Here is a 70534-nt window from a genome sequence, read left to right on the forward strand (position 1 = left end):
TGCAGCTTTGTTTTGAGATGCAAAATTGAACAGTGTCAATGCTGTATATGAGAGTTGGAGGGACTAAAAAAGCTATTATAAATTTGTGCTTATTTAGTTCCCTCTAATGTCTCATGTCCAGCCTTGACTTAGACATTTATTTTGTTAAAGTTACCCTCGTTCAGATGGATAAATGAAATATGTAAATGCTGTACGTGAGAAGTGGAGTATACCATATAAGAAAGGCTGGTCAGCCTTTATGTTTATATGGTTGGCTCCAAATCTAAATCCAATATCTCATGTCTGAGCATCTGATTTATTTAATCTATGAGTTATCATTATAGGTATTCATGAGTTAAGTTCATGTTTAGTATTAATAATTTATATCTTTGTTTAAATCTCATTGGACTCAAAATTTTGGATCTTAAAATTTTTTTAAGTCAGATCTAAATTAAAAAATAAATCTCAAATTTATTCATTAAATTTAATTTATTTAATAAAAATTTTTAAAATGACTAAATTAAGTTTAATGTGATTATATTTAATTTATAAATATATATAAATCAAAAATAAAAATTATATAAACGTAAAAATTAAGTTTAATGAAATATGTATCATTTTTATTTTTATTACATGTGAAATAATTTATATTTAATTTATATATATAAATAAAAATTAATATATATGTGTATTTAGGTCGAATCAAGTTTAGGTTTTAAGCTTTTTATTCAAATTTGGGTTCAAAATTTAAACAGATTTAAAAATTGTCAAAATTTATTTAACGAATTTTAATTTTTTGTCTAAATTTTTTAAAAATTTGAATAAAATTTTGGATTTGAGCGGATAATTTAACTTTTAAACAAATTTAGTTATCAATAATAGAAATAGAATTCTCCTGTTTCAAATAAATTAAAAAGAAAAAGTAAGCAGTTATAATTTATAGTCTTTTCAATGAAGCTTCCATTTAAAACTAAATAAACTATAAAACATTTCTAACCTAAATAAATTAAAATTTTTAAAAGTGTTACTAAATACTTATTTAAAAATAATAGAAAATAAAAAATAATTTAAGCGCAAGGAGGTTTAAAATGGAAAAAAACAAAAGAAAAGTAGTACTAGGAAGTATGGCGTAAAAACAGTTGAGGCCTGGCCTAGTATGAATCGCCCAAATAGAAGAAAGCAGTCTGGTTCAGAAAATGGAAGCTTGCTTGACTAAATGCGGCCATAGCAACGGTTTTCTGAGAGCACTTCGCTCCCTTCGCCGCTCTTCCATGTCCATTCACTCTGGTTTTTTGTGCTCTCTCTTTCTTTTTATACTTCAATAAACCAAAAACCTTTTGTTTTGTTTTTTGAAACCCAATTTAAATTTCTTAATTTGGGATCTTTTGCAGTTAGAAATTCCGTTAAAAAAGCATACGATGGGCTGCTGTTAGACGCCGCGGGCACTCTCTTGCAATTGCCCAAACCTGTAGAAGAAACTTACGCTTCCATTGGAGCTAAATACGGTCTCTTTTTAGCTATCAATTTTTTTTTCTTAAATTTAGAGACTTTTCAATGTGGGTTTTGCGTTATTTCTTGATTTTACGCGTCAATTATGGTTTTCTAGTGTTTAGTTCTATTTAAATTTGACAAGGTTTTTTTTTTTTTTTTCAGGTCTGAAAGTGAATTCAGCTGAAATAAAGCAAGGATTTAAGAGGGCTTTGGCTGCACCATGGCCTGAGAAGCTCCGTTATGAGGTCCCTTGTTTACTCTCTTGCTCTTTTTATTGTCTCAACTGAATGTTGGGAACTGGATGTGTGATTGTATTCGTATTCTTGATTTTATTAAGGAGAATGAATCTGTCATCAACTGTTCAAACACACTTTCATAGTCCATTCTCTTTTACTATATTTAATTTAGTAAACTATTTTCTTTAAATGGAATGCATGGTATTGATCAAAGAGGTTTTTGATGTGCTTGGACGTGCATGCATCTGCCAGTAAGTATTGACTATGACTGATGTATGCTATTCTAGTACATGGCACTGACCTGAAAAGTCTATCTTTTGTAATTCATTTCTTTATAAAGGTGGTGAGTCTTTCATTTTGCATTATTGATAATCAATTAACTGAAAAGTGTAACAATATTCATTACATGTGAGTTTTTGTTGATAGCTTCTTCCGGGAATACCCAGCTTTTTTCCTTTTCCTTGTTGTCCATTCAATTTGGATGTTTTGTGGCAGACTTAGGTTCCCTAGCTACATTCTAGACTTGAGTATCATTACTCATAAGCTGTTACTGAACACCACTCTATTTTCTCCTGCTGTATTGTTGATAGGGGGATGGAAAGCCATTTTGGAAACTTGTTGTCGCCGAAGCCACTGGTTGTTCCAATGACAATTACTTTGAGGAAGTCTATGAGGTAATGGTATACTTTTTTTTTTTTTCCATTTTCATGTTCCTCGGTCTGACAGCATTGTAAACTACTGTAGTAATGAAAAGAATTTCAAGAACTTAAGCAGCTGCTAATAATTAGTGACTGTATCAAATGCAAGTAATTAGATCATCAGTTTATTTTATGTTGAATCGTTTAATCTTAAGTCTCATTTACTACCTTTTTCAGCATTATGCACATGCTGATGCATGGTCTCTTCCAGATGGAGCTTCTGAAACAATATTCCTTATCAAAAATGCTGGAGGTATTCATCAAGTATTCCTCTTCTTTTTCTTTCACAACTAATAATAGTAACATGGAATGGTGAGAATAGACTCTTTTCCCCCCCAATTTATTTCTTATGTGGTGAGTGATGGCACAGTTAAAGTGGCTGTTGTGTCCAATTTCGACACCCGATTAAAGAAGATATTGAAGGAACTCAACGTAATAGATCTGTACGTATCAAGTACTTTGTTGGTGCTGTTGTCTTGTGGTTCTGAATATTGAGCAACTTTTTTTAACATATCAATTATTCATGAGGTACCTTACAAATGTTTGCCACTTTAATCAGAAAGAACTAAACGTTCCACTTTTGTTTTTCCCCTTAATTAGCGATGGTCATATCTTTTTACTCTTAAAACTTCTTGGGATACATCTTTTGGTATAATTGAGATGGATGTTTTATTTGTATATCTAGTTTAGTTCCTCTATGCTCAGCATGTGATGGCTCATACAAAGAAAAAGATGATTGAGACTTTGGTTTCATACCTCCATCTTGTTTGCCACTTCTACTTTCAACCATGATCTATTTTACTTCTACTTTACTTTTGATTTGTAGTCCATTTTCAGGTTTGATGCTATAATTATATCGTCAGAGGTTGGTTATGAAAAACCAGATGCAAGGATATTTAAAGCTGCTTTAGGTTTGTATTAAAGCACCAAAGATAAATATCGTACTCATTGGTAAATCATACATTTACTAGTACCAAAAAGATAATACATTTACTACCATGCCCTGCTTGGCTAAATTTTCCATCTCATGACTAGCATGGTTATCAATTTGTGTTAACATATTGTTTTTGTTTAAAAACTTGAGAACGATGACTGTTATATATTTTGCTGTCTTCTGCTTAAATATCTAGTTGCTATTTGTTTCACTACCAATGTTTTTGCTTGTTCCATATGTTATGGAATAATGGATGCATTCACTGTTTTATATTTTTTCAGGAGCAAAGATCTACAATCAAGGAACATTTAAAGTAATAACCACATAGAATATCTATGATTAATTCCATGTTTCTCCACGGTGTGCTAGTATTGGGAATTTTTAATTTAATTGGTCAAGCTGGTTGCTATTTTCCCTTACAATTGCATGATAAAGTATGATAATTCTTTAAATACAATAACACATAAAACATAGCGTGGTGCTTCAATTTGCACAAAACATAACAGATGACTCTCTACTTTCCCATATGTTCCGAAAGCAAACTCTTTTTATTTTTCTATGACATAAGATGATTTATTTTAAGCCCATCAATAATCCAAAGAAAAAAATGAAGATAAACCCTTATCGAACCATTCCTCAAAAGATAATCGAAATTGTTGTAGATCAAATTGATTTGGAGGCTGGCAAGGTGGTACATGTGGGGGATGATCTAAAAGCAGATAAGGTGGGAGCCAATGCTGTTGGCATCAACTGCTGGTAAAGTTTACTTTCCACTTGTATAAATACTAGTTTCTTTCTGTGTATTTAGATGCATGGTGTTCTTTGAGTTTGCTACCAAAATGAAACATCACACACTTTAACTTGCATTCAAGTGCTTCATATAATCATATTTGAAACTGATGGCTATTCTACTTTCTTCCTATATGTATTTTGAGTCAAAACATTTAGTGAAAACATTTTCACTCATTTAGTGGTATATCTAATTTGTCCATTACGATTGTGTAGATGACACTATCCATTTATCTTAACAAAGCAGGTTGTGGGGGAAAGATGTAAAGACATTCGCAGATATACAGAAGTGTATCCTCATCTCAGATTCATAGCTTGTAATGTTTTAGGTCTCATATGGAAAATAAAAATTAGATTGGAATGCCAGACCCCTTTGCATAATTTGCATTGATACAATGCGGACCATCTCTACATTTAGCACCTCTTTGATGGTGCCATTGATTTGACCTGCATGATTGTTGCGAGTGTAAGGGATGGTGATTTGACCTCTTTATATTGTCAAAGGATTCTTAGTTCTTTATTGTCAAAGGATTTGTAGTTATATGGATTTTGGAATTTGGGATCCGTGTATCCTAGCTTTTATGGTTGTTAAGCACACCAAAATTTTGTTGAGATGTAAACTGCAGAATGAAGAACGGAAATTATGTTCAGAGATGTTTGCTTGTTTAACTGCAATAGAAATATTTGTGCTTTGCCACCTGAACGATTATCACAGTGGGTGAGCTGTTCAGGAAATTATGCCAAGAAATGCAACCAATTGCCAAATTGCAGTTTCATCGACTCTAGTAATGCCAGTAGTATAACAAGGGATTATGCAACAGATTTTCTCACAAAAGGCTGGCCGAACCTACCAAATATATAGGGGCCAGTCCTTGGGGTGGGTGCAGAACCGACGGTAGGATGTAAAACAGTGCAATGAAATAGGAAAAGCAGAAACAAATTGATATCCATTCAAACAAATGGAGCTTGCATAGTATGTATAAACAAATTTTCACTTACCAACTAGTGTACAATTTCATTTGTCAACAATAACCTTCCGAACGGAAACATGAGATCTATTGAATCCATGACTTTAGGCTAGATACCGATACGATTTCCTATCATTGTCGTCCCTTTCCAAGAATTCACGCTCAATAAGAGACTCAATCCGTTTCTTAATCTCGGTTGGATTGGCCAAGAACCGCGACTGCAACTGCTTTGTAACCTCAGCTATTAAATTGTTGTGATCCAGCACCCTCCTTGATTTCATGATCCTAACTATAGCAGCTTCAATCTGCGGCTTCCTGTCCTCCTCCACTCTTTGTCGGGTCTCCTGCTTTTCAGGTTCCGATTCCTTCTGTGCAACCACAGTTCCAATCTTCACTTTGTAGAATTTGCTTGTGAACTTATCATTGACAAAAAATGCATCATCCTCACCAATGTCTTTACTCATAGGTTCTTTCCTAAGAACATTCTTTTCCTTCACACATGCCATTGACTGCAAGCACCTTTTCAAGTCTGAAGCAGGAATCTCAGTGGCTTGTTCAATCTCCTTGTAGCTAAGCCTATCGGCATTGTTAAAAAGCATCAACACACACATTTGGTAAGTTGAAACATTCAACTCATGCTTCTGACCCTTCCCGAAAATTGCTTTTATATCTGCTGTCCCCATGTTAGTTTGCCAGGACAACCTCCGACCAGTGTGGGTTCCAAGATAATATGAGCGAAACTTCTCACATAGTGCTGACATTTCAGCAGGCAGGTTGCAAGTAATACTAGGCTGAGTGGGCCAAGACCCTGTTGTTAGAACCAGAACAACTAGGGTAGGGCCATCAGTTAGATCAGGATGGCATGCATAAAACCCTTGCATTGTGTCCTGGGAGGTCTTCATGTCCGTAAACATGCCTTCTAATTTCGAAGTAAATTGATATCCACATTCGGTCTTAAGCTTGATTATCAGACTTCTCTCTGCATCATCAGATACGGTTTTGCCTGTCAAAAGCCGCTTAGCTAAGTGCTGTTTGTAGTACTTTTCAAACACATCCTTCTCCTGCAGGTAGCGGAACAGCATCATAACTTTGTCAAGAATTATCTCCACATCCTCCTCACTGACTCCTTTCAAACCTTTTCGAAGCTTGTCATCCACAAACAAGGAAATGAATTCAGGAGAACGGGGATTCAAATTAATGAAATATTCAAAAGAGGAGTTCAGAGCATTTTGGAATGTCTTGTCATTGCTGAATGCTCGGCTAATGATATTATCATATTTGTCTTTTTCATCCAAGAGCCGCTGAACAAATTCCACAGGATCTTTCAACCTTTCTGCATCAGTAACCAGCTGTTTACCTCTTTCTCTGAGGTGAGAAGTCATCACATCTCGTATCGTTGACAGACCATTAGGAACTCTTCTAAATAAACTGTACATTCTACCCAAGTCTTCATATTTGTCATCAAGAAGCATATTTACCAAACCAGAGTTCTCCATGTGGACTAGTCTCATCATGTGGTTAGCAATCATCTCCTTCTCCACCACATTAGTTATCTTGGCTTCACTCTTGACATCCAAGTAATGGGTAACTCTCTCAATTTCTTCATTTAGACGTATCTCAACTTTCTTCAGACAGTCCCCACAGTCACAGCACTCAATAAATTTCTGAGATTCGCCCTTATAAAACTCAGCAGAAACCTCTAGAAATGGCTTCTCAAAGTCCTCCTGGTAAACAGAAGAACCCAAATCCATAAGCATCTTCATTATATTCCTCATCAAGCCCCGGTCTATAACTTCACCACTTCGCTCTCTATGTACTAGTTCAAGAAGCGTGATCAGAAGCCTTGACTGTATTTTGCTGGAATGTATAATATTGTCCCTCCACAAGTTGAGTCCCAGCTCGTGAACAGGGGTTTTATGGGTATTTGGGATATAAGTCCTGTCCATGTACATCAATATGTCTCGAATCATTTGCAATGCCTTGTTGTGGTCATTCCATTTCCTGTTCAGCTCTTCAAGAAACAAATCACCTTGAGCAGCCTCAATAGATTTTGATATTTCTTTGAGGTGTGCAGTCATAGTTGTAACAAGTCCAGAGTACAGCTTTTCACCAAATTTGTTCAAAACCATATCGTATGCATGCCTGAATTCATGTCACAAAGCCAATATCATAAGGACAAGATCTAAACTTTGATCAGCTCATGTGAAATTTAGTCAGGAGAAATGGCAAAGAGAGATCTGTTGCAAGCACATAACAAAATTTTAAGATTTTACACATAGATGCAAACTTACTTTATGAAGAGACAACTATGGGCAAGTGAAATGACAATAACTGAACTGACCCTGAACTCGTTTTGTATTATGACTTGGTGAAATACTTTAAGCACACAACATGGTAAAGGCTAAATGCGATTATCCAAAAGCAAACAATGAAAGGAAAAAAAATTAATAAATTCAAATATCATTTGCTTGCTAGCGAAGGCAAGGAAGAAAGAAGCATATATATCAAAGAAAGACTCAACCAGTTACTACTCGAAATTCCATATCAATAGTGAATTTATAATAAAACCATTTTATTGCTTTCACCACAAGCAGGATAAGAATCTTCTTTTCTTTTATTTTCTTTCCAACAAAGAAACTGATTCCCGTCCATAATTAAGATAAAGGGTCTAGGGTTTCAGAGACATAAAAACTTTTGTCGCTTGCTGAGGAAAGGCAGAAAGATGCACAAAGAAAAGACTCTAATAAGATGCTTTCTAACCAAAATTCATATCAATAACAAATTTATATAAAACCTTTTCAGCTTCTATGTCATCGCTATTCATCCCAAACACTAAAAGAATCTTTTTTCCTTTCCCTCATCTGTTAAGCTTTTTATTTTATTTTTGGAGAGGATTGATGTTTGGAGTTTCAAAGATCTGATTCCATGTTAACTTTCCCTCTTTCTAATGAAGAAATGCTCCAATTTCTAGTCTGTTGTCACTCTTCATTTGTAACATGATTGTTCTATAACATAAGCACCAATGCAATCAAATGAAGCCATTGCTGGCAAAAATGAAATCCATGTATCCAGCAGAAGAATTGATGCAACTATTTGAAATACCAGGAAACTTTTCTCTGGCATAATATATAATAAACATACGATAATCTTGAACATACACAACAACGTGCTTAGTTCAAAAGTAATCAGAAAACTGGATGCAAGTGCAACTATATGATCAACATCAACTACTACTGCATACAAAACTGCCTCGGTAGCTCTTTTAATGATCCCTCTTAAAAAACAAAATCCGAATCACTGTTACCATAACCTATAAGAATAATACAGATAAACAATTTTAACTTTTTATAATTTACGGAATCTAATACCAGAAACCAACCGATATTTCCAGCCAATCACACCGGCATAAATACAATCCACCTTAATAGTCAAATATGCCAAAACTGCCCAATAGAAAAACACTAAACCGCACTAAGATCATGCGCGGACAAGTCAATTGTTCCCAACATCTAAGTTACTAAACCACCATGAGAATAATTCAATTAAATCTCTCCAAGCTGATTACCAGTCATGTTTAAAAAGCATTTTCAACATCTTCATAACCTAAATAGTATCCAAAATCAATACAATCTAAGGGATCACGGATGAGACTGTTCATAGTTTTAAATCATTGAAACACAAAACCCTAATTGAAAATAACATAACATATTAGGCGGCAAGAAACAATCACGTAGTGGAATTATTATAAATTAATTGAAAATAAAAGAAGCAGAAACCTGTAAAGCTCTTCAAAACTGAGGCCACTAGCATTGTGATTGTAAATCTCATGGATTGCATGTTCAAGAATGTTCCAAGTCTTGTCTGCATATTTCGGATCCACCACGACCCGGTGCTTGAATGCTTCTATCTGGAAATTCCTTTTCTTTTGATTACTCATTTTCCTTCTTGCCTTTCTTTTTAACGTCAAATCCGCAATCCGAATCAAAAGAAAACCCGCCCGAAAACAGACCGAATCCAAAAAAAGAAAACAAAGGACCAAACAAAAATTAAAACGATCTATAAAACCGTCCGGTTTTTTAAAAAAAAGAACTTTGTATTAGGCGGAGACGAGCGATTGACCGATAAATTTCGCGTACGGACGATGGCGCGGGATTAGGTTTTGAAAATGGAAAGATTAAAAATATAAAGAAAAAGAAAGATTTGAACGGCAGGGCCTAAAATGAAAAATGAAATTAATTTTGGATGAAATTAAAATGAAACAACAGATAATTAGATATGTATATATATATATAGTTATGAATTAAAGACTATTTTTTTTATTATGTTTGGGATGAAAATTACTTTTTAAAAAATTAAATAAATATAAAGAAAGGAAGAGGGAAGGGTTAAGAAGATTTCGCCCTTTTCGGTTAGTTTTTGGATGCCGTTTGGGAGGAGATGAACTCTCTAAAAGCTTTCTTTTTTTTTTTTTCTTGTGCAAGAAAAAACGCTTTCCAAAAAATGGCAAATTTCATTATTTTTGTCTTTCCAATTTCTGTAACTCTATCTCCCATCAACCGACGTCGTTCAGTCCTTCGGACTAGCCGTTCTAATCCAAATTCCCCTTCTACCCCTAACCGGTTATCAGTTTTTTTTTCTTTTTTTTTTTTCCAAATCAGAGATGAAGTGATTTAAAACGCATCCTTACAAGAACACCTTACAGAAACCGCGCCTTGTACAAAATCCCCCAAGGAAATACTAGATTCTTCTCTTTCGTCGGCAGATTTATCATCTGAAAAGCCTTTGTTTGGTAGGGCAATCTCAACTGTAACTAATCCCCTCGTGTTTAACGTTGTACGTTGTTGTAGGATGTTAGTGACATCAGGCAAGTTCCGGATCATCAGGTTAGTTTGCCATTTTCTGTTTTTGGGTACTCTTTATTTTGAATTTTTTTTTTTTTTGGAATTAAAGGAGGTCTTTGTGGACCATGCACGTGATGGGAGCTTGATCTTTGAGGTATTAGATTGCAAGCATGAAGTTGGAGATGATGAGAGTGCTGTCTGGTTTCTTCAAGACCTTGCCATCGAACAAGACGGTGAAGGATTCACGGTAATCTTCATGCTTTATTTATGGCATTGTATTGTATATACTTTATCGTAATTGTCCTTATATTGAAAGGACAAGAGTAATTTAAAGCAATTATGTATTTGAATTAGCTTCCTCAAAATACTTGCTAGTAAAGTTGGTTCTATGTTTATTTTGATTTTACAGCTTCACATGGCTTATCCTTTGAGAAATCTTATATTACGAAAAATAGAAAGTGTTGGTTTATGACATAAACATGCAGATAATTACCCTCGAACTTTGATGTGGTATCCAGTAGTGTGCTGCTTGGTTTGGTTTACCTTTATGCTCCTATGGCTCCGAACACTTATTACACTTTTAATTCCTGTTTCTATTTCTCTTTTTATTTGCTCTTAAACTCTGAGGTATACCCCACAAAAGAAAATGTTTGGTTTTGCCTTTACGGCTATAGCATTAATAAAATAAGAAGGGTTGATGTTATCAATGGCTTCTAAATTATTAAGTGCAATGTGAAAAAGTGTAATGAGATATTTGGATTTTAAAAATCTTTAATGTGGTATTTGAATTATAAATCTGTCCATTAATATGGTACTTACCCTTAACATGGTTAACTCCAAATAATGACATGCAGTGGACAAACAACTTTCTAAATACCAAATTAGTTAAAGATTCATAATTCAAGTACTATATTAAATATTTTTAAAGTTCAGTTAGCACGTGGCACATTCACTATAATTTAGGGGGCTTTTCATCCCAAATAAGAACTATAAGCTCTACATGCTCTTAGATAATTAGGACTACTGCTCTTTATGCATTGGCATGATCGTCTTTATATTTAACAATGTCCCATTGATGTTTAAAACATCCAGAACATTGTTTCTAAACTTGACCACCATTTGAGACTTGATATGGTTATAGATATAACATTTTCTTTTTCGCTATATGTTTCAGCTGCTTGAGCAGTCAGCAGTGGTCGAGGCCCCTGGATTATGTTACAGAAACATTCCAGCTGTTGTTACAACTGCAGTTGGCCAAATGGTACGAGTCATATACAAGACATGTAACTAGAATTTCATTCTTACTAGTTTCATCTTTCAATTTTCTGCCGCCTATATAGATCCCTTCCTTAACAAACATTATGTGATCACATGGTGCTCTTCTATGAGTCCTAATGTTTCTTCGTTTTAGCAAGCATTCTACCGTCTTATGTTATATGCTAGGTTTGTTAACCTTTCATTTCTGCCAGATAATGTCAGATCGTATATTCTCTGTGTACTGTTATTTTATATATGTAGGACTTTTCTCATTGAAATATCAATTTATGATTTTTCCTTTGAAAGGCAAATGAAGTATGAGGCTTACTGAAGTAAATGCTAACTATGTGTCCTTTGTATGTACTGGTATGTTTATGCATGTACTTGTACTAAAAGCTAAAATTGAGGTTGAAAATTTTTTTAACCCACCTCTTTGGACCAATTTTATGATTTTAGATGTGGCTCAAGTTCTCCTATAGTTAGGTGTTTCTTAAGTTGAAAAGGAGGAGATGCATATGCATATCTGATACTGGGTAACATTAAGTAGTCTTACTGCATGTTGTGATCATTGTTTTTGTTCTGTAAATTAAAGTGCATTATATTTGGACTGAGATTGTAGGATTAGATAATTTAGCAAGGTCATAGCTCTGTTGGTTTAGAATTTGTCTTGTGTTGAGTTAATTTAAAAAGAGGAACCTGAGATTTTGGAAGGAGTGTATGAATGGTCAATATCAGGAGTGCTCGTCCTTTATCTTCAATGTCCTGAGCTTTTCAGTCTGATTGATCTGCCCCTAGATTAGACGTGATTTCCCTTGGTTTGAATGGAACGGGAAGTTTTGCTTTATTGTTTTTGGGGTGTAATTTTATGACAATAAATGGTTGCAACATAGACTGGCTGGGATTGTAATATGTGCCTTGGTTGTAAATTCTCCCTTAAATTTTCCTCTTTTTGAATTTTCTGGGGATGTGGTTGTGGAACTTTGGAAGCTTGGGCTGAGCTATGTGCTTGATACTTGGTTAGAAAACCAATTGTTGGGTTGGCTATTCAGTTCCAGATTTACTCTGTTTCTTCCTTCCTTCTTTCTCCCTAAGGCAGCAAGACCAACTTTGCTTACATTTTGGTGTGCTTATATGCGGAAAAAAATTTTCTGAAAGTATAAAGATGTGCTTTTAAATCATTTACTAGTTGGATGGTAAATTTTGCTTTCAACACCAGTTTTTATATAAAGATCAACAGCATGTTGAAGATGGTTTCCATACAACTGCTTCATAAATTCGACAATTTCATTGAACTCTCCCCTCTCCTTCTCCTGTCCTCCATCTTTCTCTCATATCTTTTAATACCTTCTATAATTAATTTTCTTATTCATGCATAGGCTGTTTCTAAGGAATGTCAAGGAAGAGAAGCGTAAAATATTATCAAGGTAATTTTATTGTGTTTTCAGTTTTCATTGTTTTCATTGAGTTGTTTTAAATTGCTTAGTGGTTTCTTGACGAATATCCTTGCAGGTCTATCTTGCGAACAACGTCTTAAGGAAGTTGGGAAAAAATGTTCTGATAACTGCATATGAGCCCATCTTGATAAATTAAGAGTCAGAGCTACACTGCTGTTCTTTTTCTACAGGAAAAGAAAGAGACACCATTTCATGGTCCTTTTGTCATTTAAGACATTGTGAAAGCAAATATGGTATTAAAAATTGTCTCAGTAGCCATTTCTTTTTTACTCAAAATTTCATTTTCCAGCTCTTCCAAGGTGAGGTGAGGTTTAACTTGTTGGCAAGTTATTTGACCCAAAAGCAATAACTTGTCATCTAATTGCTCAGTTGACTGTGGAATTATGCCTTCATTTTTCTCTCACTTTTGCTATTATCTATTATAATTGCAGTCCTTTGAGCGAAAACACTAGTACGGTTGCTGCAGGATTAGCTGTTTCTGATAGGCAAAATGGATTCATGCCGATGGTTGAATGGAACATGCGGCCTGAGAATGCTGGTGGAGAAATATTTTGACGCCAAGAGTTTTCCAAGGTTGACACCCACCACCAAGAACTAAGTTTGCTATCCTTTCCTGGGGTCATGGCGTTAGATATATGGCCTAAGCTTTGAGTCATACTTCTCTTTTCCTTAATGCCCCATTTTGTGCTGTGTCTCTGACGGTGGAGAATGCAATGGACAAGGTACTCTATAGATTGAACTGCACTTCTTCATTCTCAAAATGATTGGTCCGGTCTGACTGAAAAATCTGAAGTGGCCCAAGTGGGTATTCATTATCATTCATGTCAATTATTTTATTATCATGGCTTAATGGAATTGAAAAATTTTGAAGATCATTCCATAAATTATTCTATATATATAGTCGATAAAAAGGTTTATTCTGCATATATACATGTTATATTATTATATGAATATGATAGATGTGTGATGTAGACCATTAATGTTGAATTTTCTTTGGTGGGGCAATTCACATAAAATGATAGCCAAAATATAGATGAAGATAACAATTATGATTCATTGATAATGACATAGAATTTGAAGGTTTCTTTGAAGCTCCTTACCATAAGTGACAAAACTATACATAATTTCAATCTTACCACACCACACCTTCTATACACAACTGATTGTGAAAAGATTTGGATAGCACTGAGGCAAACAGCCCAGCCCAGCCCAGCCCAGCCCACAAATACATAACTGAAATCTCAAAAGCAAGCCTAGCAGTGGCTAAAAGTCATGCATGATGTGACCCAACTTGTATAATTTTTCCTTCTTTTCTTTTTTTTCCTTTTATTTTTGTCGTTACCTCGTTGTTGTTGTTGACATCAGCCCTAGGATTTTGGAGGGAAGAACTAGAGGATAGGTGGTGCCACTGCAACCTGCCACGTGGTAAGAGTTAGATATGGATGACGTTAGCCTTAAGTGTAAGAAGATTCCAACTGTCGAGACTGACGTGTCACTGTCAGCCCACCCACCAACTTTGCCAGACAGACTGGAGAAGGACATTCCAATAAGTGAGCTGGACTGTGGGTCCCCCCCCCAAAATTTGTTTTTTTCATTTTATAACTTAGTAATATTATACCGACTACTAGCAATCTATATAGGAGCGGGGAAAACCAAAGACTGTTCGACTTTAACCAGATTTATTGGAGGGCATGTGCAATACTGCAAAGGTACCCCTTCGAAAGGCTCCTCCAACCTTAACTAGCTTTCTTTGTTTCGTCTCCATCATTTGTTTGGCTTTACCTTGTTGTACTTTGTCACTCGAGTTTTAACCCATTTGTGCTTATTAATTATTGTACCACCTAAATTTTTTCCTCTCTCTTCAATTAGATGTTTTTACAGAAATTATTTTATCAGAGACCTGACAAAACAGTTTGATTGAATTATTTGAATCAACATTGACATAAAAAAAAAAGTTATTTTTTATTATTTTTTAAAATTTTAAAGAAAACAAAATTCAAATTCTATTTAAAGAGTTAAAAAGATTCATACTTATTCGATGAAATCTCTAATATAATAATGTTTTCATTCGTCCCACACTAGAGCTTTAATCAAGATCAAACTGAAATTAAAACTCGATTCAATCTCTATTGAGGCTCCAACAAGGGATGAATAGAAAACCTTGCAAATGTTTAAATGAGATTATTTTAAATAGAATCAATTCGACATTGTAATTATCAGTTAATTATATGACAGCGTAAATTATGTTCTTTGGACAAAATAATGAGGTGGTGGTCATTTGGAGAATGCCATGGTCAAAAGGCAGGAATGGAGGTCAAAGAAAATGACTTCCCATAGCCAATTCTTTCTATTTTGTCCAATGAAATTAATGTCGCATTTACAATTTTAGGCCAAACTAATGAATTTCCAAACTTGGGATTTATTTAGAATTTTCTTTCAAGTCCTCCAATGTCAGCACACGTTCACTGACTAAACCTAAATCAAATTGGTGAATTTTGTTTTAATTCAAAATTTTCCAGGATAAATTTTTCTTCTCATGTTGGCCTATCATTTAATGGCGTTGATTTTTCTAATATGAAAGCTTTCTCTAATTTAAGTTGCCTTGACAATTGCCTTTCTGGACTTCAAATCTCTAAGAGTCAATTTAGCTGGCGTTAGGTCCAAAATGAAGAAAAAGTTGTTTACACTTTGGATTCTGGGTTTCAGTTTACACAACACATACGAAATTTTAAAATGATCTTCAACCTTTAACCTACTTTTTGAGGAAAAAAAACGAACATGCGTTTTTTAATTATGTTTTTTTTTTTTGTCAAATTTGTAAACAAAAAACATGTTTAAATCGGAACCATAAAAAGGGATAAAGAAAGTATCTTTTTTTTTAATTTGATAATTTTTATTATTTGTTTATAAAATATTATATTTTTAATTTTAATACTTTGAAGTTTAATATTTCACTCACAGCTTCAATTATATAAAAAAAAAATCAAATAATAATGGTAGTAAAAAAAAAAAAAAAAGTGGGAATTATATCGGGATTATAGGGAGGGGAGTCGGAGACAAATTTTACAAAGGAAAATGACTACGAGGTAAGGTCAGTAGCAACAAAAGGATGAGGTCTAAAGGGGAAATGACCCACTGATCAGAGCCATAAATTAATCTTTTTAAGTGTGCAGCGCTGGGTACGGAAAGTGATGGTGGATTTTGTGATTGGCTTTTGTCAGCTTTTTTGAAATAGTGCAGTTAACAATTTTATCCATCTCTCCCTCTGTAAGTCTGTCAAATCTTTTTTAGCAAGTTTTTTTGTGCATTCCAACCTGTCATTCCCTTCAATTTTCTTTTCTTTTTAGAAAGGTTACCTCCTTCGTATTGTTCTTCTAATCATTGAAGGGAATATATTTATATTTATATATATTAGCTAAGGGAACATCTTTCTTAAGCTATATAGTATTGATTTTTTTTCTCTATTTTATAGTTTTATTTCTTTCAGAATAAAATCTAAATTCAATATTGTAATTTCTAGCTATGGATCAAATGAATAATTTTATCATTGTATTTTTAATTTGATTTAAAATTATATTTTGTGTTGCTACTATTTTTGAAGTAAATTACTAAAATTACACGTGTTCAAAAATAATTACAGTATTGAATTTAATTTATCACCTTAAGTAGAATGATGTATTTAGATTTTATCATTTCTTTTCCATTCTTATCTTGATAAAATTAAAGAATGGGACAATATTTTAAAAATTAACTAGCCAGATTTTTAATGATTGGATTCATTGGACTCGCCTAACATTTTTCTCATGGCTGACCACTCTTGATACATTTTTCTTATATTATTGAAGAATGGGCAAATATTTAATTAAGATAAGCATGGTATACAAAAGTCAATGATGACCTCTATAGTTTAATATATAAATTAATTTCTTAAAAAATGTCAAGTAATTAAAGGGATAAGATAAAAATAATATCTTATGTTATAAACTTAACCAATAAATAGAAATATATTTTGAAGTTAATATACTAATTAAGTTAGATATGATAATTCATATATTTAAATCGTATTTATTTTGTATCAAATATATATAATACGAACATTATCATGTCAAAATTTTTGTCACATGCTAAACCCATATATTATTTTTTATATTATATTATCGTATTGTATTTAAAATTATTATATCTAAACTAAATACATTGTCAACTGTAAAAGAGGAAAATTAGAGGAATTAATGGATGATTTGTTCGATTAGGATATTAAATTTGTAATTTTCAAAGAGAGTGGCCAGCGTCACCAAAAATAGGGGGGAAAAGACTGATTAATTTCTAGCTCAGTAAACGCCAACATTCCGACAAATTTGTTTGAATAATTAGCCCAAATGGAGGGTAAGCCATCAGCATCACCAGCAAAGATGGCAAGGCACGTGATTTTACCACAGCAACCATTACTATTGGATCCAATGGGGACTACATATATCACTTCAAACAGATCATCAGCTAGTGGCTTTCATTGTTTCTTTGATGTTTAGATACTTACACTGGGACCAGATGAGAAAATTGTAAACAACTCCCCACATGTTAATTTATCTATAAGGATTTTCTTATGAAAGTAAAGTAATTAAAGATTATTATTTCCAAGCAATTTTCCTTTATAATTGAGAAAAAAAATTCAACATTCTGTCAAGAAATTACACGATTATGAAATACCCTACAATTGAAATGACGTATAGAGTTTATTGTTTATTAAGATTATTGAGAGTTTTTTGTTATTATATAAACTAAATTTTATTATCATTTCAAAGAAATTTCAACCACCTATTGTACCATGAAACAATAAATATGACTGGCGTGGAAGAAATCCAATTATTATTTAGTTGAAGAATTAATGTTAAAGTTGCTTAGTTCAAAATTACCTCTTTATATTAAAGCTAATTGTTTACCCAATTACATACCAAATCACCTATTTAGTGACAACATATATGAACCGATGATTTGGCTGACAAAAAGCTGCAGATTGTTGAGTTTCATCAGACACATAAATAATTGTAAATCCTACATAGTTATGTTTGGAGTTCCGGAGGAACGTGATTATGTCATTGGCTTTACTAACAGTAGTACTTCATCAGGACAACCTTGACATTATTGGTTTGATATCAAGAATCATTGGTTTGTAAGAGAATTAAAAATAAAGGAAGGAAAAGGAATGTGAAATTGAGACAAGAAGCCACGGTTCGAATTTTGGGGGTGGGGTGAAAAAGCTACATCTTTTTATATATATGTATGCTAAGATGTGGGGAATTGATCAATGACATGACAAATTGTGGTACTCGATCTAAATCACAATTTTTAGTACAAATCTAACTTAATTTGAGGCTCGCGACAATCTTAGGTAGGGTCATTGTCGATATCAAAACAGTGATTATTGGCGGGGTTTAGAGAAAATGTTACTTGAAATTAGGTTTATCATTGTTTCAAAAAGAGAAGATGGGTTTATCATTTAGTTAGGTATGTTGGTTGTTGAAATATATTTTGAACATCTTTTCTTAAATTTATACATGATAATGTTTTTGAAAAAATAATGAAAATTTTTGTTTGACCTTTTGACTTTATGTCTTTTATTAAATTTTAGTATGATCAATACACAAAAATTACTAAAATTTTACTATTTCATATAAATACAAATCTTGTTTTTTAAAAATTAAGTGGGTATCGACCCCATAAAATACTATGTGACTATGCACCCGAGTGTTACATGCACATAAATTGTATACATGTAATTTTTATTTTAAATTTTATTTTTCTTAAATTTAATTTTTATATTATCATATCATATGTATAAATTTTATGTAGTGATTATGAATATATAATCTTTCTCATATGAAATATCATAATAGAAAAGGTGTTGAAACCTATATTCTACCACCTTCATGAACAAAACATTCCTTATGGGCAAGTCAATTGGTCCAAAAATTAAGACTATTGATCTTAGAAAATTGTTGTCCTACTCCTGCAAAGGTTTAAAAAATATTGAGTTGGAAGACTTTTATGGCAAAATGAAAAAAAGTCAAAATTTGGGAATATGAGCTTTTCAAATAAAACTTGTAAAGATCACATTATATATTGCAGACTGATGGTGCTCACATGTCCAAAGATGGAGACCCGAAAAGTATTGGGTATTGACTCAGAAATCTACTGAAAGATTTGTCCATCAAGTATCTTTTCTCCTGATCATATATATTTTCTTTTGAAACTAAGAAATTTTTTTGTGATTGAATTAAATGTTTGAGATCATTCCTTCAGTTTTGTTGGGTCAATTGGGTACCCTTCAATATGGATAGAAACCAAAACACAGAGATATATGGGACTTCTTAATCTTAATGTGGATTACCCCCTACCAAAATCTTGTTTATGAATGTTATTTTGATATCTATAAATTTAGCAATGGACAATATTTGTTCAAGATAAAATCATTGGGGTTAATTCAAGCATAAGAAAGTAATCATCTTTATTAGTTGAAGCATTATCCATTTGATAAACTTACTAATGATGAAGACATTGAGAAAGAAAGGAAAATGAGGTGGGAGATAATTAAGAATTTGAGATTTAATTCAATTGGTTCATATAATTATTTTTAAGGTAGGACATATATTTGGTTGATTTGAGACTGAAATCTTGACAAATACAATCTCTTTTTTATTTTCAATTTACAATCTTCTTTATAAAAAAAAAAAAAAAGTAAAAATAATTAAGACAAATTTGAGTCCATGCATGGTTGAAATCTTAAAAAATTTTAATTGATTACATATAATATACTACTATCACTTTCATCTACATATATACTCATTAGTTTTTTTAGTTGCATATATATAAACAATAACATCATTATGAAATTAATTTAAAAAATTACACATATAAAAGAGAATCCGAAAAAAACTCTCAAAAGACAGCATTATAATAGAGCAAAAGTCTTGAAATTTAATTGAACAAAATAAGAATATACAAGGCAGCAACACCTGCAGACTTGTTTATGGGGAATTAGCTTAGCTAAGCTGGAAAGCATGTTTTTTTCCTTTTTAATTTTAACTAAGAGCAAAGGGAAACGGCAATGTGATTACAAGAAAGGGATGGGAACCAGTTGATTATATATCATTTTTGCTTTTATTTTCTTTAAATTTAACGAGAGGAAGAGAGTGTTTGATTTGTTTCAGTGTTTGATTTGTTTCAGTATTTTTGACCGAAAGGGATGGGGTCCCAACTCCCAACTCAGGCCACCGCTGTCTTTATGGATTGAATGATGAAGACCACCGCACGTGGAGACTGAATCAAGGGACTGTCCAACCACAATAAAAGGATGTCTATATACTTATACCCCCTAAAAAAAATACAAAGGTTTTCTTTTATATATTTTTTATAATAAAAACGAAATACGTATAAAAAAAAGAATTTAGGAAGCACAAAATTACGAACACATCCTCAAAGAAACAAAATATTTCCAATCCCGCGAAAGAAATCATTGCTTTTCCTAGCCCACCCTTATAATTCTCGCTCATTGTATTTGTTGCTTAAAGCTCGTCCTCTTCCCTTACACTTTCTCTTTCTCGATCTCTCTCTTTGAAGAGAGAAAAGAAAACAACTCAGGTGCCACCATCGCCATCTGAAAGAATTCCAAGCATATTGTAAGAAAGAGAAAAAAGAGACCCACTAGGCCACCAAAGTCACTGAATTGAGGGTCACCTACAGATCATGTACTAGGAGCAAAAAAAAGGTGTTGGGGTTGTGGTTGGGAAGAGAAAAAAAAAACATATAATTCCAACACATGATCATGGATGGTGAAAATGGGATCCGGAGGCCAAACTTCCCTCTACAGCTTCTAGAAAAGAAGGAACAACAACAAGAACAACCTTGTTCCAACACCGGAAACCCAGAGACAAGCTCCAAAGCTAGCTTGGATCCACCAAAGAAACCTCCCCCTAAGAGGACTTCAACCAAGGACAGACACACCAAGGTGGAAGGCCGAGGCCGTCGCATCCGCATGCCTGCAACGTGTGCTGCTAGGGTTTTCCAGTTAACAAGAGAGCTTGGTCACAAATCAGATGGTGAAACCATTGAATGGCTGCTTCAACAAGCTGAGCCTGCAGTTATTGCTGCCACGGGGACAGGTACTATTCCTGCAAATTTTACGTCCCTTAATATTTCACTCAGAAGTTCAGGTTCCAGTATGTCAGCTTCCCACTTGAGGAATACTTATTTCAATCCAAATTTTTCTACACAACAATTGACGATGAGGAGTGAGTGGAATCAAAGGAATGTGTTTGACGACTTATCTTCTCAGCAACAAAGGAGGATTTTATTTCCCGGTGTTGCTTTATCATCAGAGGATTCATCAAACTTTCCCAGTAGTAGCAGTGTGAACGCTTTCTTGCAAGCTAAGCAAGAGTTGCGGGACGCTAGTGTGGATGTGGTGGAGGCGGCGGATACTACTATGGGGAAGAAGAGAAGGCCTGAGCAGCAAGAATTGTCACAAAATCAGATGGGAAGTTACTTGATACAATCGACCACAGGTTCAATTCCGGCGAGTCATAATCCGGTTCCGGCAACATTTTGGATGGTGACAAATCCTAGCAACCAAGTCATCAGCGGGAGTGGTGCTGGGGATCCTATGTGGACATTTCCTTCAGTAAGTAATTATACTAATATGTATAGGGGTACTATGTCTAGTGGGGTGCATTTTATGAACTTTGCTACTCCAATGGCTCTCCTGCCTGGACAGCAATTGGGTTCAGGAATTGCTGCTGGTGGTTCTGTTACCGACAGTCATTTAGGCGTTATCGCGGCACTAAACGCTTATAGGCCGATTCCAGGCACCAGTGTTTTAGAGTCTCCAGCCAGCGGATCACATCAAGTACATCATGTTGGAGAAGATAGGCATGATTCAACTAGCTAGCGTTCGGCCATGCCTTTAGAGCAAATTACAAGTGTATGGCTTGATCTTGCTTTATTCTTTTTCACTTATACTGTTAGTAGTACATATATGTTCAATTTGCAATACGTACGGGCGCAAGTTTGAATGCTTTGAAATTGAGTGTGATATTCGGTTTTGTTGTGAGTAATGAGAAACTTATTAATTAGGGTTTGATATGAGAGAATTAATATTATATTAGCACTAAGCATATATTAGCGGTTGTTTGAGGTCTTTTTTTTTGGGTAGTGACTGAACAGTTTGATATCAATGTGAGACTAGATACGCATGCAATAGTATACTGCATACCTAAGGTTCATTACTACCTTTCAGTTGATCAGGTAAGGTTTAACAAACTCATCATACTCTCCTAACACTAAAAGCTTCCCTTGATTAATCCTTCACTAAAATGGTGAGAGTAGTAATTGAGGGGGGGGGGGATTTCAGCGTTCTTTTAGTGCATTACTAATACATTAAAACTTAGTACTGTTCACCACTTGGGCTGATCTCTCTCCACAACCACATGGTTTCCCTAATTCTGCATAATTTCAAGCACTGGCATTGGCATTTGTGATTCTTGGTGCCATTAGATCATCAGAAAAAGAAAGTTCAATCATGTTTGCAAGAATAGAGAGAGGAGCCCACACGTGATCACATTCAGACTTTGAGGTTTACTCTCAGGTGAGTGAGCCCCCTTCTGGGTATGCAGGTCACTAAAGCAGTAAGCAATCACTAACTAACAAGAGGATCATTCCTCCTCTTCTTCTTATAAGGAAGTAATTTGCTGGTGATATAGAGACTGATAGGTTGGTTTATTAATGTCCCTACCACACAAACCTGTCACCATATATTTATTCATCACTGAACACTTCATCAAGCTGTGGGTCATTCTAATTTTGATGGATTTCTCTCTCATAACCCTTTAAACCGGTGCACCGCATAGCAGGTAACCTAGAAGTGGGTCTTCTAGGCATTTAAGTTTATCAGTTGTTTCTCCTAGAAGTTGGTATCTTTTCTTCTTCTTCTCCTTCTTCTCAAACACAACTAAGATTCCAAGGGCAGCGGTGCTGCAAGTTGCAATGGTGGCTCTCTTTGGGTTGAAGGTTTTTTGTCTAAATTGGGAAACCTTTTCTTTTAGGCAGCATTTCCATGCAAGTTAGCATTCTCAAAAAGAGTGTCTGACACACTCCATTGGTCTCACACGGTAGTCTTACTAAAACATTTTCCTTTCTGGGTATTATTAATAGTCGCATCAAAATTCAAAACCTTAGATGCAATACTACCTGCTCTACAGTAATTAAGCCAAATAGCAGCTGTCACAAGATTTATACTTACATTTCATGTTGTTGGTAACAAAATTAGCTTTTAGGGATTATTTCTAGATTTGTAAGAGTTTCTTTTCCAAGAAAAAGGAGATGGAGCTTCTAAGAGTAGATATAAGAGCTAGCCCTATAATTTAACTATTATATGAAAGAACTGCATGGCTTGATGACTATTGTTTAGGATATTATTAATCGTCAAATAATAAACATTTTGATGAATCCCTGTTTATTATCCTCGAACCATGTCAGATTGCTTTGTTTTGCAGCATTATTTTTAATTACGCACTGATTTGCATAGGTCAGTTTAAGGTAGTTATGATTAATATAATTAAGTTAGAAAAACAGATTAGTCAGGTACCTACTTCGTGCTCTATAACAAGAAAAAAGATTGGTTTTGTATTGTAATTAATCACACACGACAACGCTGATCACGTAGGACATGATGCTTTCCATGGTTCAACAATGAGGATGCTGATAGCACATTTTCAAAGTGCTATATTCTCATGACATTTTCACATGCTGTTAGTTAATTATCAAGTGGTGGCCACAACTGTTGATTTCAGTATTAATCATCACTAAAATGATCTTTGCTTGTCATCTGCTTTATTATAATATTGTTGAGGGAGGAATCGTACAAAATCATCATGCATTCTATGGCCCTGATCAATTGCTCAGTCATATGTACTAGTACATATTTTCTCTGTTAATGCTATTTCTTATTATTATTATTATCACCATTTAAACCAGTACCATTGTAGAGTATTGAAAGCAACGTGACAGTTTCTCTTCCTAACCTTTTTCCGAGTCATACATAGATATCTGCCACTACCAGGGAATCAAATTCAATTGTAATGATCATGAGTATGACTCTCCCAAAGTGCTTAAGCTAGTCTAATCCAAATTTGGGGTCAGGCCATATTTTCAGGCCCCGGGGTTTGACAGTTTCTGGTTTTGGGTCCCACACTATAAATTGCAATTACAGGTCTAATTTTTCTACAAGTTCCCTTGATTACTTCTTGTCCCATGACATGACTAAGTAATTAGATCGACCAGAAAAGTGGGCAGCCAGAGTTAATTTCAAATGTCATGATCATGATAAAGTAAATATAACAGTACAAATCTGATGCATTTCTTCTTTCACCTCCCTAACATTATGTTACATGAAAAGAAAACTCCTTTAAAGTCCAATTTCGCTACCAGCATCAGTCAAATTAATAGTTTGTAACAAGTTGCAACCGACATGTAAAGTACTCTGGCTGGCAGGCATGAATCTTCTAGCTATAGCTAGCTAGGTAGAATTACATATTCACAGCTCCAACATCTCTCTCTCTCTCATGGCCATCAATGAGATAGATAAAGAGGTTGTTAGCTGTTTTAAATTGAAAGAAAACAACTGCACGTTACCACATGGGTCTTAATTATACAATATATTATTATACATCATTAATAGCATTAGGGATCAATTGGTTCGGATTAAAAATTAAGGGCTTAATACTTTGCGGATTTCTTTTTATCCATTATGGCTAAAATATTTTGGGTTTTGGACAAAATCATGAAAAGTTTGTGGAAATTATATAATATTTGCTACCATGCATCCACCTAAATCGAGGGCCCAAAATTTTGTCAAGCCCACACAACAGAGGGCCCAAAATCATGGGCTATTGCTAGGGACTAAGATCTTGAATCCTAAGCATGATCATCCCTTACGTGGCAGGGTTTTGTTGGTCCTTCAGGTGTGAGATCAAATACAGAACCATACCTGGTTATATTCAAAGAAATTCGGTGCCTCTTTTCTCGTGCAGCATCAGATTAAAGAAGGCGCCCTTTACCCCACATTCCCCATGTTATTCATTCTTCACTTTCGACGTTAAATCTTCAAACCTTTCACATTTGCCCCACGCTTCTGTTTTAGCCATCTCTCTCTACTTTTAGAAGCTGTAAGGAAAAACCAACACCCAAAGACAATAAAGTTGATTTTAGTAAAGCAAAACAAGGAATGAGCAATGGGTTCCCAGAACTTTCTTGAAGTTGTTGACAAAAACTTTGATGTTCTTGCTTTGTACGTCTCTTTTGCAACCTGAACTTTACTTTAAAATTGATGCTTCTGTCACTTAAAGAGGATTCTGTCATTTTTTTCTACTCGTTTTCTTTTCTAATTCTAAGTGAGATTTTGTTCTTTTTTTTTTTTTTTCTGGTCTACAGGCCTTTAGTCACTCTGGTTTACTCTCTGTAAGTAGGTTTTTCCTTCTTTGAACAAAGAACAACCTTAACATTATTGTTAGTATTTGCTTTTAACACTTCCAAGATTGTCTTTTTTGGAAGATATGCTTCAATTAAGGCTATAGAAACAAGGTCTAGCTACGATGATCAACAATGGCTGACATATTGGGTCCTCTACTCTATGATTACACTTTTTGAACTTACATTTGCCAAAGTCCTTGAATGGTATGTAAGCAAAAGCAAGCTAACTTGATAATACAGTTGCTAATCATTTTTATTGAGATAATCATATGATTGCATTTCCTCAAAACGTCAATGGGTTCATTAATTTGCAGCATTTGACTTCCTTCCAACTATGTTTGAGAAATTGATCTTCAGTAGTCGCTTTTTGGCTGTAGATTCATTTATGTTACTAAGGGCTCAAGCACTCAGCTAAAAAATGATTGATTTCTTGTTTGTCAAAAGAACCGAAAAAGAAGGTTTAAATCTCAATGAGTATCCAATCATTTAGGCTTTCGTTGTCGAATCCAGGTTCCCCATTTCGCCTTACGCTAAGCTAATTGTTACGTGCTGGTTTGTCTTGCCTCACTTCAATGGCGCAGCATATGTTTATCGTCACTTCATTAGACCATTTTAAATGAATCCTCAAAGTGCCACAATTTGGTATGTTCCACGCAAGAAGGGTATTTTCAACAAGCCAGATGACATCCTAACTGCTGCTGAGAAGTACATTGAAGAGCATGGGACTCAAGAATTTGAAAGGCTTATAACCAAGGTATATATCTTGTTATATACTGCAAGTGTTCTGTTCTGATACATAGTCATTCATCTTTAGATGATTAATACTATGTTTAAAAAAATGGTTATGTTCTGTCACAAGCCAAAGGATGGGAAATGCATAATCAAGGAGTCAGTAAGGCCTCTGACAGATTCAATGTCACCATTTTATCTCTGATAGTAACACTTGTTACAACCAAATTGAATCCAAAAGAATCATGTGTATCCGATGATGAAAAGTGTAGATCTTTTCGACCATTTGTTATGAGAAGAATCAATCATTATGGCTTGTGACAACCATTTTTCTTAACATAATTAACTTATTTTTAGCAAACAGAACTATTAGTCTCAATGTCATGAACTTAGTATCCATTTTTATGGTTATGAAAAGAAATTAATTTGTGAAATTTTATGTTCAATGATCAGGCTGAAAAGGAAGAAAGAGTACGGCGTAGCAACAACTACATGATCTTTGATGATGATTACATATATTGAATTTTTTTTTTATCAGCCTTCATTATAATCTACATGTATGGTATTAAGAAATGTTAAATCTATGTGATAGGCCAATCATCTTCTTGATATGGTACAAATTATATATGGTTTTTCTTCTTTTAATTTTGTATTGTATGAATTATCCTTCGAAAGATGTCATAACGAAAATTAATTAATTAATCACAATTAATTTCCTCCAATTTCTCATATAAACCTTCATGTCGTCTATAATTTCTTTTGCAATTCTCACTTCCAATTTTTCCTTTTAGTTCTAAAAAAACTTGTTTTTTAGATGCTTCTAAAAAAATTTTTTATTATTAGTTTAAGATTAAAAGTTGAAATTGCTATCCGTCGGGGGTGTAGCTCAGATGGTAGAGCGCTCGCTTAGCATGCGAGAGGTACGGGGATCGATACCCCGCATCTCCACTTCAAATGATCATTTTCACCTTGACATTTTGCCTATTTAGGCTTGGGTCACGGGCTCGATTATCAGGGACCTTTTTCCTTTGTAAGTTTTAAGCCCAATTTGAAGGAGAATGATATTATGATTTTAGGGTAAATAATTATAAAGTGATTTCTTCTTTTTCTTTATTGAGGGAAGATAAAGTATGCTTTCTCTTTTTCTTTTTTTCTTTTTGTTTCTTAAAGGCTCCAATGTGGGTTAGTTTCAACTTAATCAAACCCAAGCTTTTTGTTTGTTACACAATGCAAAATAAAAAAAAAAAAAAAAGAATAATTTACATAAATAATCATTAATTTTTTACACAAATTTTATTTTAATTACTAAACTTTAATTTGTCTCGAATAAGTTTTAGAGTTATCTATTAATTATATCAAATTTGATCAAATGTAATGAATTTTAACCTATAAAGTGATCAAAAAATGAGGTGGCCATTACATAAACCATCATAACATATTTCAAATAATAAAAACAGAAATTGTGAGAAGATTTAATGATTATTTGTCTAATTTATTTTAAGATTCAAAGAAAAAACCGAAAATTTTTTCTTTAAATGAATTAATAATGTTTAAGTTGATGTGAAAATAAAAATAACTTTGAAAAAATTATTAGTATACCTATTATTAAAGGTTAACATTATCAATTATAAAAAAAAGTAAAGGGCCAATTTTCTTTAAATGGAATACACAAAAGCATCCAACTTTGTTTTAATCATGATCAATGGTTTGATGTCACCAAATTCCAAGCAAAGTGGAAAAGGATGTAACGTAGACCATGATGCAGGGGATCATACTAACCAACCAAGAGCTGCCAAATGCCGTAACAAACAACGGAACTAACAACAGACAAAACGACGAACAATCCCCATCACGTAGATTTTCAGTTGCTGACGTGGCGTGAAGAACCGGCTCAAGAACCGAAAATTTCAGAGACAAACAGACAGTTTAAAAAAATAAAAAAAAGGCCAATCCTTCGGACAAATAGATAGAAAGAGAGAGACAAAAGGAAAAATCGAACCTTTTTTTTTTTAAGAAACTTAAAAAAATAAAACCCTTCGAAATCTCAAAATTTCTCGTGTTCTCACCTTCAAAGATCTCGAATATATGTAATTTTTTTATTTACAGCTGTCGAAATTATCTGTCAAAAGCTCAACGGCCTTAAAATTTTTCAGGGGGGGTGAGAATTTGGCGTTGTTGCAGGCATTGTAGGTGACATTACATGGGCATTATTGAAATCGAAGCTCTGTTTCAAATGTTGAAGAAAGGAGGAGCTTGTTGCTATATTTTGAAGAAATATATATGAATTATAGGGTTTGAAGTGAAATTTGAGCTGTTTTTTGAGAGCTGGAATTATCGAATTTATGGGTTAGATTAAAAAAAAAAAAAAAAGGAATTCAAATCTTGTTTAGGTTGTAAAATTTACACAAATGGTAGCTCTGTGAAGTGGAGGTGTTTTCATGGAGCAAAGTTGGAAAATAATAATAAGGGTGGATTGGTGGTCTAATGGCTGCACCTTGAATGGCTGATTCCCAGAGAATTGGTCTCGCCGAGAGGGATATCGACCAGGTTCCTTTCATTTTTTTTTCTCATCTTTTAATTAAATTTTTCTTATTTTCTTAATCTTGGAGATTAAGAGTATTTTTTTTGGGGGGGGGGGGGGGTGGGGGGGTGGGGATTCATTTTACAGGCCATTACAGCACTAAAGAAAGGAGCGTACTTGCTCAAGTATGGACGTAGAGGGAAACCCAAGTTTTGCCCTTTCCAACTCTCCAATGTATGTTGCTTTTGAAGGCTTTGTTTGTTCTCATTTTAACATGTCCATTTGTCATTTACTGACATTTTATGTCTTTGGCATTGTTGATGGAAAATTTTGCTATAAATCATTGACAATTCAGTCCAAAACCTCGAATTGAGTTTTAATCATCAGTAAAAAGAACATGAATTGTCACTGGAAATTTCCTTCGTTTCTCGGTTCTTTGTAATCAGATACTTGAGGTTGGTTCTTTTTTTTTTTCTTTTTCAGGATGAGTCTAAATTGATATGGTACTCTGGGAAAGAAGAGAAATATCTTAAGCTTAGTCAAGTTTCCAGGATCATACCTGGACAGCGTACTGTGAGTTTCATCCTCTTTGTTATTCTTTGATTCCCAAAACTTTCATAATCATAATGGTTTTTTGTTTTGGCTTGCAGGCAGTTTTTCAAAGATATCCTCGGCCTGAAAAGGAGTATCAATCATTTTCATTGATATGTAATGACAGGTCCTTGGATTTGGTGAGTGCATGTTTATGGATGTTCTTGTAGCATACAAATTTTTTAAAGGCATCAATGCCAGTAAAATATACTGAAGCTACTATGGTGTGTGAATATTGAATTTTATACCATCCTTCACTATGGACAGATATGTAAAGATAAGGATGAAGCTGAAGTTTGGTTCGTTGGTCTTAAGGCATTGATTTCTCATGGTTCCTACCGCAAGTGGAGAATTGAAGTAGGAAGTGATAGTGCATCACCAGATAGTCCTCAATCACGCAACCGAAAAAATTCTCTGAAGTCACCATTTGTATGTTATAATATCTTTCTCTGTTTTCAATTTTATGAAAAGCATGATAACATTGAAGTGCTTAATTTATGCTTTTACTCTTTTCTCATCTTTACAGGATCCGGGAGACGCTCAAGGAATTCAAGCACCTTATGAGGCACAAAATAGATTTGGAAAGGCATTCGCTGACATAATTACACATACTGCTTTAGACAAGAATGTCAGTCAAACAGATTTAGTTGACTCTTGCTTATCATCAGCTGGGTCTGTAGAGAACTCAAATAGTCGAAGTTCTGGGGCAGATGCAATTAGAGTCAGTTTATCAAGTGCTCTAAGTTCATCAAGCCATGGTTCTTGTCGTGAAGACTTTGATGCCTTGGCTGATGTTTTTATATGGGGACAAGGTATTGGTGATGGAGTATTGGGTGGTGGTGTGGATAAAGTTGGCAATTCATTCAACACAAAGATGGATGCACTTCTTCCAAAAGCATTGGAATCAACAGTGATTCTAGATGTGCATAATATTGCTTGTGGAGAAAAGCATGCAGTTTTAGTCACAAAGAAGGGTGAGATTTTCAGTTGGGGGGAGGAATCAGGGGGCAGGCTTGGGCATGGTGTGGAAGCAGATGTTCCCCACCCTAAGCTAATAGATACTCTCAGTGGCATGAATTTTGAATCAGTAGCATGTGGGGAGTATCACACTTGTGCTGTTACAGTCTCTGGGGATCTTTTTACATGGGGCGATGGAACACACAACTCTGGTCTGCTTGGGCATGGAAGTGAAGTAAGTCACTGGATCCCCAGAAAGGTAAATGACATGGAGGGTATACATGTCTCATATATATCCTGTGGACCTTGGCATACAGCTCTCGTGACATCTGGTGGCCAGTTGTTCACATTTGGAGATGGATCTTTTGGTGCACTGGGCCATGGGGATCGTAGTAGCTCAACTATTCCACGGGAAGTGGAGACTTTGAGCGGATTACGGACGACAAGGGTTGCCTGTGGTGCTTGGCACACTGCTGCAGTTGTTGAGGTTGTGACTGAATCATCTGATTCTGAATCTCCAGCTATCTCTTCTTCAGCAAAGCTGTTTACATGGGGGGATGGAGATAAAGGCCAACTTGGGCATGGCGATAAAGAACCTAGACTTTCTCCCGAATGTGTAGCTGCTCTATCTGATGACAGTATCTGCCGGGTAGCATGTGGACATAATCTCACAGTTGCTCTTACAACCTCAGGACGAGTGTATACGACGGGGAGTTCGGCTTATGGTCAATTGGGGAGTGCTACAGCTGACGGCAAGGTTCCAACAAGGGTTGAAGGTAAAATAGCAGACAGCTTTGTGGAAGAGATTGCCTGTGGATCGTATCATGTAGCTATTTTGACTTCCAAAACAGAGGTTTACACGTGGGGAAAGGGCACAAATGGTCAATTAGGTCATGGAGATATTAATGACAGAAATACACCAACGCTCGTTGATTTTCTGAAAGACAAGCAAGTCAAGAGTGTAGTTTGTGGTTCAAACTTTACTGCAATTATAAGTCTTCATAAATGGGTTTCAAGTGCTGATCATTCCATGTGCTCCGGTTGTCGAAATCCTTTTGGTTTCAGAAGAAAACGTCACAACTGTTATAATTGTGGACTAGTCTTCTGCAAAGCATGTACTATTAGAAAATCTCTGAAGGCTTCTCTGGCTCCAACTATGAACAAACCATATAGGGTGTGTGATGACTGTTTCGCTAAATTGAGAAAAAGTGCAGAATCTGTTTCTACTGTCTGGACTCCTAAAGCCAGAAATGGAATTTTACCTCGTAAATCCATTGAGATGATAGATAGAGAGGCTTTAGCACCCAGGTTACAGGCACAACTCTTCAGACTGTCTTCTGTTGACGCGAGTAATCAGGCTGAAAGCCGGAATTTCAAGCGTGAACTGAAACTAGAATTACACTATCGCCCTCTCTTCCCAGCTCAGAATGGAAAATTTAATCTCAGAGGATTGTATACACCAAAGGTATCAATTTCTCCGGTTGGAGATCATTCTAAGAAACTTTTATCAGCTTCCATGTCTAGTTCCAGAAAGACTTCTCCGGCAATGTCTCCTGCTTCAGGAAAGTCGAGCCCAAATCGATCTTCTGTAGTAACTTTTGATGATTCAAAGCAAATGAATGACAGTCTCAACCAAGAAATCATAAATTTAAGGGCACAGGTAGCCTGTTAAATTCCTTTTTAGCAAATACAACTTCGTTACTTATTATGTTCAATGTGAGGCATTGGCATTACTGAGCAATGCAATGCATTGTTCTCTATTTCTTTCTATTGATCCCTGTAATATCTGTCTCCCTTTCCCCCTTCCTGTCTCTCTTTGTGCTATTTTTTTATACCTGTCCTGTCCTTTAGGGTGCTTTGTCTATAAAATGGTGATGAATTGTTTGCTAGAGGTCGTTTCTTTCTGTATTTGATTAGACATATCTGATAAGGAAAGAACGTATGAAGAGAAGCAAGTTGTCAAGATCAGTTGCTTATGTAAACCAAAAAGAGCCTGAAATTCCTCGGTGGGAAGTTGAAGGGTTGTGTATTTAAGCTACTGCAGCTAGAATGGGAATGGGATAGAAGCTGGTCAATAGTTAAAGTAGTTGGGGTATAAGATTAAAGTATAAAGAAAGAGAGAGAGTGAAACTCCCATTGCTGTTGAGTTTTGATTAATTTGTTTATTTACCCGTCTTGCTTATCTAAATTGATAGGAAGGATGAGAAGATAAACATGTTGGATATTCTTGCAGGTCGAAGATCTTACTTGCAAATCTCAACATCTTGAAGCTGAACTTGAAAAGACATCAAGGAAATTAAAAGAGGCCACTGCAATAGCAGAAAATGAAGCTGAAAAATGCAAATCAGCCAAGGAAGTTATTAGGTCTCTTACTGCTCAGGTTGGATTTCTTTGCTCATGATTTTGCGGTTCAGATTTAGGAAAATAGATTAACAAAGTTTCAATTGTTTGAAGAGAGCGTGGGTTTGAAATAGGAAACCCATACTTCACTATTCTCTGATATTGTTTATGGTCAACTGATCTTGCAGTTGAAGGAAGTGGTTGATATGCTTCCAGCAGGCCAGAATGCCCTCTACAAATCCAGTTCTATTGCCAAACACGCATCAGACACCGAGCACCTGTTCTCAAATAACAGCCATGCAGCTAGCATGATATCTCCACGAAGTGAAGCAAATTGCAATTCAGAAAACCTAAACATTTCTCGTGGAACCAAAGGACAAACTGAAAAGTCAGAGACGGTAATACAAGATGAACCAGGAGTGTACATAACTTTGTTCCCCTTGCCCAATGGCAGTAATGAACTCAAGCGTGTTCGCTTTAGGTATGTATTCATGATCCTCTCTTTGAAGTCAACACAACTGAAAGAAAATTTTGAGCCTAATTGTGAAAGATTTTATGCTCTTTTTGCAGTCGGAAATATTTCACAGAAGAACAAGCAGAAAAATGGTGGGCTAAAAATGGGGCTAAAGTATGTGAGCGGCATAATATCCTGAATGCATATTAGTTGTGAAGCTTGACCACCACTGGAGTTGGTACTGGCATTGCCATTCTACATGACCCTCTTCCTATCCACTGGAAAACTGTACATTTCTTGTCCAAATTACACAAAAGGAGCTTTTATCAAGGATTTCCTGGTCAGAACTTGGCAGGTAGAGTGATGAAGAAATTAAGAATGTAGGAAAAAAAGTGAAAGGATACGATAAATTGCACTGTGAGGAACTGCTTTTTCTTTTTCTTTTTGTTTTTCTTGGATCCTAAGATTAGTTAACAGATCATTTTCTTCTTTGGAGCATTTTGTTGCCTTTTTTCTACACTTTAGTAACTATTGGTATTTTTTTGGAAGATCACCGTATTAATGTAATCACAGATATGATTTTATTACCGAAGTAATTTTATCACTAATGGTTTGAAATCATTTTGTTTAGTTAATAATAATTAATATTTAATAATTAAATATTATTGTATTTGAGATTATTAAAAATTAAATATTATTTTATTTAAAAGTATGAAAATAATAATACATATTGTAATAATTACACAAATTAATAATTTTAATGTTATTTAAAGAAAATAATTTATAAAATATTGGTAATATTTTATTTATTTTATAATCAAATATAATTAAATTATTAAATTAATAAATATATTAATAATAAATATAGAATATAAATTATGAAAAAAATATTTGAATTAAAAAATAAAACTAATCTATTAAATTTATAATAAAAGAAAAACAAAAATATACATTTTTAATAAAATATTAAATAAGCACAAATTATTTTTGAATTTATTATGATGATTGTTAATTTTAAAATATAAAAATTTATAATATAAAATAATTAAAATTTTAAATGAATACAAATTTTTAATTTATATATTAAATAAGTAATAATATTATAATTAATTTTACATATTATTTTACTTTAATAATAAAATTTTTCATTTTTTTTAATAAAAATTAAATTATTTTTTAAAATAATGATTTAATCACTTTTTATGATAGCATTGAGAATGAAAACAAGAGGCTCTTAACATTTTTTTTTCATTAAAGAACTCCATCTTATGGGCCCATCATCATCTTGCCTCAAAAACTATGATAACATTACATAACCGAACTCTGCTAAACTTTTCATCACCCTGTCATAGTATTTAGAATTATATGAATATGACCGCAATATTCTTCATTAATTCGTTACAAAATTACTATATGCATCAGTTAAACTTGGTGCTTAAAACAGAGTTAACACATTCATCTTTCCTTTTGGAGCTCAGTTACAAAATCTCATGTAGCAAAGAAAGTATTTTCACATTGAAGATGCTTGATGCAACAATCTATTACAATCACTAGCCAAGAACATGTAATGATCTTTGAATGTTTTTGGGGTAGGCGGGAACCAAACTACCTCCCCTTCAAGCGGGCCACACTGCTTCCAATTTGTAACTTTTCCTCCTTAAAAGGTTGTGTTGATGCATCTGACAAACTAGGCAACCTTGAAACACTGCCCTTGCCTTTCCTCGCATTAGGCCCTATCTCCTCTATCATGTATTTCCACCCATCGATAGGTCTCCTCCGGCTAAATATGTGAGTCTTAATAAAACTAGCTATCTGTATAATTTCAGAAAACCAAAAGCAAGCATTGGGACTAGCAGCTTGAATGTTGTAGTTAGAAAACCGAAGCACTTGGTGACAAAATGCTCATAAATAACAACACGCACCTGGAATTTACAGTAAGCAATTCGGCGATCAAATTCTTGGAGGAGAATGTCTTCTTCCCTCTGTGACATTTCCCACACATTTCCATCAGGTGCTCTTGATGTTGTTTCCCAACCATCAGGCTTATTTTTTAACTCAGAAGAGCTTGGAATTTTTGAATTCTCCAAGTCAGCATTGGCAGAGTCAAAAATCCTGGCCATTATACATGTGTTAAACCCAACAAGCACAATTATAAAATGGCGGATAACCTCCTTGGCTTGTACAATCTGAAAATATTGTAGTTGGGATGATACGAAGATAAGCAACTTCTTTGACAGACATGTAAAGAACCACAGAAGATCACATAGACAACATAAAAGGATACTATTTTTCTATATCCTACCACAGGATAAGAAGTGGAGCAATACCAATGATAACTTACAACAGCTTTTTGCAAGCATATGATGATATTTGTGATAAATCAATGTTCAGTGTTCACCTTTCATAGAATTTTATATAATAAAATCAACATTCTTTTTGGCAATCAATTTCATGTCTTGAAGAATAATGACATGGATATTCAGACTGAGTTTAATTAGTAATTTTACCAGTCAACTTTCAAGGCATCCAAAATGCCTGTTAATTTACACATACATAGAGGGAAAGGAGAAATGTTTGCTCCCAAATTTGTCTAATTGACACTCTCCTGACACATAAGTTCAGGATTGCCCATCTGTATTTAACATTCATCCATCTAAGGTAGGGGTTTGCATATTGAACTTCAACTTTTGCTAAAAGATGATACCAAATGTGACAAATGTAGCCAAAGGCATAGTCCTGTAAGTCATCAAGTGTTCAACACGGCAAACACTATTCTCCCTGTATGTTATTATTGTCTTTCATCAAATAACCTGCAGAACGAACTCTAACTTGTTTCTATACATAGGAAAATCTACTTTGAAATAAACAATGTTTTATCTATTGAGCTTTGATCTTCCTCTTATAAGGTTTGACAACTCAAACGCTTTTAAGCGTATTAAACCAAAGCTGAGCCTTCAATCAAAACTTAGTTGACAGATTATACTCTCTCAAGTCTTAACCAAACGAATCACAACACATCAACTGTACTTTTTGGACATAAAGGCTGACACTATCGTTCACGATTCAAAAATGTATCTTTAAAGTTTAACCCACTTAGTTTTTTGTTTCTTTAACTATAAACTCTACCAAGATATCCCATTAATCCAACAAATCAATTATAAACGTAGCAGAAAACAAAATGGATAAAAAAGAAGGACATACTCAGAGCAGCTATCAAGCAATTTATCAATATCATCAGCAGAATCCCCCAACTTAGCTTCCTCCAACTTATCAATCTCCTTCATCCACAACCCAGCATGGATTCTCTGTTTCTTCAACCTATAATCTTTCTTCATATTCTCCAAACTATACAATCCACCACCCTCTGCTTTCCTCTCCTTTTCAGCTTCCTCTTTCTGCTTCTGTTTAGGTGACTTTCGTCTCTCATTCCAATTCTCATTCATGTCTTCAACGAACGCCTTGGTTTCTGCATCAACATCCGCTGAAAGCACCGTTCTTGTTGACTCTTCAGAAGAAGGGAAGTTAACGTCAGCTTCCCAAGGAGCTCTGTTCTTGGGGGAAATGTCATCAGGGAGCCAAGCTGTTTCCCAGGCATCATTCCAAGAGTCATCTTTGTCCTTTTGGGGGGGTTTAGTGGAGAAGTTTTTGAAAAGGGCAGTAGGATTCAAGTGGGATTGACCCAATTTTGAGTGAATTGTGTTGATCGTTGGCCTTGTGAAGGATTTGGCAATCCTGTTAAACAAGTACATGATTTTAAGGTTTTATAGAAAGAAATGGAATTTGAATTTAGAGCTCAGTGTTTAAAAGTTCATAACTTTCAGGCAAAAAAAAACGAGTTAAGCTATAAAATGTTATTTTTGTGAACCAGAGGTAGAAGAAAAACTCCATTATTTTGGTTCTAGCTTAAACCCTACCCTATTCAGGAGTTCAAAGCCCTTCGGCTGGACCATAGCAGGGCCAGGGGCCATAACATAAACAGTTTTCATCCATACAGAAGTGGGCTTCAGCTTGACAATAAGCCACTGATCAGGTAGTGGAGATTGGTGCAAACTATAGCCCATATTTTATGCAGAAAGCCAGAGCTTTCATTTTGGGCCAATCAACACTGCGTTCATGCACTTTGAGAAACAGATAAATATTCCTTGTTTGTGTTTGCAAAGTTCATTGCAATGTTTCACTGTAAGAAATAGAACATTGCCAAACGTTGTAAAAAGCCAATAGGAATTTTGTGGTGCCAACCGGCTAGTAAAAATTTAAACCAACAGTAAAGCTCCCCAATAATTATCACAGTTATCGATATCCACTTTTTGATTGCTTTACTTGCCATCTCTCCTCTCTCATTTTTCTTCAATGATTGTGTATAATTGAACTAAAACCAATTTCTTATGTAAAAGACAACTTTCATTAGTTTCCAGCCCTCTGGCTGAGCGCTGAGGCTGAAATTTTGACACCCATGTTTCATCCATAGATACAAATGGATTGACACGCAACACCATTTCCACACTGAAATTTTCTTGTCTTTTCCAAACCAAAGGGCTGGTTTTTCTTTTTGAGTCCAACTGTGGGAAAATTATGCCATTAGGGTTTGTTGATCAAATGCTTTTTGCCGTCTTTTTCCCGCAATCATTAACTGTATGTATATTGTCGTGAACGTCATTGAACAATTCTTGTTTATCAAGTTGCAACCACAATTATTTCTTTTTTCTTCCTCAAAGAATTTGGCCCCTCAAGAAAATCTTTGGCTTGTAATGGTGATTAGAAATTTCAACTTTTTTTTAGACGAGACATGTGACAATGTGTGTGCATTTAACTAAAATCCAAAGGATTTGTCATTATCAATTGCCTCAAATTCCTAATTCAAGCATTGCAATCAAATGAAAGTTGGCTGATTAAACCAAAAAAAGGAGGAATTCAAATTGATTGCAACTATATCATGAAAATATATATATAGTAATTGATAATCTGGTTGGCCTAAATCAGGTTCAAATGTTCAGAAATATAAAAAAAAGATGAATATATTCTTTCCCTCTCCCATTTCCAGCTAAAAACAAACCATGATTTGAAGAAAAGGAAGATTAGATAGAGAGGGACCATACACATGAAAATGCAACTAACCACCCATTGATGGGTTGTTCATGTATTGGTTTAGGATATTTTGAGCATGTGCTGATGTGCTGGAACCAAACACCGATCAACAACAATTTGATGTTATCAAAGCCAGGCTGTATCTACAAAGCTCCAGATCTCTTAAATAGCGTTGTCGTACACGTACTAGGGTTCTTTTTTGTGGTTTTTGGGAATCTGATTTGGACACCTCAACCAACTACTTTCTTCCAGTGGCCCAACTATCCGTTATGGGTTGCTTGGACCAATTTTGCCAATTGGCCCATCTTTTCTTTCATCTTATGATAATAGCAAGGTGCAATCGGCACCTGCTGAGCCCTCATCTCCACCTTAGAATTGGACTTCGGTGGCTGCTACTTCATATATCACGTGTCGACTGATAATTCATATGAATCATTTGTGTTAGCTCATAGATAAAAATATTTTGATTTAATTTAGATACTTTGACAAGAGTCGTGCCAAGCACAGCATGTTATTGTAACAATGTAGATGGTGTTCGCACGACTAATAAATTAGAATATGGTATGGAGATTTAAAAATTTAAAATATGATGTAATGAAATAAATATAAAAATAATATGAAAATATGATAAAAAAATAATATGATGTAAAATTTTAATAATTATTATATATAAATTTAATAATATTAAATTAATATATTTTATATTTTTAGTTGACATAAATTATAATATATAATTTTTATATAAAATATAATATAATACATAAATTTTAATATTTTATACGACATAAATACACGAATCATTATATCTAAATTAACATATTACAAATTATTTACTCATTTTATTCTCTCTAATTAAGCCCAATATTTGAAAACTATAAAATAATTTTAAAAAGTGTCTTAAAAGTACTAATTAGCAAAATCTATATCTATATATGAATTAAAGTGGAGGAAGTTATTAGCTAAATTAGCTCGTAAAATTCTCATCATGCAATTGAATTTTGCTTTTGTAATTAAAGAAAAAAGATAGAAAGAATTTGAAATTGGAATTAAAAAAATTTTAAATTAAGTAGCACAAATTCAAAGTGATGTTGTTGAGGGTTAGGGGAAAAACAACCTTAATTTGACCGAAGTGATGGGGGGGGGGGGGGGGGGGAGGATATTTTTATGTGTGTGTTGTCCGCCAATGGTTATTGTTAGATGCCCAATTTGTGGTGCAGCAGCCTTGGCTTGTACTCTCAAAAACAGTTGACATAATTGCTGTAGAAAAGCAGTGCCTGTGTTTTAAAAATGACGTCTCCAATTCCAATTTCATTTGCAATTATTTTGAATAATGCAATGGGGGCATCTCAAAGATTTGTCAATTGAAACCACAATTAACAATTGCTTTACTTTCCCTCTTTAAATAATAATAATAATAATAGTTTGGCTTGAACATGTTATCAACTGCTTAGAAATATTAACAAATAGAACTCAGAAATTAACCAGAAAATTTTGTCTAATTAAAGCTTTAAGCCACAAATAAAAAATCATGGCGGATACGGCACGGCCCTTCAACCTTGTCAAATTCGAAAAAATATATATATATATATAATATTCAACATTTAACATGTCAAATTTCAAAACCATTTACTTGATTAAAAAAAGCTTGAAACATTTATAATTCAAAACTTGAAAATTTTGGTTCTAGACACACTTGGAATTAGACCGCGGCTAGCAGCCGTATAACCGAAACCAACACGCAACTTTCTTTGGAAAATTGTTCTTGACTTTGTCTGAAATTGATGATCATTGAACTAAAAAATAAAAAACAAAAAAAACACCAATAATTAGTCTGTTTAAGATTATATTGGCTCTTACAGCCATCTTGTTCTTCTTGTTTTTAGGCTTTTGTCTTGGCAATAACTATTATTGTTCAAACTTCATCTTCCCTTAACCCAATCATAATCGAAAAACGTGTGTTGTCGGTTCAAAAACAGTCGAATTTAAAACTTCTTTCTTCAAAGTTGAAATAAACTTTATAAATTTTAGTTGTACTTGAAGGAATATTTAATTTATAAATTGAAATTAAACAGTTATATTTTATATACAAGGTGATAGGTAAGATAAAAAAATCACTATTTAATATTATATTTAATTTATATATAATTAAAAAAATAAAATTACAAAAAAATTAATCATTCTTTTAATATAAAATAAATTATTCATCTCAAAATTAAAAAAAATTAATTTATAGATTAAATTTATGTCTTATTATACTTTAAAATTTATATTAATAATTTAAATTATATAAATTTAAAAAAAAATAATTTTAATCAATAAATAAATTATTTTATCATAATTTTTATATACATCAAATATAAAATAAAATAATATTATTTAATATCATTTTATTTTTTTATATTATAATATTATATATCAAATACATCCTTCCTAACAAAAAAACATTAAGATTATAGAGAGTGGGCCAGTGGTTTGTAAGAAATCTGTGTCGTCTGAGCATATCCACAAATGCGTTTCTTTCAAAGCAAAGTTCTTCCAACTGACAATTTGCATATCAAATTCCTTTCACATTTCTTGCAACATGGTACTTTCTTGGCTACTCAAAACTTCACTTCAGATGTTACAAAAAATCGAAGCATAATCTAGAATTCGTATATGGATTTAAATGTTATATTTTATAATAGATAACTTGGAATTTTAATTAATTATAATTTAATACTAAGAAAGATTTATAAAAAAATTATATAAAATTTTATTTTTAAATTGTGAGTCTTAAATAATTTTTTTTTATAATTAATAAACTATAATATTTAATTAAAAATTATAAATGATATGAATCCGTAATGCTGTTCGAGAAAAAAAACTCTAAGTGAATAATTTTTATTATGTATATGTAGCTTAATCAAATCTGGCGGGCATCTCATTCTCATGATCTTCACCATCATCACACACCGCACCTGTCCCCATCTGTCATCATCCATCATACGGTTTGTACATTTCCACAGACCATGCCAATTTGCCATCCATCATCCACCATCATCGTAATTATTTGATTTGATCAAAGTACGTGAAAGACATGGCAAACAATGCATACCCCATCAGCATCTCACATCAAAAGTGGGTCCCCCATCTTCTGTAAATGGGCCCCCTTCATTGTCCAAACAGCGACAGGAAGAATTACCTTGTCCCTAAAGCTGCCTGGTTTCGATTTTTTTTTTTTTTCAATCTTCATGCATAAGCCTCGTCGTTTCTTATCATCACCCATCACGCTGCACGCCACGTCACGAACCAATAATTAATTAGCTTTGGTACACATATCGTGTATTAAAATAGGATAACGAAAAATTTAGAGTCAAAAGAATGTAGGCTTTAAAAATTTTTAAATTAAATAAATTATTAAAAAAATATGTCTTCAACAAAAATTTTATTTGAAAGTTTTGATATCTTGATTTTATTTGAATAAATTTAATCCAATATTTAAGATTTTTTTGAGATTTAGACAGTTTGACGTTTTAGATCTTTTATTTTTAGATTTTTTATTTACAATATCAGATAATACTAAATGAAAAAGTTTTAAAAGAACTTAAATTTTTATTTTATCTTTAATTTTTTTGGTTTTTTGTCACAATTTTTTTTAATTTTTGAATTAGAAATAAACATAAATTATAAATAAAATTTGATCGGATAATCATTTAATTTTAAAAAATTGTTAATTCAATCGAAAATTTTGTTTGATTAAATTATGAGATTTTGAATTTTAATTTTTGATTATTGAATTATGCATTTTTGAATTATAATTTAACAAATCACCTGTTTCATCTTTTAATTTTTGATTTATTTTCAAAGCTTTTAATAAATCTTCAGTTAATTTATTCAATAACATATAAAAAAATTTAATAAATCACTAACTATAGTTAAAAAATAAAAATATATAAAATTTTATACTTTTTCATATATTTCTCTTTTATTATTTAATATGGAAAAAGTGACTGTTCGGTCACCTCCTCCAATCAGAGAGGAGTGAGATTGTGTCTGGATCGGATAACCGTTTACCAATTACCTTGGAGCGTGTAGCCACGCCTTAGTTTGGCGAGTAAAATATGTCACACCATTCACGAACAAAAGGTTAAAAACCCAACAAATAAAGTAAAAAAAATAGGGTATCCAATAAATGAAGGAACAAGGCAAAAGCCTGATTATCGTCTCAAGCAGTAAGAGTAGAAAGCTAAAGTGAACTGTAGCTTAAGACCACTCGAATCGTAGAGTGGCTTTTATGTGTTATTTTTTAATTTATATTTACCCTTCTCAATTTAATTTAATTTATTATGGGTTGGGTGCCCATATCAATATTGACATTGGATGAAATAATGGGACATTTGGGATAAAATATTAGTCAATTTCCTTTTTCTACGATTTAATTTTCGAAAGAAACACAGGGAAAGTTCTGATATTTTCAAAGAGAGGGAGGATTCCAAAATGAATTAACCCAAAAAACGCCTTCATTTTTTCAAAATTTCTCACACACTCCCCATTTTTCCCTTTTCTACTTTTTTACCCCTACCACTTCTTTCCGCTTCTATTTCATCCTTACAAAGTCCCATCTCTAGCCGTAAAGAGTTCAGACTGCAACAAAGTATAGTAATTAGCAGCCTCATCTTCAAGTTCCCATAACCCATCACATAAAGCAAACACATTTCCGTCATTGTTACACCCTTCTTCAAAGTCTACAACTTCAACACCAACACCATCTTCTCTATTTGGAATCCCTAGCTCATCATCTGAAGCTTCAAGCAGATGCCTTATGACTCGCTCTTTATCATCGTCCTGATGATCCTCATCTTTCAAGGAAGAAGTTGCTGACGTGTCGTCTTCTAAGTTGCTACCCATGGTATTGGCAGCTGACGCTGCTGCTATTGTTATTGAAAGGTTTTCAGGGTCAGCTTCTAGGGTGGTTGTTTGGTAGGCAGGAAGAGAGTCATCTGAAACAGAGTCAGACGAGAGTTCTTGTTGTAAAGTTGTGATGAGAGAAGACAAATCTTGGTTCGGCTCATCCTCTTCTGCTTCAAGCAAAGAGAGTATGTGGTTATATGACTTATGGCGTTTTGATTCTTCAACATATTCTTGATCTAAACTCTGGGTTTCTTCTTCTCTTTGGCGCTTTGAAGGCGTCTGCCCAGCCATTGTAATTAGACAGAGGAAGAGAGAGGAGACAACGACAATAGTTAGCTTGAGAAATAGAAGACAGATGGGGTTCTGCACAGAGGTATTGAGTGTTCAAGTAAAGGATGATGAGAGAGAGGGAGGGTGGAAAGACTTATATAGAGGGGAAAGGAAGTGGCGTTCCAGTCAAAATGAGTGAAAAATGAAGGCAATAATTTTTTTAATAAAAAAATACTACCTTACCAAGTATAAGAGAGAAGAGAGATGCTTAGAAAAAAGATGCAAATAATCCAAAGGCTACTATCGCCTTTCATGAGTTGATACCCTTTATTCTAAACCGTTGGATTAACTCGTCGTGGTTCCCGAGGGACATGTCAAAGCTTGAAAATCAATGTAAACATTAGCCTGAAAAGAAAGATATCAAAGCTCAAAGACATAAAAGGGCAATGAGAAAAAAGAGAGAGAGAGTTATGTCTGTACTCTCTTCTCTGTAGAACAAAGAAACATAGTTTACACAACGGTGGGGCTAATCCCTTTTGATAGTTTAGTATATATTTTTTTTCATTTTGATGGTCCCGCTTTTTTTTTTTTTTTTCTAATTTATTGTTATATTATTTCCTTCGCTTTTTTAACCTGATTGTAGTTTCTTTGAACGGTCAGGATTCTTAGATTTTATTCTGTATATTTTTTATCGGTCCAAATAAATTTTTTTTAGATATTTATTTATTTATTTTCTTTCAATTTAATGATTTCATAAAAAAAGTTATTCGTTGTAATCTTTTGAACCGAAACAATAAAAAACTTGTTTTCATCATATGATCAAATAAATCTATTAAAACATGAATTTTATTTTTTATTTAAAAATTTTTAATATTAAATAATTATTTAAAATTTCAATTAATTTAAAATCAAATCACATCTCATTTCATTTCTATTCATAAAATTAAAATTTTATTTTAAAAAATTAAATCTCTTATCGTTCATGTCAACAAACGTTGATAATAATTAATATTATTATATATTATTAATAACGGATTATATCTATATTTTAGGAGATGGATTGATTGAGGTGATGCACGTAATAAATACTAAGGTGTAGCTACGCCATAAGCCTTGTCACTGTCGGGGACCTAAAAAAATGTTAACCATGATTGAGAATTGGACGGTGGAGATTGGTTTGTAAGTGCACATCAATGTAGATGGTGATCATTCTTGAATCTGATGAGATTCATGTGGGAACAAAGCAGCATTTAAAAATTTATAAAAACAATTTATTAAAGTTTATGGATGTTTTTCCTTTTATAAATAGTAGAGAAATATTATAATAAATAATATAATTAAATGTGCGGGGGAAATGACAAAAGAATGAGAGGGAGATGGGATGGGAAGAGAATGGGATGCACTTCGCAAGTAATCCACTTGTCACCCAATCCATTTATTATCTATGGGTGATATTCAGATGCAGAGGAAGCTAAGGGTTTTCTTGTCATTTCACATAAGATTTCACTTTTAACGTGGATAATATTTCATTTGGTTGGAATTTAATGTTTTTCATTTCTAATAACGTGCGTGATATGTTAATAAAATATTAAAATTTTAATTTTAATAATTTGAGATTATAAAAAAGGTTTTCTCATGGACAGTTTTTGACTAACCAAAATGTTGGTTGGTTTTATTAGGTAAAATCAATAATCAAAGTAATTTTTTTTTTATCTTTCTTGTTATAGAATGGGTTGTCAATTTGAGGTATACGGTGATTGAAATTAAGGGATGGAATAATTTAAAATAAAAATTTTAAATTCAAACTCTAACTTTTTTTTTTAATTCGGGACAAAAAAAATTTGAGCTTAATTTTTTAATTGATATATACATACATTTATCATTAAATTAAATATTTTAATGCACTCATTATATATATATATATATTTAAAAAAAAAAAAACAATGAGAGGTGACGACAGCATTTTCATCTTACATTTTATTTCATATTTAAGCAATCCAATTTTAAATAACATTAAAAAATAAAGATTACAGGAGCACTGACTTTCATCTCTTATGGGAAGTTAAGATGTTAAAATCAAAAAAGTTTTTTCATTGACTTTGAATATAACAAAAAACCGGGGGGAAAATGGCATTTAATCGCTCATAAAGCACAGTTTGAAATGTTTATAAAACTTATTATTCTTAAAATATTTTTTAATAAAAAATTAATATAATGTAAAAATTGCTTTTGCCCTCACCGAAATTTCGACGAGGGCGAATGACTATTCAACCCTAACGTATTGGGATAGTCGTTGATAGCAGCCAAAGAGGAAAAAAAAAAACCTACTTTAGAAGAGAATATCCTTACACATGTTAAAATAGGATATCTCAATTTTAATAAATATTTAATTTTTTATAATTTTATATTTAAATTGAATTTATTTATTTATTATTAATTAATTTTAAATTAAATATTTAGTATGATATTAAAATTAAAATTATTATTATTATCTTTTCTTAATCTATCATATAATAAATTTTTTTCATTTTTATTTATACATAATAAAATTTTATTAAAATAAATTATTTCATATCTAATAATTTAATATTCAAATTAAAAATTTTCATTTATCGTCGATTGACTTTTGAGTATTTTCCGAGAGAGTGCTTCCAAAAGTCCTTATAGTTGGCAAGTTTCCAAATTCTGCTGCTTACAACTGGAAACCAACAAAAAAGTTAATGGGAAAGGAAAGGGTATATCCACATTTGGAAAACTTCTTTCTTTGATTTATTCAAATTAAAAAAAAAAAAAAAAAACTTTTTTCATTGATTTCGTTTCCATTGCTGGCAAGGAATTAATCCAATCACACTGAGTATCTTTTTACGAAAAGTTTCTTTGGATTATGTTACTTCGTATGAATTTTGTTTTTAATTTTTTTTATAGGAAATTTTGTCTTATTTTACAAAAGAGGTTAAACTTTTGGAGGAATCGAACAAGAAAAATTTTCCTCTTAAAAGAGATGGATGAATTATTTGAATTAAGTCTCAGTTTCATAAAAAAAAAAATTATTTTTAATTTAAATTGAGAAATAGAGAGATAAGAATAAAAATAAAACTATTTTTACTATTTATAATAAATCAAATTCTTATTATCATTTAAATTCAAATTTTATCTATGATCATTTGTTGAAATCATTTCAAATATATAAATTATAGTTATCTGTCTTAAACTGTTAGGTACGATACATTTTATCATGATCTAAAAGATTAAACAACCTATCTATATCAAATTTTCTTTAATAAAAAAAATTAGATAAATTTCTCTCGAGAAAAGAAGTCATATTAAATTACAAATCACTAAGCCGATGTTTATTATTATTATTATATTATTATTATTATTATTATTATCAGAGGAAGCTTCGCAATACTAAGAATTTAAATGATAATAAGAATTTGATTTATTATAAATAGTAAAAATAGTTTTATTTTTATTCTTATCTCTCTATTTCTCAATTCGTTAACATTTAACAAAATGCAACAAAGAAGGGGAGATTTGAATGCTAGATCTCAACCCATTTCAAAGATGAATAACAACAATTATACAAAACTTCAATTATTATGACTTAAATACATAATTCTCTTTTTTTAATTAAAAATTGAATTTTGTATGAACCAAAAGTCATGCATGTTGAATTCATACTTAACATACATCAATTCTTTTCTCTTCCAAATGTAGCAAAACATGAACATTTTTACATGGATCAAACCTATAATTTACATATAATGAATATCTATTTTTAAATTTAATGAATTCGATCAAACCTTTGATAAAGAATTTTAAAAAATCAATCAAATTTAATCCGATTTACAGATAAATCTAATTTATATATGTAAAGTAACAAAAATTAAATTATTTTGAGCTGAGTTGAATAAGTTTTGATTATAATATTAATCATAAATAAATTGTAAGTTAAATATATTGTACATGTTGCACTATACAGCGAGCAAAGCAAATAAAAAAGGCTATTTGAGAGCCTAAGAAAGAGAACCATTAGCTAGCTAGTAGCCAAAACAAGGTGGAAAAAAAAGAGTACGAAGTAACAAGTGATTAATTTAATTAATTAAAATTATTTTTTTGATAAAAAAAATTTTAGATTTAAGTTTTGTTAATAGTTATTTATCATGATCATTTTAAATATATAATTTATAATTATTTATATTAAGTTATCAAATACGATATATTTTATCATAACTTAAAAGATTAAATAATTTATTTATTCTGAATTTTTTTTAATAAAAAAATAAATAAATTTCTTTCAAGAAAAAAAATCATATTAAATTACAAACCACTAAGCCGATGTTTATTATTATTATTATTATTATTATTATTATTATTATTGTTATCGGAGGAAGCTTCGCAATACTTCATCGTGTTCCATGCAACATTGCAAAAGGTGAGTAAAGACTATTTTAAAATAAATATATAAAAATGAATTGATGCGACATTTGAGAAAATTTGAAACACAGCTCATTTCTTGAGATCTCACCCACCCAAAAATAGTATTATTAATATTAGGTCATGGTTAGTTATATGTATGTATCTCAATAGCATAATTTATCGATTGATGCTGACTCAAGTGGAATTAAATTTTTTTTTAGTTATTTGGATTTAAATTTATTGTAAGGTTATTAAAAAATAAATTTTTTATAAATTTGTTAAATCTGATGTAAATAAATTAATTTTTTTAGGTCAATTATAGAAAATTTTTAACCATTTAAAAAAAGTAAAACAATTTAAATCTCATTCAACATAAAAAAATAAAACATGTTGCATGACTCGAGAAAAAAAAATGGAATCAAACTAATTAATTTTCCCATTTCATATTGCAAAACGAGAATGATTTTGAAGAAAGAGTTTACTTTTAATAGTTTAATTAAAGAAAGAAAGAAAAGAAAGCACTCATTTGACCGTATTGGGGAGATGTTCATGTTCCCCACCCCATCAAATTAATTTAATTACAGTTATAATTAACAAAGACAAAGTGTTTTACTTTATTAATTGCGTGTCTTGAGGAAAATTTATTTTTTCTTTCTTTTGTTGATCTAATAGTTTTTTTTTTTGGTGCCCTTTTTGTTTAAATAAAGTAATTAATAAAAGGGAAAGTTCATATGCTTGAGTTTGACTAAATAAATGAACTTTAAAAAAAAAAAAAAAGCAAACCCATTTTCATCATTGAGTTTTGGGATCTAAATCACGTGTTGTTGTTATTAACAATACTAATGTTTGCAGTGTCTTTAATGCATTTTTTAAAATTTAATATTAAATGAGAAATTTGACTCTTAATATTATGAATTTCAATGCATTATAAAAATAAATCTAAAAAATACTTCTATACCATTCGTTAGCAAAATCTAAAAAAAAAAAAAAAAAAAAAAGGTACCCTTTAATATTTTCTTGTTGGAGTGGGGATTCAGATCGCATGTACCATGTAAAAGTTAAAGAAATCATAATATCTCAAACAATGTTTTGTTGAATTAAAAATTAGGGTTCTTAAAAATAATTGTTTTTTTTCTTAAAGGTATCCCAATGAGGAGTTGCGATCAATCAATGGTATTAAGAAATGAAAAACGCACCCCGCTGTCGAAGCTGCACTGTCTTGATTATGCTGGACCAGATCTTGCCAAATCTTTTAAGTCTTGAACATGTATGAGTTTGACTGCAAAAACAAAAACTTTGTGATGATCATCATGTTCCACACTAAAAAAAAAAAAAAGATTTTACTTATGAACCTAGGTTAATGAGCGAGCAAAGTTTAGGGTTTAGTGAATTTTTAAATCTTGGTTGCAAATTGAGATAATGTTATCAAAGTGGAAGACTTTTAGACTATCTCCATTGTCGCATTGAAAAGTTTCTTTTAAAAATAAAAAAGAAATCAAATTGTACAGGACAATGTATCGTGTTTATTCCTTTTTTTTTTTTGTTGTTCATATACATCTGATTAAAGTGATATATATATGGGAAATACAAAAGATATACATTGAGAATTCAAATCTTAGATCTCAAATCCTTCGAACGGATGTCAACCGATAAACCAAACTTGAGTTGTTACATATCTAACTATATAATGAATTAATTTGGACATATTATAGTAGTACAGCTCCAATGAACTAAAAGAGTTAAATTTAATCCACAGATCAAATATTCTTCTTTAAAAAAAAAAATCAATTCTCCTGAGCTAATAAGAATGTTGGATGAGCTAACAAGCTAGCTAATTCATCAAGAATTGGGGGACCGCAAATATTTACAAAGCCCCAATGGAGCTAATCATTTTTATGGAGAAAAAGGTTTGTCAAATGTCAAATTATTTCACAAAACAAAATGCCCGTTCTCTAAATTAAGATGAAGAAATTGAGAAAACGTACCCAACCCCATGTGCTAATTCACCTAACATGATGAAAAAAGAGGTCCATGTGGGTTAGGAAGGCCAAGATGGTGGGGGGGGGGGGGGGGGGGGGGGGGATTGGGTGCCCTGAAAGTGCCATGCACATGGTTCCTGGACCTAATTTTAAATGATTCTTCCATCCAACATGGATCTTGGCCTTTTAGTTATAGCTTCTGCCTCAAATGTTTGAGCTGGCGCCACCACCATGATTAGGTTTTACAAAAAAGAAAGCTTCATTTCAAGTCATGCCAAAGGCAAAAAAAAAGCCCTTTTTTGTGCTGTAAGTTTCCATTATTATGTTTTGTGCCTCAACTACTAGGCAGATGGACCATTCTATCTTGTTTGGTTGCATTGCCTTTAGGGTTCTATTTATGTTTGCTTGGATTAATTAATGGCAGTTGATTAAAGGATTACCCAAGAACAGTTGAATCATTAAATATCTTAAACATCAATCCCTACTAACTAAGCTTCAAATCTGATTTTTATTTTCTAAGAACTCCACAGATATATCATAATCAAGGGTTCGATCGCTTGAAGGAATTAACTTTTGATTCGCGAAAAAACATGTGTTGGACTCTTGATATAGAGATATGATCAGATAATTAAGGGAAGAGAATCAATCTCAAGGAGGAATATTAATGGCTAAAAAATATTTTTTAAAGTGAGGAATTGATACTCTCAAAATCCCAATGCACGTTCCATGATAAAAAGGAGAATCAAGTAAATCCAAGAAAAAAATATTGAGATAATAATAAGCAATTTTTTAGTCTATGTTCAAAATTTCCGGCAAATTAAAGGACAAAATTTCTTTTCAAATATTGTTTAATTCGGATGAAGTCATTTGCATAACTAGTATTGATCGTTGACAGGTGCAGAAATCTGACCTTTCTAATTCATATGAAAAATTAAATAATGCCATTTAAATAATATTTATGGAAATCTACCAACCCTATTTTTTTATTTTATGTGCTTATCTAAAATAGTCATATCATTAAGATTTAATAATTTATATATTTATATAGTGTAAAATATTAAATTTTTATTATATTTTATATAAAAATTATATATTATAATTTATATCTATATAAAAATATATAATATATTTTTTTACATTGTTAAATTATATATAACTATTATTAAAATTTTAAATTATGTCATTTTCATATTTTATTTTTGTATAATATTTATATCGTATCATTATATTATATTTTATATTATTAAATTTAATATGATATGTTAATAAAATATTAAATTATTAATTTCAATAATTAAAATTTTATCTTTAACAATCTCAAATAAAAATAAATAATTTTAACAATTAGAATTTAATTTTTGAATACTTTTAACATTTCAGCACATATTTTTTAATATATAGTGTCCCAAATCAAACTAAGACAAACAATGAAAATAGTTTAGACACGTTATTTGATGTGGACCATAAAAAATAATGTTCTAGTAGTTACTAATTAGTTCTAAAATGAGAAAAAAAATTCATTTTTCTCATTGAAAGCTTTGGAGCAAAGCACACGCCACTGTACCAAAAAACTTAATGGCTAAGTAGGAAGAATTGACTTCTTTGTTAATCGCTTTTTTTTTTTTTTTCAAGAAAAAAATTAAATAAATAAATTATTTAATATTTTACAATAAAATAAAATGTATTATATCTAATAATTTAAAATAAATAATTATAAATCATGTATTTAAAATAATCTTAACAAGTAATTATTATCGAATAAAGTGTTAAAATATAAAACGTTTTTAATTTTATATTTTTTTAATTATTGATTTTAAAAAATTTTAAAAATAAAATAAAATATTTTATTTATTTCTTTCATTTTTTAAATTTATTAAATTTAAAAATTAAAAAAATTATATAAAATACTATGTAAACGAATCCTTCCTCGAGAGGAGAATATCACATATATAATTAAAACCTAAATTTTAAACGTGGGTTTGGGTTGATTTTGATTACCTTTGACAACCAACTACCAACTGATTTAACTGCTCTATAAAATCCGAAGAAAATATAATTATTCACTCAAATATTTGCTATTAATAATAATAATAAAAAAAAAAACGTTTATCATCCATTTAAGAGTAAAATTCGAATTTCCCTTCTTTTGAATAAAAAAATAATTATGACCACAAGTGGCTCCATAATCTATCCTTCGCTCACAATCAATCAAAGATTCAAAGGATATTGCCTAATATTATATTGGAATGTGAAATTTTTCTTCCATGAACATACTCTATCGTTCCAATCGAGTATCATTAAATTTCTGGAATTTATTTTCTTTCTTTCCATTCGGTTTTGCAAAAATATATTTTCTTAAACAAATATAAATCTTTGAATATGTTGCTATTTGATTCATAATCATTACCTGAAGATACCAATGATCCACTTATCAGATCTTAACAAAAACCATATAAATGGAAGATAACAAAAACAAAAGGATAAGAGCCGAAAGGTGGATTACTTATATGCGCTTTCCATTGCAATGAAGATCCTAGATAATATAATCTTGGTAATGGGGTGTTAATTAGGGATGTAAATGATATATTAGTATTCGTAAACTATTCGAATTCAATTCAAAGAAAATTTAAATTCGGTTCGATTATTATCGAATCGAGCTCAAACTCGAATAGCTCGACTTATCGATCGAGTCGAATTCGAGTATTCTTATATTCGACTGGAGTAGCTCGCGAACCTAATTGAACTTTTATATTTAAATATATTTTTATTATTTTAATTAATAAAATATTTCGAATCCAAGTTCGAGCATAAATAATCGAACTCTTGTCGAGTATACGAATTAAGCTTATTTTTACATATTAATTGAGCTTAATCGTGCGAGCTTGAGTAGTTCGAATTCGATTACGAATTGAGTTCAAGCTTGAAAAATAAAACTCGATTGAGCTCGAGCCGAGTATCGAGTCTCGAATTGTGAGTTGAACTCGAGTTCAAATTTTTCACTATTCGACTCGACTCGACTCGATTACACCCCTAATACTAATGCTACGTTGTTTCCTAAGTTGGGGGATCAAGAGATATTTGATTCATGGATTTAATTAAGCTACAATTATATAACATACTATATATCTAAAACCCACTTTCATATATTCATGAAATCCGAATCTTAATTCGATTAATTTCTATAATCACCAACATTTAGTAAATTTAAAGTTCAAAATCTACAATTTTTTTTTTTTGAATTTTCAAACTACGATCTATTTTCCAAATATATATTGAGTAATGTATTTTAGTTGAGCAAATTTTTAATAATGTTCCTAGCTAGCTAAAGTGATGGTTTAGAGGGAGAGAAGTAAAAGTAGAAATGAAATGAAATCTGCAACCTTTCTTTTTTGTTGCAATTAGTGGGAAGATGGACATGTATAATTCATAGCCCATTATTGTTAAGGCACCAAAAGGAATTTCAATCCCCCACTAGTCGCCATTAAACTTTTAGCTGGCACTGCACTTTATGCTGGTTGGGGCCACCAGCACAGTATGTGCACCAAACAAATTAAACAGTCATTTGCTCTTTAGAAAAAAAAAATTGATAACAAAATAAAATACAAAGCTTTATTAAGGGTCAATTCAGATATCAATGGTGTATTTGATTTAAAAAAAAACATGCTCCAAACTAATGAATGAAGAGCAGTTGGGAAGTTCTAGATTCTTAGGAGATATGAATAGAGATATAATTTGACACCTGGGTTTGAATTTTATACAAAAGAAAAGTTATTTCACATGTTCTAGAATATTTATATAGATAATGGAGACCATGTACAAAAATAATTCTACTAGATATTGGGATTTTGGTCAAGAATTTGATCAAGTAAATGTAGCCAAAATTCTAGCAGAAAAAGTTGATGGAGACAGGTTTTAGAGTAGATGATGAATTGCATAAAAAATAAATAAAAACTACTTTTTTTTTTTTAAGCTTTCTCTCAACTTGAAAGTTGGCTTGAAATAATTTGCTAAAATTTTAAAAGATAAATTGCAAATGGAAAATTATTGGGTAGAACTTGGTCTTAGTAATGTCTTGATGAATTAAATTTACAACTAAAACTACTACTGTCGGCTATACATGCTTTTGCTGTAGCACTTCACCTGTCCTAAATGTAGGACAATTGCCCCACCACCCCTTGAGTGTAGCAATTAATTTGAACAGGATCCTTAAACAAAGGACACTCTTCTTTGGGTTACTATCACCTTTTCAAGCTCTCGTAGCTAATAGCTTTGAGGAGCTAACATGCACTCTGGTCCATAGCTCATTGGCAGCTTTGTCAAATTGTCATCGTTATTTGTTTAAAGTAGACACATTTGATTACAGCCATTCAATCCAGCCTATGATTAAAACCCTAAAACAAAGAAATGGATAGGATTCTTTGATATTCTAGCTCTTTCATTAAATCATGAATGTGAAAGAGAACACAGCCGAAGAAAAGAAAGATAAATATAAATTCTTTTTGCTGCTTTTCGAAGCCAAGTAAATGGGTTGGGTTTCTTCCAGGTCTTGAAAAGATAGTAGGATTCATTGTTTTCATTGATTGCCATGCTGGGTTTAAGCCCCTAGTAAATATGGATTGGATTTTGAAGTTGAAAAAGACATTTGCCAGCCTACATTTCAACCTTATTTTTGGACCCAATGGCTTCAATCAAAGGGAACAGGTAATTCAATAACTGTAGCTGGTTTTTCACTAATGAAAAACATGAACAAAATCTGAGCCTGGTTTTTAGTTTTTACAGCCCTTCCACTCTAAGTCCTAACTAAAACAACTCAAATGAAACCCAACTGAAATTAACAGCGATGGCAACCATTTCTCTGAGCGTTTTGGAGTAGAGATGGTTCTATTTGTTATGGAAAGTAAACCATTAAATTGTTATTAAAGCATCATCCGGCAGGACCATCCATTTGGAAAAACACATGCACTTTCCATTTTCAAAGCATTGAGCATGGCCAAAATTAACACTACGGAAAGCATTGTTTTTCGGCTATCATTACATGCATTGAAGATTTATGTATATCTTCATTTAGTCACTGTCTTGAAAAGTACAAATATGAAAAACATTGTCCCCAACGTAACATTGGGTAACTCATGGCCAGGTTTTAAGGGGTTGTCTATGGAGTTTTACTGTAAACACAAACTTCAAAGGGACTTAAACGAATTACCAAGGCCAACTAAAGTTAGGGTTTGATTGAACCCTGTTTTAAACTTGTGATTGAGTAATTTTTTCTAAAAACTTGTAAACAAAATTATAAATAAAAAAGAAATAGTTTTATTTTATGTTTTTATTATTACACCAATTTTTATATATATATTTTTATAATTTTATTTAGTAAGTTAATCACTTGTGACACCAAACTCAGCCAAAAGCATTATTAATAAATAGTATAAGATATTAACTGACCTTAAAAAATCTTTAAATAAGTGTTTAAATTGAAAGAGATTCTTGGGTGAAAATTTTTAAGCAATGTACCTTCAATTCAAACACGTGCGTACCCAAATTTTTGTGGTGTTTACTTGTTCCACTACAAGACAAAGTTACCTCATGCATAATTTGAATCATATTCACTGTTGATATGCTCAGAACAGTAGTACAGTACTTTGGGGGGGGGGGGGTTGTTCATCTGATTTTGTGCACGGCAAAATTTACATGATCTACCAGAAACAATTAATGAAAAGCTAATGGTAGGGCTAACTCCTGGAGGCAGGACAACTGCTTCATGATCATGAGCCAATCAAAGATTACGAGCCCACATGGTCCATGGTAAGTTCAGCCAGGAGTCAAACTTGCCAGTATGAACCAAGGGGCTGCAGTAACAATACAGTTCAAAACTAGATAAAAATAGAAAATGAGGTTGGGTAAATTGTTAAAAAAAACTCAAGGAATTCATTCTAGCCACTGATTCACAACCTCCATTTTCGATACGATATGAGTCTTTCAATCGAGCTCTCAAATGAACCGAAACCGGAAATTTGTTGCATCATCGACTGAAAAATGTGAAATGAAAAATGAATTCTAATATTTGATCCTGGCTACTGCAGAAAGAATGTGGGTTGATGATGAAAACCCATGGCCTCACCATATTCATAATCAAATGAAAGATTGCCTATAAATAATTGGCAATCATTTTAAAGTAAAATATCTGATTGTACTAAACACTGTTGAGGGACAACACCAAAAGTCACCAATAATAAAGATGACAAAAGCACTAAAGAGTTGCGTAGAAAAATTATAACTTGAGGTACAGGACCACCAACTGAATTTAGTATGTGTCAGCACACAGAAAACAACAGCAGGAGAAAGAAAACTGAATAGAACTTTGTTGGGACTGATTGAAACCAGTGTGTGAATTGGATTAAATACAGCAGAAAAAAGTGGTAAAGAGAACTGTTATAGAAACACAGGACAAACAGGATGGTAAAGACATTTTTGCTAGATTTCCTCAGCCAAAATTTTCTGGTTTTCAGAGACATATCTAACATACATACAAAAACAGTCATAAAAAAATTTTCACATTCAAAGTAAACTAGTACAAAGAAAATAGCCCATATTCCCAAGTATAGAGCAGAAAAATGGAAACCACACACACACAGATTTAAGTATGTCATTCTGTAAGCCCTCAGACAATTCTAACGACCTCCTATATCTAGTATCAACCACACAAAAGCCAAGAGTAGATACTACGCAAAGGCTTCTCTCTAAAAGAAAACCTTCCTTTGCACCCCACCCCCAGAAAGAATGTAAAGGTGGAAATGTCATATTTGCTGTTATCAGTTAATCACACTGTATCTTATGCTATTGTTGCTGATCTACTTCCTTGTAGGTTCACAACACCATGCGAAAACCTTCATACTCACTTTGTGAAATATTCTTTGACGCAAACATGGTCTCTCCTAAAACCATGAAAACTAAGATTTTCATTATTGCAGAGTACATTCTGAACTCCAAATAGATGTTTCGTAGAGAAGAAAGGCCATGCTAACAGTAAATTTGCAAAGATCAAGGCTGTTAGCATCCACTGAAAATAGAATACTAAAATAGTCCAACCTTAGGTGAATATATTGATATTTATCATTAAAAACATCAGGCTGACTAGCTGATGATTTCAACTTTATTGGCAGTATTTGCCTTAAGAAATGAAACATATCAACATAAATGAATGAATAGTTAATTTGCAGAATGCACAGGTTTTCAATTAGTAATTATACTATGATATGTTTTAATTATAGGAATACAATTCTATTTATCAAGATTGTCAAAGTGGAAAAAAAAATTCTATTTTACAACTCAATGTAAAAATTCCATGCTTATGAAATAATTGAAAGGAATAAGAGTCATCAACACCATTGAATATATCAGACTAATTAAAGGAAATCATGGGAAAATAAAACAACTTATGGATTGGCAAATAGCGCAAATAGAAAAACTAACACCATCAGCTGAACGAAAGAAATTAAAAACAATAAACAATTCCAAAGTGTGCATAAGAAAAATTCTGGAAATACATAGCCCATCAATTGTAATGATCAATGTAATCAGTACATCCGCCAACATCCAAGATAACAACCTCCAGAACTTATTTCCTACCTTTAAGGACAATTCCAAGAAAATTACGGATGAAAAACCCATATGACTAGTTCTGTGTTCTTAAAAAAGCTTCAACAAACTCTAATGGCAACCTACCAATATGTTGGTACTTCAAATTATTAAACCTATTCCTGTGCTACATGACGCCAACCTTTGCAAGTTCTCATGTCACTGAAAACGGGGGAAGACACAAATTTAATGGAAGAAATTTTGAATGAAGTTTTGAAAGAAGAAATAAAAACTCAAGACGTCCTATCAATAAAACATTCTATTGAGTCTTGAGTAAAATCTGAAACTCTTCCCCATCATTCCCCATACAAAAGGGAAAAGATATAAAAAAGAAAGGGAAATTACCATTAGCAAGAATTCAGAATTATGTGTTGGGGGAGAAACCAATCATGTAAACCCCAGTGGCAGTGCATCACCATTCCACTGCACACGATGCTACGAAAATCCATCTCTTAGCATCCCATCACAGCACAATTATACACAAAGTTACCCGATTGCTTTCTGTCAAGCAAGTTCCATTGTGGAGGCCCTTCGCTTGGAACCCAAGAATTGAGCTCTATAAAACCTTCACCCGAATTCCTAGGTCCACCAATCACTATAAGGCGATCTCCACATGCTCTGAATGCAAGACCCCAACCATTCATTGAAACTGCTCTTTCAGGCAATCTTCCAATAGTCAACCATGAGTTTCTAACTTTATCATACTTCTTTACCTCCATGTCAGCATGATCAGCAGCATACAATTCATTATTTACTACTGCAACCAGAGGGGGTGCCCCAGCTGCCGCAGGCACCTCAGCCTCACCGGCTGCTTCATTCCTTCCAGGAGACATGTTAGGAATTTCAGTCCATTTTTTTGTCTCTAAATCATACTCCTCACCACAAGTGAGTACCCTTGTATCATTCCCCACTCCAGTAGTTCCCCCAATCACATAAAATTTCTTATCCATAAATACCCCACTACACATCTTCCTTGGCTTATTCATGCTTGGGAGAGTCTCCCACCTCTGTGTCTCAGAATTGTACATTTCTGCAGAGCTCAGGATATTACCCTGAGAATCACAACCACCAGCTAAAATCGCAATCTCTCCAAGACTAGCTGACCCAAACAAGCACCTCGGAGCATTCATACTGGTCCCAGAAGTCCATGAATTTGTCAAAATACTGTATCTATATATAACCTGAGAAGTCACCTCCTTCCCAAACACAAGCAACTCAGTTCCCACAGCCAAGGATTCCTTATCCGAAAAAATGAAACATTCATTGGGAGGCATCCTTGGCAAACTCATCCACCTGTGTCGAATTGGATCAAATGCCTCCCATTGAAGGAGGAGACATGAAAAGTAAACCCAATGTTCAACCACACCATTCTGCCTCCTCAACTTATAGATCTCTCCGCTCCTAATTAAGGAACGAAAACTTCGGTTCAACAGGGCAATGGAACCATAATCAGACCTTGAGCACCTAATCAGACAACTGATGGAGTTGTCTCTCCCAATTGGTTGGATTAACGCATCCAAATTGGATGATGAATCCCCAGCATGTTTCCGGTAGCCATCCTCATTCCCCTCCTCCTCATCCTCCTTCTCCTCCGCCTCAGGAGAATCCAAAAAGCCATTATCATCATCATCTTCCTCGGATTGTTCCTCCAGCAAGTCCTCCACAGAATCCGACAGGCTGTCATCGTCTGATTGGTTATTCAAATCCGTTTTGTCTAACCCAATGGAGTGGCGGTGGATAAGTGAAGAATCCAAATCCGAAGAAGAATCAGATAACTTACTATCATCGTCGGATTGGTCACGTGAATCAGGCAAGAGGACGTCACGTGAGTCTCGTGGGGAAGAAGTAGTATTAGTATTATTATTATCGTCGCTGGAGGAATCATCGGAAGAAAACTTAGACAACTTGGTTTCCCGACAACAACCATCGGATTCGTCGAATTCCCCCGGACGCTTCCCATTGTACATGTAAGGCCACTTGGTTCCTCGTGGACAAGAGCTTGCGATCACCAAATACGACTCGCAAGGCCGGTTCTCTAACATGACTCTCTTGCCCCCTCCCGAAAATTCCCCAAGCAACAACGGGAAATTTCAAATCACTGTACCAACCTCAAGTTTTTTTTTTTTTTGTCCCGACGAAAAAAACGCAGTCAAAATTAACGAATTCAACCTATTCAGAAAACAAAAATAACGACCAGTTTCAATTAAAATTCAAAACGATAAACCCAACCAAACAGAAAATTGAATCCAATTAAAGGACGATCCAAATTGAGCTTTATAAAAGAAAATAAAAAAGAATTTTCAGAGGTAAATTCTTTTCTTTTTAAGTCAAACAGGAAGTAACAGAAACAATTTTTGTTAAAACAAGAACAGAATTCACGATCAAACGAGCTGAAGAAAAAGAAGAACCAGATCTCAGAATTTCATAGAACAAGAACCAGAACCAAACAAAGAAATATATAAATAGAACTACTACATTAAAAAAAAAAAAAAGCGAATTAGATCTGGTTATAATTTCATCAATCTCATTATATTAAACAGGAGAAAAACAAAGTGATTAAAAACTAAAAACATAAAAGATGAATAAAAACAAAAGGAAAGAAGTGACAGAGAAAGAGAAGGAACAATAATAGTAATAATAACAAGAATGTTGCGAGGGACTTACTGATTGGATAAGAAGAAATGGAATTGAATTTCTTTTCGTTTCTGTCAAAAATTAAGACACTATCTCTCTCTTTTTTTTTTCTTTTTGTTTTGTTTTGTTTTGTGTTTTTTTTTTTTTTTTGTTCCTTTGGATTTGCTGTTTCTGTTCTTCGCTTGTTGTTGTTGTTGTTGTTTCTGCGTTTGAGCTTTCCTTTTTTTGGGTTTCTGTTTCTCTATAGGCTGCTTGTTTGTCCTTTGGATTCTCTCTGCAAATCGGAGCAAGGGAGCTTTGGGTTTTGGCTTTCCGAGCAAAATCTTAAAGAGGTCCCCTTTATCTCTCTTAAACTAACAAAAAAATTGTTTTTGAATTTTAATTTTTAAAATAAAATTTAAAAAAATTTTAGAAATAATTAAAAACCCTTATTTTAATTTCGTTTGCTCTTTGTTTCATCTTGGAGTCTAATTTAAATAAAAAAAAAAAAAAAAGATGGGAGGGGTGGTGGTGCGGAGAAGGGAGGCGGTGGTGCTGGTGGGGACCAGGAAGGGGAGTAAACAACCGGTAACCGGTAAGGCCCGGTTGACACACGTGTTGACTACTGTGATATGTGACTGAATAAAAACGGTCCCTTTTTTTTTAGATTGAGTTTTTGAGAGAGAGAAGAAGACTCCGTTACGCATACGTCTTTTACTGTTCTAATTATGGCTGGTCAATTTCTCCGTTAGTGGAGTTTTGATTCCCTGCGGTACAGGAACCACTGGCTTTGATTAAAACCGTTTTGGGAAAAATTAAGCTTATGACTAATTATCCCATTGACTAATCAATTACTCATTTTACGATCCATCATCATAATCAGAATCATAATCATCCCTGATTTTGCTAATTAGACTGGTCAATTTGCTAAGTTATAGTACTACTAATTAGCTAATTAAGTGGGATAAAATGTTATTAGTGATAAATATTTATTGTTAATGAAAGAAAATAACATAATAATAGTAAAAAATAGTTAAGAGAGTTGTTGTCAAAATCGAACTAATCAAATGGATGGATTGGACCAGAAATATAAAAACCGAATTATATTTAAATAGGGATTGAACCGTTACAAAGTCATGAAAAATATTGAACCGAAAAATCAAATTAAATCATTTAAGATTCATATTTAGTTTAAGTTTTAAATATATTTTTTGTTGTTTAAAGGATGTATTTTATATTTCTTTCTAATTTTCTAAGTTCTATTTTTCACATATTTTAAATTTTTTGAAATTTTCTAAAAATATAAAATACAAAAACATTCTTATCATGTTAGACAAATTGAATTGGAAACCGGACATCAATTATCAAATCAGTTCCACTTCTAATTCTTTTTTTTTTTTTTTTACTTTTGGTTAAATTATTAAAATAATAGTTAAAAGTATATTTAACAATTTAAAATACAAAATAATATGAAAAACACATGAAAAGTGACAAAATTTAAAACTTTAATTCAAAACAAATATAGGTTTGATAAAATCAAAATATATATTTTATTTTTTATATTGAAAAAAATTATAATATATAATTTTTATGTAAAATATAATATAAATTATTAAAATTTTATACGATACGAATACAAAAAATTATCATGTTTTATGTTTTTCATGTATTCCCTTTTTTTTTTTTTTTTGGTTTCAAAAAATTACTTAGGAACCAAATCTTTTGGTTATTTCCTTAATATTTACTTTTTAAGATTTATTTTTTCAAATGTGGAAAGTAATTGAATCAAAGAATGTTTAAGGAGAAAACAAAGATGTAACATACACAATTAATTTTGTCTAGTTAATATTAATTTTTAAAATAAAAAAAAATGGAATGGTTTATTCAAACATTTAACACTACGAATTCAATTCCTAAAAGTTACATTATTTTTTAAATTATTGTTGCCAATAATAGATAAGCTAATTACTATTAATTTTCTTCATTTTTTAAAGAAACATATTAAATAGCTAAAAAAATGCACACCAAAAACCATATATTAAAATTTTTTATTCTTAAATTTGATATAATTTATTATCAATTTCGAACCATTTAACACACTCATAATCAAAAATAGAAAATGTTGACGACAAAACAAAATTATTGATACAAACTAATTACTATTCAATGCTTGAATTTTTCAAACTACTTTCCATTTTAATACAGCACATATTTGTTTCTTGGTTCTTGCTTAGTTGGGATAAGACAACTTAATGTGATTGGTGATTTGATATTGATGTATGTAGACTCGCAACTCTCCCATTTTCTCGTATCCAAAAGAATTAAATACATTGGGTAAGTTAGAACAAGAATGTTATAAAAGTAGTACTTGATAATGAATTAATAATAGACCATATAATCTTGTAATATTCAATATATTTGGTGATATAAAATTTTAAAATTACCCAAGATTAAATATCACAGATTATACATCAAATAGATATGAAAATGGTTTTAAGCTTATAGTTTAAAAGTTAAATTTTTTTTTTTTAAATCTTACATTAATAAAAAGTAAGATAATATTGAACTTAAAACATGTATAATTATGTAAATTCGTAACGTAATTATCATATTTTCTTGTATGAATCATTACTTATTTATATGTAATTCAAAATGGTATAATATATGGTTAATATTAATTTTATTTTGATATAAAATATTATGGTTAATGATTAAAAATGATATGTGTAAAATATTATTTGAAACCATATTGTATATGTAGATAAAAAGAAGTTATCAAGTTTTTGCTAACATGAAATATATATATATCGTCTTAGCATAATCAATTACTCTATTCTTCCTTTTATTGCAATACCTTTGGGTCGGCAGTTTTGAAAAATTCAATGTCTATTCGCTCTAAAGTTGTATTTTACTTTTTTTTTTACAGCAACTAATCTAAGAGCATCACGTTTCTAACGCCATTACCGATAAAGAAGAAAAGTGAAATGAATGAAAAACCTAAGAAAATAAAAAGAATAAAGAGAAAGAAAATTAATTATTTTTATTAAATAAAAAATAAAATTATCAATTTAAATTGAACAACATTTTTTTATATTTTTAAAAAATTCAAACCAACTAATTTTCTTTATTTCTTTCAATTTTTTTGTTGCAAAATAAAAAATTAAAAAATATATTTTATTTTCTTCCCATCCCTCTTATATGTAATAACAACACATTTTCATCAACCTCCACTGTGCCAAGATTCTCAATAATCATTTCAACTTTTAATTATACATATAATTTTATAGTTTAGAGATGATGGTGGTCGGCTTATCACTTTCTTCCCCACAATCCTTCAAAAAATAATCATCACTCCTTCCCCCCTTTTCTCCAAAACTTCCTTTTCTTTATTCACCTGATCACTTTCTGTTTCTTCTTTCACCGGGAAGTGTTAATCATCTCAATATCTCAAAATTTATAAACAATGCATTTGAGTCACCAATAAGCATATATATACGTGTATGTGTGATAGTATGTGAATTCGAATGTATACAAATTAATGTGTATGTGATAGTATGTGGATTCGAACGCATACAAATTAATTCGGTTGATAAAAATTTTTTTTCATCAATTAAAAGTTGATTTTTATGAACAATCTTTTGAAAATATATATTTTAAAATTTTTAATTTATCTTTAAATTCTTTGTTCTATTAATTATTTGACTAAAAAAATAATAGTAGCATAAATTATCTCAATTCGTAAAATTTAAATATTAATTTTAATAATATATCAATTAATTAAAAAATAATTGATTTTTAAAATAAAAATATACATTTTTAATAAATATCATCTGAAATAGGGATTAAATTCAAAAAAATTTTACAAAAAAAAATATGAATTTGATTTAATTTTTTTGCTATAATTTTAATAATAAATCATAATATATAAAACATAATTAACTATCATATTTATTTTTTAAAAAATTCTTTACATCCGAATTTTTATATTATTATTATTATTATTATTATAGATATTAAATCTGTGAACAAATTTGGTCTGTATGCATTTAATGAGTTTAAAAGTAACAGCAATTCAAGTGATACATGAATCTCTCATTATTTTTTTTAATTTCACGAAAAAAGTAAGCAAAAAATCTTATATGGAAAACGAAATAAACATGAAAAAAATGAAACAAGAATTCGGTCAAATTCTAAAAAATTCCCCAGCAGCAGTCATTTAGGGGAAAAGGCAAAAACGTCTGCTTGTTCCGGCCATATCTGACAATCATCAGTTAGGCCCTTCCTTCCGTTTGCTCTTAAGCTAACGCTGTTATGTTTTGATTAAATGCACCCCCCTCCCCCTTATTTCATAAAGGAAAAAAAAAAAAAAAAAAAGGCACTTTCGCCTACGCAAACAAGCCGTTATCAAATCATAGCGTTCCGACATTTTTCAAGGGGGGGCAATATTGTAATTTAGAATTGTCGACCGCCGCTTTTAAAAGACGGCCCAGCTGGCTGGTTAGGGTAAAGCTACACGACCTGGTCAATGTTAATCACATTTCAATTAATTCAATTATTTAATTTATCATCCTTTTCTAATTACTATAAGATTTTTGGTGACGCCCTTTTGCCCTTTGACGAATAGTATGATGTTGTATTTTTCAAAAATCAGATAATGAAAGTGACCACTACCCTCATTCAATCTCTATCCCAGGCCAATTTTTTTTTTCAAGGAAGTTAGAATTTATTTTATTTTAAAATCAAGATTTTTAATTTTTTAATTTAAAAATTATTAATATTACAAGTAAAATATTCAATCTTATAAATTGAATTAAATTCTTTTGGCATTATTAGTTAATATTTATATATTAAAAAAGGGAAAAAATAGCAAAATTTAGTTGGAATAGTTTCCGAGTCAGCTCCTTTGGTGGATGTGGTTCAAAACCGTCAAGGCTGGTTTTGAGTGGTCCCACACCTACTTTTTTTTCTTTCTCTCAAACACGTCTCTCAATATTCAAATCAAACGGCCCAAAATCATTCGCTACTATCACGAGTTTTGACCTCTATTTAAAATTTTGATAATTTCTAACAAGATAATATTTTTTATTTATTTTATGTTTTTATTTATCCTCCGTCCAATAAATATTTTAATCATTTTGGTTGATATAAATGGCAACTGTCAAAATTTTGTTCCTACTAATTGTGGGCGATGTGATTCTGCAGCGTATGAAATGACGGTTTTACCCATAGTATTCACCGATATTGCAGTTTTTGAACTCGTTTAATGAGGGTTGGTTTCGGGATTTGAAAAGGGTTTAAGGTTTATATATTTTTAATTTTTCTTAGTTTCCGGCTTTTGGATCGTTGTTTTTCGCGTGTATGACTTGACGGCGTCGTTCAATAGTAGATGTAAATAAGTTGATTCGATGTAATAAAAAATTTGAGTTTGAATTTGATTTTTAATTTATGATTTGATATTTAATTTAAATTTGATCGAATTTTATTTTTTTAATTTAAATTTAATTCGTAATCAAAATTTAATTATTTAAATTTAATTAATATATAAAAATAAGTTTAATTTTTATATTCGATAAGAGTTTGATTATTTGTGTTGAAACTTAAACTTAAATTTTATATATTTTATTAATTAAAATAATAAAAATATTTAAATATAAAAATTTTATTAGACTCACGAACTATTTGAATCGAATATAAGAATATTTGAATTCGATTCGATCAATGAATCGAATTATTCGAACTCGACTCGATATAATCAAACAAAATTTAAATTTTATTCGAATTGAATTTGAATAATTTATGAATACTAATGTATCATTTATATCTTTGTTCAAAAGGACCAAGAAAGGAGACCAACTAGTAGCTCGTGCGGCGCACGTGACTTAAAAAAAAAAAAAAAAGAGATGTGAAAGAGTGGAAGTTACCAAAAAAGACCAGCTAAAAACACGCACACACGTGTACACGTGCCGGAAGATAGATCTTTTTGGGGTAAGCGGGCGACCATTGGAAGGCAAAGACATCGGTCTGGGAAAAGGAGCCACGTGTCGGCTCACATGGGGCGCTCTAACTGGATGACAGGTAAATTTATTTTGAGTGTAATAAATAAATAATATAATATACTAGAGCCCCTGCACTTTAATTTTTTTTTTTTACAATTTTCAGCGGAAAATTTTTTATTTTTTAATTAAGGGCCGCCTCTACCCTTGCCTGTAATATCGGTAAAAAGGCATTAAAGGCCCGGAAATATGAAAACAGTACACATGGGAGAATGTCCGTCTGTGCCGGCTTTTGCTTCCAACTTAAACATAATTTATTGTAAGACGTTAATGATCATGATGATTCATATGTTTATCATTACAATCACTTTTAATAATAACATTAATAATTATTATTATATTTTTTTATAAAAAACATTGTTTGAAGATAAAAAAAATTAAGAATATTAAGATTTGAAAATTAAATTTTAGAAGTGATTATGTGAATCTTTCAATTAAATATTATGTTTAATGTTGCTCCTTCCATCCTATTTTTTTTTCATTTTTTTCAAGATTTCTTAAAACTCTATATATTTTTAATATCTAAAACTATTATTTTTATATTTTAAAATTATTTTTATGATTTTTTAAATATTTTGACATTAAAAGTCATGAAACTTTAATTTTATAGAAAATTAAAATTTAATATTAAATGTATTAAAATAATTTTTTTAAAATTCCATGAAAATCAATAATATTCAAATAATTTAAGATGGAAAAGGTAAATTTTAATTATAGTATAAGTTTTTGTTTTTAGGAGTGAAACTAGTTGGAGCATGATCAATGATTATAAAATAAGATTAGGTCTTGCATGGGGTTAATTAAAAAAAATAAAATTGTTGCGATCTTGGCTGATATTTATCCAATTAACTAGTCAACATTTTAAATTCTACTTATATTTATTACGAAATTTTCATTTAAAAAATTGTGGCAGTTTATATATAGTTTTTTATTTGATATTATTAAAATTTAAAATTTAATATTTTATCAACAAATTAACTTGCTATTGATAATATATATATTTACATTCACTTATGATTTTTGTTTGAATCTTTTAAATTTTTAAAATGAATGGGTGAAATTAGTGAAAATTTTTGTGAGACTATCTTCTTTTTAATGGGTTGTTTATGTAGACGTACAATGTTTTTAAGTCTCCAATTTATGTTAGGATTCAACACTCATAGACAATTGTAGGGTGGCATTTTCAAATAGCCCAAAAGGAGTGGGCTTCACAGCAAAAATAAAAAATTAATAAAAATTATACAAATTTTATTAAATTTGTTTTTATAAAATATAAAAGTAAAAAATTTTTGTAAACATGGCCACGTGCAAACATCATGTTTAAAAGATATAAACAAATGTGTAGAATACACAATAATAATAAAACAAACTTCAAAACCAAGCAACTCCACTATCCCCCAAAACACACACAAAAAAAAAAAAAAAGAGAAAGATTCTGGCGTGCACTAACCGCTTATAATAATCCCTCCCCTCTTCAGAAACCGAGGAAAACCCTCCATCCAATCCGTCTATGCCACGTGTTGCTCACTCGTGTAAAGACGTGTGCTCATGTGAAACCTTATTGGACGGTGAGAAAGGTGTTAAATGACTAGTTGCAACTCACTAAATACACACACCCACACTTAAATTTTGATTTTATACCCAAAAAAAAGAAAAACCCCATTGACTTCAATTTTATTTTATTTATTAATTTAATAATGTGATTAAAATTACGAAAATCATATTGAATATGAATCATAATTATGTTTGTCATTTTTTAAAAATTTTTAGAGGATGAAAAAAATAGTACATATCAATTACAAGGGAGTCGTGGTCACCATTAATACGCAATGTAGCAAGAAAAAAAATGGTGGGCGAAATTTGTCCAATGTGTCACACATATGATATATCTTTTTTAGTAGTAACTTTTTTTTGGGGGGTGAGGTAAGATATTAGGTTTGGAATTTTGCCTTCTAGTTTCTTGTGTGTGTCAATGTGGGGATGTTGAGATGGGAGGTAAGTTAGGAGGAAACGCAAAGGCAACTAAGGGATAATAATTATTGAAAGGGAATTGAGGGATGAACAATGACAATTGGGGGGAAAGGGGATGATTAGTATAAACAATGCAAATCTCTAGTACAACTTGGGTGTTTTCTTTTTCTTTTTTGCTTTTAATTTCTCTTCCACTTTGGCCATTGTTGGGTGGTGTTGTTGCCTTGTTTTCAAGTGTAAGAGAAGTGAAACTTGAGGGACGAGGGGGCTACAACCCATGTGACATGTATGGTGGTTTACATGACACAGATTTGCATATTAGTTTGGGGTTTATCTGGCAAAGGGCCCATTCCAACACCATAAAGTGGGTTTAAAACCAATGCACCCGCATCAATTTATTAAAAAAAAAAAAGATTCTCTTTAACATTAACTTTATAACTTGGATTTTAATTAACTGATCTTGAAAAGGAAAAAAAAAAATATAAAAAGCATATATGTTAATTACAAGGGCCTTAAAAGAAATGGTTATCTCATCCACTTTTTTTTTTCCATTATTTGCAATTACTTAACTCTCCATCTTTCTCTTTGTTTTTCCCACTAATGGGAAAGTGGCTAAATATTTTGCTAATTAGCAAAGAAGTTAGTTGTGATGTAGTAATCTTTCATCCATGTTTAGAGTTTTAGCACAATTATAAATTATTATTAATCTTTTAATTAATACGACCAAATTTTGTTTATCAATCTAAAATTACCAATTAATTTACAGATTTAATTTTGATGAAAATAGATGACTTGTGTGTTTGGATATTGAAAAGAAAAAAAAAGAGAAATTTTGGAAAGTTAGAAATACAAAAGCATAAAAAGATTTATGTTAGTAGATATATATTGCATATATATCATATGAACCTTGAAGCTAAAGTTTGGGTTTGATTACCAAGTCATAGGGGGGGGTGGGGGGGGGAGATTTTAGAGAAGATAACTCGGTGGAAGGGGACACTTTGATTGGAACAATTAAGTCAATAAGCACAAAAAGCCAAGTGGAAAGGTCAACAAGGAGAGACGTATTCCTTGTGGACTCCCCCTCTCCATTCCATTTCCACAAGAAAGAATATTATCCCAAAAATAATAACACTTTGTTAGGCAAACGTCACCTTCAAACCCACCCATCTCAGCTTACTTGAAGAATTTTTTTAAATTATTTTTTAAAATTTTGATATGCACACTATTTCTCCCATCTAATGGTTGATAATGTTACCTTTATGTCGTCTTCACTCATAATAAAGAGGGGAACATGAAATCCGTGAATCTCGCGTAACCAAAGCTATCCCATGGATGGTTTTGCTAAAGAAAAAAAAAATTAAGAATACCAAAATTAAAATGAAAAATTCAATTTTATTATTTCATAAAAAAGCATCTTTTCGTTTTCAGTCTTATAGCTAGCTTGCCATTGCCTCTCAATTTCCCTTCTTTCACTTCTAAAAAGCCGATGGATTAGATGCTTTTCTTCCTATTAATGACACATGACTTGGAACTTTGGCTAAACCAAATCATAAGTTCTTCCCCCTCCCCCCCAAAAGAAATGCTAAAAGAAGTGAGATGGGATCGATTATTCCAATCTTGCAGCTTGAAATGAGTGACCTCTCTTAATCATGGCATTTGCTTTGTAGAAGCAATAATTTTCTTTCTTTTTTTTTTTTTCTCTTTTTTGGGTTGAAGAATCTTTAGGTGTGAGCGACACCGCATGGGATTTGGTTTTATGCTATATTGTAAGAAGAATGAATGATATTTGTAGTATAAATAATATTCTTTTGATGGCTTGTTCTATCGAAAGACAAAGAATATATATAGTGCATGTTCATCTAGCTATAGAGGAGCCCTTGTCAATGGAAATTCTTTAATTTGTTTGTTCTTTAAAAAAAAAAAGAAGAGAAAAACCCTCAGTTTTAGAGTAGTTTGGCAACAAGTGGATGGATTCTAGACATAAAAGATTAGTTGGGGGACCCTTTTTGTATTAGATTTGATGTATCAAGCAAAAGCATTGAGCACAATCACTAATCACATTAAAAATTAAAATTCATTAAGCAATTTTTTTGATAACCCCTTTTCTTTTACATTTTTTAATCATAATTTTTTAGATAAAATCTAAGATACATAAATTTTTTAATCTTTTAAAAAGATAAAAAAATGTATTATGACCCGTATATGTTCCGTATTCAATATTAGCACTAATAAAAGATTGTCAGAATCGAAATTCAAAATCACCTGCATCCAAATAATTGAACCTAATACTTTGTTAGTTATCTATCAATCAATTATAGGATTCCATGTCATGTATGACATTTAGGTTTTCTTTTTTGTTTAATTTATTTTTAATGCTTTACATTGCATTTGCAAGATTTTCCACACGTTGAATTCTTTTGTTCTAATTTGAATTTGGGCTAGTTTGTTTTAATTTTTGCTAAACGCCGTAATCTAAAGCTAAAAACTTTGGTACGTGGGAAGGTTCCTCATTTTTTTGTCTTGTTTACATATAGCCATATAGGAGAGCACCATGCTTGGTTGTGTGCAAATTCTTTATACTCGGAATTTTTTTTTGGAATTATATATAAAATGAAGTAATCATTAATCAAATATTTCCTCCTTTACCATTTTTATCTTATTTATTGACCAATTTCTTCTTTTTTAACTGTTGTCTTGAATTAGAAATAGCTGTTTGTAGACAAAGCCTGTGGACAAAGGTAAATCGTCATGAGACAAAGATTTAACATTTCCCAAACAAAACATAACAAAGTTTGACATTACTTCATTCCCTTTTGCTTCCAACCTTAATTTTTTTTTCTACTATTTGTCACTTTCTT

At 31.9% G+C, this 70534-nt stretch overlaps 8 protein-coding genes, 1 non-coding gene and 1 pseudogene across 20 annotated transcripts; 6 read left to right on the forward strand and 4 right to left on the reverse strand.

Moving 5' to 3' along the window:
• The first annotated feature begins 1078 nt into the window (after positions 1 to 1078).
• LOC111318352 (Haloacid dehalogenase-like hydrolase (HAD) superfamily protein) lies at positions 1079 to 4655 on the forward strand. Of its 4 annotated transcripts, none has more exons than XM_089756544.1 (10): positions 1079 to 1266; positions 1371 to 1484; positions 1633 to 1715; positions 2297 to 2380; positions 2582 to 2657; positions 2775 to 2847; positions 3242 to 3315; positions 3620 to 3651; positions 4001 to 4094; positions 4372 to 4655. In XM_089756544.1, exons 1-9 carry the CDS (start codon positions 1176 to 1178, stop codon positions 4049 to 4051), a joined length of 678 nt encoding a protein of 225 aa, XP_089612670.1. In that variant the 5' UTR covers positions 1079 to 1175; the 3' UTR covers positions 4052 to 4094; positions 4372 to 4655. The 4 variants fall into 4 exon arrangements, with proteins under 4 accessions (XP_089612670.1, XP_089612666.1, XP_089612660.1 ...); XM_089756540.1 differs by having other exon boundaries at positions 1080 to 1266; positions 4375 to 4655; XM_089756534.1 differs by lacking the exon at positions 3620 to 3651 and having other exon boundaries at positions 1080 to 1266.
• Positions 4656 to 5043: 388 nt separating this feature from the next.
• Positions 5044 to 9358, reverse strand: LOC111318349 (cullin-3A-like). Of its 2 annotated transcripts, none has more exons than XM_022921147.2 (2): positions 8872 to 9358; positions 5044 to 7237 (listed from the first exon to the last, which is right to left on the reverse strand). In XM_022921147.2, the coding sequence occupies exons 1-2, from the start codon at positions 9030 to 9032 to the stop codon at positions 5200 to 5202; spliced, it is 2199 nt and encodes a 732-aa protein (XP_022776882.2). In that variant the 5' UTR covers positions 9033 to 9358; the 3' UTR covers positions 5044 to 5199. The 2 variants fall into 2 exon arrangements, with proteins under 2 accessions (XP_022776882.2, XP_089612626.1); XM_089756500.1 differs by having other exon boundaries at positions 5044 to 7332.
• A 140-nt stretch (positions 9359 to 9498) lies between these two features.
• Positions 9499 to 13571, forward strand: LOC111317764 (uncharacterized). Of its 6 annotated transcripts, XR_016334784.1 has the most exons (6): positions 9499 to 9959; positions 10046 to 10183; positions 11111 to 11197; positions 12570 to 12617; positions 12703 to 12946; positions 13079 to 13571. XR_016334784.1 is itself a non-coding variant. In XM_089756564.1 (5 exons), exons 2-5 carry the CDS (start codon positions 10107 to 10109, stop codon positions 12725 to 12727), a joined length of 237 nt encoding a protein of 78 aa, XP_089612690.1. In that variant the 5' UTR covers positions 9499 to 9978; positions 10078 to 10106; the 3' UTR covers positions 12728 to 13571. The 6 variants fall into 6 exon arrangements, 4 of the variants coding, with proteins under 4 accessions (XP_089612690.1, XP_089612686.1, XP_089612678.1 ...); XR_016334778.1 differs by having other exon boundaries at positions 9499 to 10183; positions 12703 to 12951; XM_089756564.1 differs by having other exon boundaries at positions 9499 to 9978; positions 10078 to 10183; positions 12703 to 13571.
• Positions 13572 to 20193: 6622 nt separating this feature from the next.
• Positions 20194 to 21783, forward strand: LOC111317623 (transcription factor TCP15-like). The gene has a single exon (XM_022920058.2). It carries the CDS (start codon positions 20464 to 20466, stop codon positions 21589 to 21591), a length of 1128 nt encoding a protein of 375 aa, XP_022775793.2. The 5' UTR covers positions 20194 to 20463; the 3' UTR covers positions 21592 to 21783.
• A 121-nt stretch (positions 21784 to 21904) lies between these two features.
• On the forward strand, positions 21905 to 26574 carry LOC111317766 (HVA22-like protein c; annotated as a pseudogene). Its single transcript, XR_016334793.1, has 5 exons — positions 21905 to 24987; positions 25131 to 25157; positions 25251 to 25373; positions 25680 to 25923; positions 26352 to 26574. The product of XR_016334793.1 is annotated as an HVA22-like protein c (transcript).
• Positions 26575 to 26773: 199 nt separating this feature from the next.
• TRNAA-AGC (transfer RNA alanine (anticodon AGC)) lies at positions 26774 to 26846 on the forward strand. The gene has a single exon. It is a non-coding gene; the product is annotated as a tRNA-Ala (tRNA).
• Positions 26847 to 27818: 972 nt separating this feature from the next.
• On the forward strand, positions 27819 to 33355 carry LOC111318353 (PH, RCC1 and FYVE domains-containing protein 1-like). Its single transcript, XM_022921157.2, has 9 exons — positions 27819 to 28445; positions 28567 to 28653; positions 28903 to 28992; positions 29070 to 29150; positions 29278 to 29439; positions 29537 to 31627; positions 32201 to 32347; positions 32496 to 32788; positions 32878 to 33355. Exons 1-9 carry the CDS (start codon positions 28398 to 28400, stop codon positions 32969 to 32971), a joined length of 3093 nt encoding a protein of 1030 aa, XP_022776892.2. The 5' UTR covers positions 27819 to 28397; the 3' UTR covers positions 32972 to 33355.
• Positions 33356 to 34110: 755 nt separating this feature from the next.
• LOC111318354 (mucin-like protein) lies at positions 34111 to 37174 on the reverse strand. Its single transcript, XM_022921158.2, has 3 exons — positions 35963 to 37174; positions 34684 to 34873; positions 34111 to 34573 (listed from the first exon to the last, which is right to left on the reverse strand). Exons 1-3 carry the CDS (start codon positions 36508 to 36510, stop codon positions 34367 to 34369), a joined length of 945 nt encoding a protein of 314 aa, XP_022776893.2. The 5' UTR covers positions 36511 to 37174; the 3' UTR covers positions 34111 to 34366.
• Positions 37175 to 42235: 5061 nt separating this feature from the next.
• On the reverse strand, positions 42236 to 43523 carry LOC111317624 (uncharacterized). Its single transcript, XM_022920059.2, has one exon. The coding sequence runs from the start codon at positions 43025 to 43027 to the stop codon at positions 42434 to 42436; it is 594 nt and encodes a 197-aa protein (XP_022775794.2). The 5' UTR covers positions 43028 to 43523; the 3' UTR covers positions 42236 to 42433.
• Positions 43524 to 56896: 13373 nt separating this feature from the next.
• LOC111318355 (F-box/kelch-repeat protein At1g26930-like) lies at positions 56897 to 59991 on the reverse strand. Of its 2 annotated transcripts, none has more exons than XM_089756596.1 (2): positions 59704 to 59991; positions 56897 to 59137 (listed from the first exon to the last, which is right to left on the reverse strand). In XM_089756596.1, the coding sequence occupies exon 2, from the start codon at positions 59079 to 59081 to the stop codon at positions 57492 to 57494; it is 1590 nt and encodes a 529-aa protein (XP_089612722.1). In that variant the 5' UTR covers positions 59082 to 59137; positions 59704 to 59991; the 3' UTR covers positions 56897 to 57491. The 2 variants fall into 2 exon arrangements, with proteins under 2 accessions (XP_089612722.1, XP_022776894.1); XM_022921159.2 differs by having other exon boundaries at positions 56897 to 59208.
• Positions 59992 to 70534: the final 10543 nt, after the last annotated feature.

Source organism: Durio zibethinus, chromosome 2 (assembly GCF_047325235.1).
Source record: "Durio zibethinus cultivar Kanyao isolate XHJ-2024 chromosome 2, ASM4732523v1, whole genome shotgun sequence".
Taxonomy (NCBI): Eukaryota; Viridiplantae; Streptophyta; class Magnoliopsida; order Malvales; family Malvaceae; genus Durio; species Durio zibethinus.

Coding starts and splice junctions, on each gene's coding strand:
- LOC111318352 (XM_089756534.1), top strand. CDS start 1,176: ATGGAAGCTTGCTTGACTAAATGCGGCCATAGCAACGGTTTTCTGAGA. Junction 1,267..1,370: donor TTCCATGTCCATTCACTCTG/GTTTTTTGTGCT, acceptor GATCTTTTGCAG/TTAGAAATTCCGTTAAAAAA. Junction 2,848..3,241: donor GAACTCAACGTAATAGATCT/GTACGTATCAAG, acceptor GTCCATTTTCAG/GTTTGATGCTATAATTATAT.
- LOC111318349 (XM_022921147.2), bottom strand. CDS start 9,032: ATGAGTAATCAAAAGAAAAGGAATTTCCAGATAGAAGCATTCAAGCAC. Junction 7,238..8,871: donor AGTTTTGAAGAGCTTTACAG/GTTTCTGCTTCT, acceptor ACATGAATTCAG/GCATGCATACGATATGGTTT.
- LOC111317764 (XM_089756564.1), top strand. CDS start 10,107: ATGAAGTTGGAGATGATGAGAGTGCTGTCTGGTTTCTTCAAGACCTTG. Junction 10,184..11,110: donor AAGACGGTGAAGGATTCACG/GTAATCTTCATG, acceptor TATATGTTTCAG/CTGCTTGAGCAGTCAGCAGT. Junction 12,618..12,702: donor AAGCGTAAAATATTATCAAG/GTAATTTTATTG, acceptor ATATCCTTGCAG/GTCTATCTTGCGAACAACGT.
- LOC111317623 (XM_022920058.2), top strand. CDS start 20,464: ATGATCATGGATGGTGAAAATGGGATCCGGAGGCCAAACTTCCCTCTA.
- LOC111318353 (XM_022921157.2), top strand. CDS start 28,398: ATGGCTGATTCCCAGAGAATTGGTCTCGCCGAGAGGGATATCGACCAG. Junction 29,151..29,277: donor ATGACAGGTCCTTGGATTTG/GTGAGTGCATGT, acceptor CACTATGGACAG/ATATGTAAAGATAAGGATGA. Junction 31,628..32,200: donor TCATAAATTTAAGGGCACAG/GTAGCCTGTTAA, acceptor ATATTCTTGCAG/GTCGAAGATCTTACTTGCAA.
- LOC111318354 (XM_022921158.2), bottom strand. CDS start 36,510: ATGTACTTGTTTAACAGGATTGCCAAATCCTTCACAAGGCCAACGATC. Junction 34,874..35,962: donor TTGCTTGATAGCTGCTCTGA/GTATGTCCTTCT, acceptor TATAATGGCCAG/GATTTTTGACTCTGCCAATG. Junction 34,574..34,683: donor TTGCTTACTGTAAATTCCAG/GTGCGTGTTGTT, acceptor GAAATTATACAG/ATAGCTAGTTTTATTAAGAC.
- LOC111317624 (XM_022920059.2), bottom strand. CDS start 43,027: ATGGCTGGGCAGACGCCTTCAAAGCGCCAAAGAGAAGAAGAAACCCAG.
- LOC111318355 (XM_089756596.1), bottom strand. CDS start 59,081: ATGTTAGAGAACCGGCCTTGCGAGTCGTATTTGGTGATCGCAAGCTCT.